The sequence below is a fragment of the Triticum urartu genome, chromosome 2 (assembly GCF_003073215.2).
Source record: "Triticum urartu cultivar G1812 chromosome 2, Tu2.1, whole genome shotgun sequence".
NCBI lineage: Eukaryota > Viridiplantae > Streptophyta > Magnoliopsida > Poales > Poaceae > Triticum > Triticum urartu.
In genome coordinates, this window is record NC_053023.1 from 741,477,616 (window position 1) to 741,545,516 (window position 67,901).

The 67,901-nt window shown below is 46.8% G+C and overlaps 2 protein-coding genes and 1 pseudogene across 2 annotated transcripts; 1 reads left to right on the top strand and 2 right to left on the bottom strand.

Moving 5' to 3' along the window:
• Positions 1-21,193: 21,193 nt before the first annotated feature.
• LOC125538465 lies at positions 21,194-29,566 on the bottom strand (annotated as a pseudogene).
• A 3,646-nt stretch (positions 29,567-33,212) lies between these two features.
• On the top strand, positions 33,213-35,565 carry LOC125534568 (desmethyl-deoxy-podophyllotoxin synthase-like). Its single transcript, XM_048697759.1, has 2 exons — positions 33,213-34,111; positions 34,670-35,565. Exons 1-2 carry the CDS (start codon positions 33,218-33,220, stop codon positions 35,297-35,299), a joined length of 1,524 nt encoding a protein of 507 aa, XP_048553716.1. The 5' UTR covers positions 33,213-33,217; the 3' UTR covers positions 35,300-35,565.
• A 5,301-nt stretch (positions 35,566-40,866) lies between these two features.
• Positions 40,867-43,161, bottom strand: LOC125534569 (anthocyanidin reductase ((2S)-flavan-3-ol-forming)-like). The gene is made up of 6 exons (XM_048697760.1): positions 42,726-43,161; positions 42,471-42,637; positions 42,182-42,385; positions 41,910-42,069; positions 41,595-41,811; positions 40,867-41,507 (listed from the first exon to the last, which is right to left on the bottom strand). Exons 1-6 carry the CDS (start codon positions 43,096-43,098, stop codon positions 41,360-41,362), a joined length of 1,269 nt encoding a protein of 422 aa, XP_048553717.1. The 5' UTR covers positions 43,099-43,161; the 3' UTR covers positions 40,867-41,359.
• Positions 43,162-67,901: the final 24,740 nt, after the last annotated feature.

Consider the following 67,901-nt stretch of genomic DNA (forward strand, 5'->3'; position numbering starts at 1 on the left):
ATCTACAAGGGTATGTAGATGCACTCTCCTTCCCCTCGTTGCTAGTCTCTCCATAGATAGATCTTGGTGACACGTAGGAAAATTTTGAATTTCTGCTACGTTCCCCAACAGTGGCATCATGAGCTAGGTCTATTGCGTAGATTCTATGCACGAGTAGAACACAAAGTAGTTGTGGGCGTTGATTTTGTTCAATATGCTTGCCGTTACTAGTCTTATCTTGATTCGGCGGCATCGTGGGATGAAGCGGCCCAGACCAACCTTACACGTACTCTTACGTGAGACCGGTTCCACCGACTGACATGCACTAGTTGCATTAGGTGGCTGGCGGGTGTCTGTCTCTCCCACTTTAGTCGGATCGGATTCGATGAAAAGGGTCCTTATGAAGGGTAAATAGCAATTGGAATATCACGTTGTGGTTTTGCATAGGTAAGAAACGTTCTTGCTAGAAACCCATAGCAGCCACGTAAAACATGCAAACAACAATTAGAGGACGTCTAACTTGTTTTTGCAGGGTATGCTATGAGATGTGATATGGCCAAAAGGATGTGATGAATGATATATGTAATGTATAAGATTGATCATGTTCTTGTAATAGATGATCATGGAGCCCCAAGATGGAGATCAAAGGAGCTACATGATATTGGCCATATCATGTCACTATTTGATTGCATGTGATGTTTATCATGTTTATACATCTTGTTTGCTTAGAACGACGGTAGTAAATAAGATGATCCCTTACAACAATTTCAAGAAGTGTTCTCCCCTAACTATGCACCATTGCTACAGTTCGTCGTTTCGAAGCACCACGTGTTAATCGGGTGTGATAGATCCTTACGTTCACATACAACGGGTGTAAGACAGTTTTACACAGCAAAAACACTTAGGGTTAACTTGACGAGCCTAGCATGTACAGACATGGCCTCGGAGCACAGAAGACCGAAAGGTCGAGCATGAGTCGTATAGAAGATACGATCAACATGATGATGTTCACCGACGTTGTCTAGTCCGTCTCACGCACAGATCGGACACGGCCTAGTTCACCCGGATCATGTAATCACTTAGATGACTAGAGGGATGTCTATCTAATTGGGAGTTCATAAGATGAACTTAATTATCCTGAACATAGTCAAAAGATCTTCGCAAATTATGTCGTAGCTCGTGCTTCAGTTCTACTGTTTAGATATGTTCCTAGAGAAAAAATTTAGTTGAAAGTTGATAGTAGCAATGATGCGGACTAGGTCCGTAAACTGAGGATTGTCCTCATTGCTTCTTAGAAGGCTTATGTCCTTAATGCACCGCTCAGTGTGCTGAGCCTCGAACATTGTCTGTGGATGTTGCGAACATCTGACATACACATTTTGATAACTACGTGATAGTTCAGTTAAACGGTTTAGAGTTGAGGCACCGAAGACGTTTTTGAAACGTCACGAAACATATGAGATGTTTTGAGGGCTGAAATTGGGATTTCAGGCTCGTGCCCACGTCAAAAGGTATAAGACCTCCGACGATTTTCTTAGCCTGCAAACTAAGGAGAAAAGCTCAATTGTTGAGCTTGTGCTCAGATTGTCTGAGTACAACAATCATTTGAATCGAGTGGGAGTTGATCTTCCAGATGAGATAGTGATGTTTCTCCGAAGTCATTACCACCAAGCTGCTAGAGCTTCGTGATGAACTATAATGTATCAGGGACATATATGATGATCCTTGAGATATTCGCGATGTTTGACACCGCGAAAGTAGAAATCAAGAAGGAGCATCAATTGTTGATGGTTAGTGAAACCACTAGTTTCAAGAAGGGCAAGGGCACGAAGGGATACTTCATAAAACGGCAATTCAGCTGCTGCTCTAGTGAAGAAACCCAAGGTTGAACCCAAACCCGAGACTAAGTGCTTCTGTAATAAAGGGAACAGCCACTGGAGCAGAATTACCCTAGATACTTGGTAGATTAGAAGGCTGGCAAGGTCGATAGAAGTATATTGGATATACATTATGTTAATGTGTACTTTACTAGTACTCCTAGTAGCACCAGGGTATTAGATACCGGTTCGGTTGCTAAGTGTTAGTAACTCGAAATAAAAGCTACGGAATAAACGGAGACTAGCTAAAGGTGAGCTGATGATATGTGTTGGAAGTGTTTTCAATGTTGATATGATCAAGCATCGCAAGCTCCCTCTACCATCGAGATTGGTGTTTGCGTTGAGCATAGACATGATTGGATTATGTCTATCGCAATACGGTTATTCATTTAAGGAGAATAATGGTTACTCTGTTTATTTGAATAATACCTTCAATGGTCTTGCACCTAAAATGAATGGTTCATTGAAATCTTGATCGTAGTGATACACATGTTCATGCCAAAAGATAGTAATGATAGTACCACCTACTTGTGGCACTGCCACGTAAGTCATATCGGTATAAAACGCATGAAGAAGCTCCATGTTGATGGATCTTTGGGCTCACTCGTTTTTGAAAAGTTTGGGACATGCGAACCATGTCTATTGGTATATATGCATGAAGAAACTCCATGCAGATGGACCGTTTTGTACTCGCTTGATTTTGAATCACTTGAGACATGCAAATCATACCACATGGGCAAGATGACTGAAAGCCTCGTTTCCAGTAAAATGGAACTAGAAAGCAACTTGTTGGAAGTAACACATTTTGATGTGTGCAGTCCAATGAGTGCTGAGGCATGTAGTGAATATCATTATGTTCTTACTTCACAGATGATTTGAGTAGATGTTGAGTATATTTACTTGATGAATCACGAGTTTGAATTATTGAAAGGTTCAAGTAATTTCAGGGTGAAGTTGAAAGATCGTCGTGACAAGAGGATAAAGTATCTATGATATGATCATAGAGATGAATATCTGAATTACGAGTTTGGCACAGAATTAAGACATTGTGGAAATTGTTTCACAACTAATACAGCCTGGAACACCATAGTGTGATGGTGTGTCCGAACATCATAACTGCACCCTATTGGATATGATGCATACCATGATGTCTCTTATCGAATTACCATAATAGTTTATGGGTTAAGCATTAGAGACAACCACATTCACTTTAAAAAGGGGCACCACGTAATTCCGATGAGATGACACCGTATGAACTATGGTTTAGAGAAACCTAAGCTGTCATTTCTTAAAAGTTTGGGGCTGCGACGCTTATGTGAAAAAGTTTCAGGTTGATAAGCTCGAACCCAAAGCGGATAAATGCATCTTCATAGGACACCCAAAACAGTTGGGTATACCTCCTGTCTCAGATCCGAAAGCAATAAGGGATTGTTTCTGGAATCAGGTCCTTTCTCGAGGAAAAGTTTCTCTCGAAAGAATTGAGTGGGAGGATGGTGGAGACTTGATGAGGTTATTGAACCGTTACTTCAACTAGTGTATAGCAGGGCACAAAGAGTTGTTCCTGTGGCACCTACACCAATTGAAGTGCAAGCTTATGATATTGATCATGAGACTTCAGATCAAGTCACTACCAAACATCGTAGGATGACAAGGATGCGTACTACTTCAGAGTGGTACGTAACCCTGTCTTAGAAGTCATGTTGCTAGACAACAATGAACCTACGAGCTATGGAGAAGCGATGGTGGGCCCGGATTCCGATAAATGGCTCGAGGCCATATAATCCGAGAGAGGATCCATATATGAAAACAAAGTGTAGACTTTGGAAGAACTACTTGATGGTCATAAGGCTGTTAGATACATATGGATTTTAAAAGGAAGACGGACAATGATGGTAAATGTCACCATTAAGAAAGCTCGACTTGTCGTTAAGATGTTTTTCGACAAGTTCAAGGAGTTGACTATGATGAGACTTTCTCACTCGTAGTGATGCTAAGAGTCTGTTGGAATTATATTAGCGATTACTGCATTATTTATGAAATCTTGCAGATAGGATGTCAAAACATTGTTTCCTCGATGATTTTCTTGAGGAAAGGTTGTATGTGATACAACCAGATGGTCTTGTCAATCCTGAAAGATGCTAATAAGTATGCAAAGCCCTAGCAATCCTTCTAAGGACTGGAGTAAGCATCTCGGAGTTGGAATGTATGCTTTGATAAGATGATCAAAGTTTTGGGTGTATACAAAGTTTATGAGAAACTTGTATTTCCAAAGAAGTGAGTGGGAGCACTATAGAATTTCTGATGAGTATATGTTGTTGACATATTGTTGATCAGAAATGACGTAGAATTTCTGGAAAGCATATAGGGTTATTTGGAAAGTGTTTTTCAATGGAAAGCCTGGATTAAGCTACTTGAACATTGAGCATCAAGATCTATAAGGATAGATCAAAACGATTAATGGTACTTTCAAAATGAGCACATACCATGACATGATCTTGAAGGTGTTCAAGATGGATCAGTCAAAGAAGGAGTTCTTGCCTTAGTTGTAAGGTATGGAGTTAAGACTTAAAGCTCGACCGCGGCAGAATAGAGAGAAAGGACGAAGGTCGTCCCCTATGCTTAAGACATAGGCTCTACAGTATGCTATGCTGTGTACCGCACCTGAAGTGTGCCTTGCCATGAGTCAGTCAAGGGGTACAAGAGTGATCCATGAATGGATCACAGGACAGCGGTCAAAGTTATCCTTAGTAACTAGTGGACTAAGGAAGTTTCTCGGTTATGGAGGTGGTAAAAAGAGTTCGTCGTAAAGGGTTACGTCGATGCAAGCTTAACACCTATCCGGATAGCTCTGAGTAGAGATACCGGATGCATATAATGGAGCAACAATTTAGAATAGCTCCAAGTAGAACAGTTATTTGGAATAGCTCCAAATAGAACGTGGTAACTACATCTAGGAGATGACATAGAAATTTGTAAAGTACATAAGGATCTGAATGTTTCGGACCCGTTGACTAAAACCTCTCTCACAAGCAACATGATCAAACCTAAAACTCATTGAGTGTTAATCACATAGTGATGTGAACTAGACTACTGACTCCAGTAAACTCTTGGGTGTTAGTCACATGGCGATGTGACCTGTGAGTGTTAATCACATGGCGATGTGAACTAGATTATTGACTCTAGTGCAAGTGGGAGACTGTTGGAAATATGCCCTAGAGGCAATAATAAATTGGTTATTATTATATTTCCTTGTTCATGATAATCGTTTATTATCCATGCTATAATTGTATTGATAGGAAACTCAGATACATGTGTGGATACATAGACAACACCATGTCCCTAGTAAGCCTCTAGTTGACTAGCTCGTTGATCAATAGATGGTTACGGTTTCCTAACCATGGACATTGGATGTCGTTGATAACGGGATCACATCATTAGGAGAATGATGTGATGGACAAGACCCAATCCTAAGCCTAGCACAAAGATCGTGTAGTTCGTATGCTAAAGCTTTTCTAATGTCAAGTATCATTTCCTTAGACCATGAGATTGTGCAACTCCCGGATACCGTAGGAATGCTTTGGGTGTATCAAACGTCACAACGTAACTGGGTGACTATAAAGATGCATTACGGGTATCTCCGAAAGTGTCTGTTGGGTTGGCACGAATCGAGACTGGGATTTGTCACTCCGTGTAAACGGAGAGGTATCTCTGGGCCCACTCGGTAGGACATCATCATATGCGCAATGTGACCAAGGAGTTGATCACGGGATGATGTGTTACGGAACGAGTAAAGAGACTTGCCGGTAACGAGATTGAACAAGGTATCGGATACCGACGATCGAATCTCGGGCAAGTAATACCGATAGACAAAGGGAATTGTATACGGGATTGATTGAATCCTTGACATCGTGGTTCATCCGATGAGATCATCGTGGAACATGTGGGAGCCAACATGGGTATCCAGATCCCGCTGTTGGTTATTGATCGGAGAGTCATCTCGGTCATGTCTGCATGTCTCCTGAACCCGTAGTACTACACACTTAAGGTTCGGTGACGCTAGGGTTGTAGAGATATTAGTATGCGGTAACCCGAAAGTTGTTCGGAGTCCCGGGATGATCCCGGACGTCATGAGGAGTTCCGGAATGGTCCGGAGGTAAGAATTATATATAGGAAGTGCTATTTCGGCCATCGGGACAAGTTTCGGGGTCACCGGTATTGTACCGGGACAATCGGAAGGGTCCCGGGGGTCCATCGGGTGGGGCCACCTGCCCCGGGGGGCCACATGGGCTGTAGGGGGGGAGCCTTGGCCTATATGGGCCAAGGGCACCAGCCCCAAGAGGCCCATGCGCCAAGAGATGGGAAAAGGGGAGAGTCCTAAAGGGGGAAGGCACCTCCGAGGTGCCTTGGGGAGGATGGACTCCTCCCCCCCTTGGCCGCACCCTTCCTTGGAGGAAGGGGCAAGGGCTGCGCCTCCCCCTCTCCCTTGGCCCTATATATAGTGGGGAAAAGGAGGAGCAAACCAATCTAAGGCCTGGCGCCTCCCTCTCCCTCCCGTGACACATCTTCCTCCTCCCGCAGCGCTTAGCGAAGCCCTGTTGGAATCCCGCTACTTCCACCACGCCGTCGTGCTGCTGGATCTCCATCAACCTCTCCCTCCTCCTTGCTGGATCAAGGCATGGGAGACGTCTCCGTTCCGTACGTGTGTTGAACGCGGAGGTGCCGTCCGTTCGGCGCTAGGATCATCGGTGATTTGAATCACGACGAGTACGACTCCATCAACCCCGTTCACTTGAACGCTTCCGCTTAGCGATCTACAAGGGTATGTAGATGCACTCTCCTTCCCTCGTTGCTAGTCTCTCCATAGATAGATCTTGGTGATACGTAGGAAAATTTTGATTTCTGCTACGTTCCCCAACAACACCTTCTATCACAGATCTGAAGGCAAGACTTTTGTTGCTAAGTTCGGAAACTTTCTGGAGAAGGAGTTTCTCTCGAAAGAAGTGAGTGGGAGGAAAGTAGAACTTGACGAGGTAACTGTACCTGCTCCCTTATTGGAAAATAGTGCATCACATAAAACTGTTTCTGTGAAGCCTACACCAATTAGTGAGGAAGCTAATGATAAAGATCATGAAACTTCAGAACAAGATACTACTGAACCTCGTAGATCAACCAGAGTGAGATCCGCACCAGAGTGGTACGGTAATCCTGTTCTGGAAGTCATGCTACTAGATCATGATGAACCTACGAACTATGAAGAAGCGATGGTGAGCCCAGATTCCGCAAAATGGCTTGAAGCCATGAAATCTGAGATGGGATCCATGTATGGAACAAAGTATGGACTTTGGTTGACTTGCCCAATGATCGGCAAGCAATTGAGAATAAATGGATCTTCAAGAAGAAGACAGACGCTGACGGTAATATTACTGTCTACAAAGCTCGAACTTGTCGCAAAAGGGTTTCGGCAAGTTCAAGGGGTTGACTACGATGAGACCTTCTCACCCGTAGCGATGCTTAAGTCTGTCGAATCATGTTAGCAATTGCCGCATTTTATGATTATAAAATTTGGTAGATGGATGTCAAAACTGCATTCCTGAATGGATTTCTGGAAGAAGAGTTGTATATGATGCAACCAGAAGGTTTTGTCGATCCAAAGGGAGCTAACAAAGTGTGCAAGCTCCAGCGATCCATTTATGGACTGGTGCAAGCCTCTCGGAGTTGGATAAACGCTTTGATAGTGTGATCAAAGCATTGGTTTTATACAGACTTTTGGAGAAGCCTGTATTTACAAGAAAGTGAGTGGGAGCTCTGTAGCATTTCTGATATTATATGTGGATGACATATTACTGATTGGAAATGATATAGAATTTCTGGATAGCATAAAGGGATACTTGAATAAGAGTTTTTCAATGAAAGACCTCGGTGAAGCTGCCTACATATTAGGCATAAAGATCTATAGAGATAGATCAAGACGTTTAATTGGACTTTCACAAAGCACATACCTTGACAAGATTTTGAAGAAGTTCAAAATGGATCAAGCAAAGAAAGGGTTCTTGCCTGTGTTACAAGGTGTGAAGTTGAGTCAGACTCAATGCCCGACCACTGCAGAAGATAGAGAGAAAATGAAAGATGTTCCCTATGCTTCAGCCATAGGCTCTATCATGTATGCAATGCTATGTACCAGACCTGATGTGTGCCTTGCTATAAGTCTAGTAGGGAGGTACCAAAGTAATCCAGGAGTGGATCACTGGACAGCGGTCAAGAACATCCTGAAGTACCTGAAAAGGACTAAGGATATGTTTCTCGTATGGAGGTGACAAAGAGCTCATCGTAAACGGTTACGTTGATGCAGCTTTGACACTGATCCGGACGATTCTAAATCACAAATCGGATACGTGTTTACATTAAACGGTGGAGCTGTCAGTTGGGCAGTTCTAAACAAAGCGTGTGGCGGGATCTACGTGTGAAGCGGAAGTACATAGCTGCTTCGGAAGCAGCGAATGAAGGAGTCTGGATGAAGGAGTTCATATCCAATCTAGGTGTCATACCTAGTGCATCTGGTCCAATGAAAATCTTTTGTGACAATACTGGTGCAATTGCCTTGGCGAAGGAATCAGATTTCACAAGAGAACCAAGCACATGATGAGATGCTTCAATTCCATCTGGGATCTAGTCCAGGTGGGAGACATAGAGATTTGCAAGATAGATACGGATCTGAATGTTGCAGACCCGTTGACTAAGCCTCTTCCACGAGCAAAACATGATCAGCACCAAGGCTCCATGGGTGTTAGAATCATTACTGTGTAATCTAGATTATTGACTCTAGTGCAAGTGGGAGACTGAAGGAAATATTCCCTAGAGGCAATAATAAAGTTATTATTTATTTCCTTATATCATGATAAAAGTTTATTATTCATGCTAGAATTGTATTAACCGGAAACATAATACATGTGTGAATACATAGACAAACAGAGTGTCACTAGTATGCCTCTACTTGACTAGCTCGTTGATCAAAGATGGTTATGTTTCCTAACCATGGACAAAGAGTTGTTATTTGATTAACGGGATCACATCATTAGTTGAATGATCTGATTGACATGACCCATTCCATTAGCTTAGCACCCGATCGTTTAGTATGTTGCTATTGCTTTCTTCATGACTTATACATGTTCATATGACTATGAGATTATGCAACTCCCGTTTGCCAGAGGAACACTTTGTGTGCTACCAAACGTCACAATGTAACTGGGTGATTATAAAGGAGCTCTGCAGGTGTCTCCAAAGGTACATGTTGGGTTGGCGTATTTCAAGATTAGGATTTGTCACTCCGATTGTCGGAGAGGTATCTCTGGGCCCTCTCGGTAATGCACATCACTTAAAGTTTATTATTCATGCTAGAATTGTATTAACCGGAAACATAATACATGTGTGAATACATAGACAAACAGAGTGTCACTAGTATGCCTCTACTTGACTAGCTCGTTGATCAAAGATGGTTATGTTTCCTAACCATGGACAAAGAGTTGTTATTTGATTAACGGGATCACATCATTAGTTGAATGATCTGATTGACATGACCCATTCCATTAGCTTAGCACCCGATCGTTTAGTATGTTGCTATTGCTTTCTTCATGACTTATACATGTTCCTATGACTATGAGATTATGCAACTCCCGTTTGCCAGAGGAACACTTTGTGTGCTACCAAACGTCACAATGTAACTGGGTGATTATAAAGGAGCTCTGCAGGTGTCTCCAAAGGTACATGTTGGGTTGGCGTATTTCGAGATTAGGATTTGTCACTCCGATTGTCGGAGAGGTATCTCTGGGCCCTCTCGGTAATGCACATCACTTAAGCCTTGCAGGCATTGCAACTAATGAGTTAGTTGCGGGATGATGCATTACAGAACGAGTAAAGAGACTTGCCGGTAACGAGATTGAACTAGGTATAGGATACCGACGATCGAATCTCGGGCAAGTAACAAACCGATGACAAAGGGAACAACGTATGTTGTTATGCGGTCTGACCGATAAAGATCTTCGTAGAATATGTAGGAGCCAATATGAGCATCCAGGTTCCGCTATTGGTTATTGACTGGAGACGTGTCTCGGTCATGTCTACATTGTTCTCGAACCCGTAGGGTCCGCACGCTTAAGGTTTCGATGACAGTTATATTATGAGTTTATGAGTTTTGATGTACCTAAGTTAGTTCGGAGTCCCGGATGTGATCACGGACATGACGAGGAGTCTCGAAATGGTCGAGACATAAATATTGACATATTGGACGGCTATATTCGGACACCGGAAGTGTTCCGGGTGATTTCGGAGAAAACCGGAGAGCCGGAGGGTTACCGGAACCCCCCCCGGGAGAAGTAATGGGCCATATGGGCCTTAGTGGAGAGAGAGGGGGGGGCTGCCAGAGGTGGGCCGCGCGCCTCCTCCCCCCTGGTCCGAATTGGACTAGGAGAGGGGGGCGGCGCCCCCCTTTCCCTTTCCCTCCCCACTTCTTTCCCCCTCCTAGTAGGAGTCCTACTCCTACTAGGAGGACGACTCCTCCTTGGCGCGCCTATAGGGCCGGCCGGCCTCCTTCCCTTGCTCCTTTATATATGGGGGCAGGGGGCACCCCTAAACACACAAGTTGATCTTCACGATCGTTCCTTAGCCGTGTGCGGTGCCCCCTTCCACCATATTCCACCTCGATAATATTGTAGCGGTGCTTAGGCGAAGCCCTGCGACAGTAGTACATCAAGATCGTCACCACGCCGTCGTGCTGACGGAACTCTTCCCGACACTTTGCTGGATCGGAGTCCGGGGATCGTCATTGAGCTGAACGTGTGCTAGAATTCGGAGGTGCCGTAGTTTCGGTGCTGGATCGGTCGGGCCGTGGAGACGAGGTCTGTGTTCTGGGACTTGGAGTACTAGCACAAACTCGATACACCTCATTGCCTTGATCGAATGCATATCTTTAAGAATGTCCTTGAGAGCTTGCTCGCAACACTGATGAACATGCCGGATAAGACCAAGGATGGGCCGAAGGCAAGAAAAGACTTGCAAGATTTGAAAATCAGGGAAGATCTGCACATGCCGCCCCATAAAATGTCAGACGAGACAGAGACGGAGACAGAGGCACGGGAGAAGAAGGGCAAGAAAATAAAGAATGAGGATTATTGCCCCCTTCTTGCTTCACCTTAAGTCAGGTTGAGATCAATCAATTCTTTAAGTGCCTTACCGGAGTCAAAGTTAGTTCCGGTTACTGTGGCAAGATAAGTAGATATCTAGACACGGACAAGAAAAGGTTCAGCGGGATGAAGTCTCATGACTGTCATGTGATGATGACGCAGATACTACCTCTTGCCCTTAGAGGGATAATGGACAAGCACGTCCGTGACACGCTTATTGGTCTCTGCAACTTTTTCGACGTCATCTCTCGAAAGTCGATCAGTGTGAAGCAGCTCCGAAGGCTACAGGAAGAGATCATTGTGATACTAAATGACCTTGAGATGTACTTCCCGCCCGCGTTCTTTGACGTGATGGTGCATCTGTGTGTCCAAATTGTGGATGACATAATAGACCTGGGGCTGTCATTCCTGCACAACATGATGCCATTTGAGAGGATGAATGGGATCATCAAAGGATTCGTTCGTAACATGTTCCGTCCGGATGGAAGCATCGTCCAGGGCTATTTGACACAAGAGTGCATCTCTTTCTGTGAGAATTTTCTATATGGCGCAGACCAGCCGCCTGGTGTTAGTGTTGGTTTGCCCGTTAACAAGCACGATGGGAGGCTCGAAGGAGAAGGTCACTGCAACGGTCGCAGGGAACTGCACATGGCATACTCAGATTGACGCAGCGACTTTGACAGAGCAAACTTGGTAGTGCTACAACACCTAGACGAGGTAGATCCTTTCGTGGCACTGCACAAAGAAATTATCGCAAAGAAGTATCGTGACCGGGGGGTATGCAGGACGGACGCCGAAGTTACTAGAGAGCACAACTCCACTTTCCTGCATTGGTTCAGAGAGCATATTATTGCTAATCCCCCGGAGAAGGGCTCTAAGGACGGATTGCTCATATACACCTTAGCACATGGCCCCTCGCCCAACCTCGTAACCTATCAGGCATATGATATCAACGGATACATGTTCTACACGGAGGCCAAATATATGGACAGTGATGATCAGAACTCAAGGGTGACGATGGAATGCATGACCGGCAGCGACAACGGCGCAACTGAACGATTTTATGGAAGGGTCGAGGAGATCTGGGAGCTTGACTACTCTGGACGGCACAACACGACGATGTTCCGTGTCAGATGGGCTAAGAATGTCGAAAGAGAAAGCCGGATTTTCACTACCATGACTATACCCGACGCCAAGAGCACTACCGTGAACGCTATCGCAAAAAAACGAGCCATGGGTACACGCTAAGCACGTGACACAATGCTTCTTCATAACCGACCCATGCAATCCCAGTCGTGTTGTCGTGAGGAAAGGCAAAAGAAACATCATTGGAATGGATGGAGTCGCCAACGAGGAAGACTACACTACAAGAAACCTGCTAATGCATGACGGATTTGTGCTGACAGTTTTGAAAACCGTCATGAAAGGCCCATTACAGCTCCGCAAGCCCGCAAAAAGCCCACCTAAAGCCCTAAACTTTCCCCGTATAAAACCTAACCCTAACACACTTCCCCGTCCCCAAACTCTTCCTCCATCCGCCGCCGCCACACGTTGCCTCTCCTTCTCCCCGTCCTCTGCCGCCACGCCTCTCGTCTCCTCATCCCTATCCCCCGACTTGACCTACCCACCTCCAACCGATGATGGTGGCCCGAGATCCATGGCGACGGTGGTTGCACCGGCCCCATGGAAGCGGCGGCCAACCCTAGCCACTGCGGCGCGCCTCTGCTGCTCACAACAAATGACCAGGGCCATGGATCTGACAAGGGGGCTCCCTCCTCCGTCTCCTGGGCCATGCAGCTGCCTCGCCATCCAGAGATTTGGAGCAGCAAGTGTTGGACGAGCAGAGGACGACGATGGTGACCTGCAGGAGGCCCAAGCTCGACCTCACCGGCGACGACAATTCCCCACACAAGGTCCCTCCCTACTTCCTCCTAGTCTCCTTCATTCTTTCCTTCTCTCTCCCAACCCCAATCAATTTTTTCTTCGATTCAGATCAACAGGAGCTCTCCGCCTCTCCAGTTCCATGGACGGCGACAACCGAGACCCCACGCTCGAGCCTGACAAGCTGGGCGAGCTCGACGGTGAGGTTGTCCGCCCTGTCCACCATGATTTCCCATAGAATAAGGTCTACCCTTTCACTCTATTTGTCTTTTCGTTCCAAGTGACGGCGGCTCTGCTCTAGCATAGTACTCCGGGGGCTCTCAAATTTTCTTGGACTGAACCTGATGCAGACAACGTGGCCACTTGCTTTCCTGATACTTGCACGTTACAGCCAACGATAGAGACTAGCACTGCTGTCTATTTTCTATTTCTTCTACTGTGCGAGCACTAGTAGTGTAGAATTTGTGAGATCCATTGACCATGGAGTAAATGCCCATGAGATGCTTCTGTTGGTTTCCTTTGAATTTTCTTGTTTATGGAGGGAAACTGGTTCATTAATCCGACTGAATCCATTGACCAAGAGTAGATTCTTTGTTAGCTAATACACTGCTTCTCTGTTAAATATTATGTGTAGACTTTCTAGGTGTTATGTGGTGAAAATTGCCATCATATCGACTTCAACACAATCAAGTTGATAAATTTATGCCACTAGAATTTTGATGCTATTGTACCAAGATGATGGCGGTGCTTGTTGCCATGGTAAACCTTTTGCATCGAAGAATGAGTGCGATTATCAGTATCTGCAAAATTCCTTGCAAATCGTGTCACCGGGCAAGCAAATGACAGCTAATTTCTCCGTCCCGGATATTACTATCACATTGGGCGACTACAAATTTCTGGCTTCTCCTATTGTTCTGGGCAACTCGGATATTGATCTTATTCTCGGAATGGATTGGCTTTCTAAGCACAAGGCACATCTTGATTGTGTAGCCAGGCAGATTCAATTGACTCATTCGTCTGAGGATGTAATTGTCTTTGCCGCTCGTGATGATACCATCCGTCTGTTTTCTCTCAATGAGAAGGGTGAACTAGATGCTATCTCGCAGATTCCAGTCGTTTGCGAATATCAAGACGTCTTTCCAGAAGAGCTCCCAGGAATGCCTCTGCACCGGCCAGTTGAATTCGTTATTGATCTTGAGCCTGGCACGGAACCAGTGTGCAAGCGTCCTTACAAGCTTGGACCTGAAGAGTTGAAGGAGCTGAAGAAACAACTCGATATTCAAGAAGGAATGGGTCTCATCCGGCCTAGTTCTTCTCCGTGGGGTTGTGGTGTTCTTTTTGTGAAGAAGAAGGATGGAACGGACCGACTTTGTGTTGATTACCGTCCATTGAACAAGAAGACCATCAAGAACAAATACCCACTTCCCAACATCAATGAGCTGTTCGAACAACTCAAAGGTGCCCAAGTATTCTCCAAGCTTGATCTCCGTATGGGTTATCATCAAATTCGAATCTGTGAGCAAGATATTCCCAAGACGGCTTTCAGGACAAGCTATGGTTCATATGAATACACTGTCATGTCTTTTGGCCTCGTCAACGCTCTTCCGACGTTCTCTCGCATGATGAACTTCATCTTCAACGCCTACACCAATGACTTCGTTTTGGTCTATCTCAACGACATTCTGGTTTTCTCGAAGAACAAGGAAGATCATGCCAAGCACTTGCGTTTGGTACTCGATAAGCTCAGAGAACATCAGTTCTACGCCAAGTTCTTCAAGTGCGAATTTTGGCTTGATGAGGGTCTTTATCTTGGTCATATCATCTCTGCCAAGGGCATTGCCGTGAATCCTGAGAAGGTGTCTCCAATTGTGAATTGGGAACCTCCTCAGAACGTGAAGAAACTCCGTAGCTTCTTCGGTCTCGCAAGCTATTGTCGTAGATTCGTTGAAAACTTTTCTAAGATCGCGAAGCCTCTCTCTAATCTTCTCCAGAAGCACGTCAAGTACGTTTGGTCTCCTGAGTGTGACATTGCTTTCAACACTTTGAAAGAGAAATTGATCACTGCTCCAGTTCTGACTCCGCCTGATGAATCCAAACCGTACGAGGTATTTTGTGATGCCTCTCTCCAAGGTCTTGGCGCAGTGTTGATGCAAGAGAAGAAAGTTGTTTCTTATACCTCTCGCCAGTTGAAGCCTAATGAGAAGAACTACCCCACTCATGATCTCGAGTTGGCGGCAGTTGTGCATGCTCTTTTGACTTGGAGACATCTCCTATTGGGAAGAAAAGTGGACATTTTCACTAATCACAAGAGTCTCAAGTACATCTTCACTCAGCCTAATCTCAACCTTAGGCAAACTCGATGGGTCGAAATGATTCAAGAGTATAATCCGAGTATTGAGTATACTCCAGGCAAGGCCAATGTGATTGCTGACGCTTTGAGCAGAAAGGCTTATTGCAACAGTCTGATTCTCAAGCCTTATCAACCCGAGCTTTGTGAAGCTTTCCGCAAACTTAATCTGCAAGTTGTTCCTCAAGGTTTCCTCGCCAACCTTCAAGTCTCTCCTACCTTGGAAGACCAGATTCGCCAAGCCCATCTTCTTGATGCTATGGTGAAAAAGGTGAAGATTGGGATTGCCAAGAGTCAACCCAAGTACAAGTGCTACCGCCTTGATGACAAGGACACTCTCTTCTTCGAGGATCGTATTGTTGTGCCCAAAGGTGACCTTCGTAAAGTGATCATGAACGAGGCTCACAATTCTCTCCTCTCCATCCACCCTGGGAGCACGAAGATGTATCAGGACCTTAAGCAGGCTTATTGGTGGACTCGAATGAAGCGCGAGATTGCTCAATTCGTGAATGAATGTGATGTCTGCAGAAGAGTGAAGGCAGAATACCAAAGACCAGCAGGTCTCCTCCAACCTCTTGCCATTTCAGAATGGAAGTTTGACCACATTGAGATGGACTTCGTGACTGGGTTTCCAAAGTCCAAGCGTGGCAATGATGCTATATTCATTGTCATCGACAAGCTCACCAAAGTGGCTCACTTTCTGCCTATTAAAGAGTCGATCACTGCAGCTCAATTGGCGGAACTCTATACCTCTCGAATTGTCTCTCTGCACGGTATTCTACAAGTGATATCTTCAGACCGTGGCAACATCTTTACCTCCAAGTTTTGGGATTCTTTTCAGAAGGCCATGGGCACGAACATCCGCTTCAGCACAGCTTTCCATCCTCAAACTAGCGGTCAAGTCGAGCGTGTCAACCAGATTCTTGAAGATATGCTCAGGGCTTGTGTGATCTCCTTCGGCATGAAGTGCGAGGATTGTCTTCCTTATGCTGAATTCTCCTACAACAACAGTTTTCAAGCAAGTTCGGGCAAGGCCCCATTTGAAATTTTGTATGGCAGGAAGTGTCGTACCCCTCTCAACTGGTCCGAAACCGGTGAACGTCAGTTTTTGGGTAATGACTTAATCACAGAGGCAGAAGAAATGTGCAAAGTCATTCGTGATAACCTCAAAGCATCCCAATCCAGGCAGAAGAGCTACTATGATACTAAGCACCGTGATTTGGCTTTCGAGATCGGAGATCATGTTTACCTCCGCGTCTCTCCTATGAAAGGTACTCGTCGCTTCGGTATCAAAGGGAAGCTTGCCCCTAGATACGTGGGACCTTTCAAGATTGTCAGCAAGAGAGGCGACCTCGCCTATCAACTCGAGTTTCCTTCAAACTTTGCAAATGTTCATGATGTGTTCCATGTCTCTCAGCTCCGAAAGTGCTTCAAGACTCCTGACCGCACCGTAAACTTCGAGGACATTGAGCTCCAAGAAGATCTCTCTTATCGTGAGCACCCAGTTGCTATTCTCGAAAAGACTGAACGCAAGACTCGCAACAAGTCAATCAAATTTCTCAAAGTCAAGTGGTCACACCATTCCGACCGTGAAGCTACCTGGGAACGTGAGGATCACCTCCGTTCTGAGTACCCGGCGTTCTTTCAGTCCTAGATCTCGGGACGAGATCCTTTCGTAGTGGTGGAGTGTTGTAACACCCCGGATGTAACTTTCCCAATTTGTACTCCAACTCTTGCCGTTTCCGGCGTTAAGTTATTTTATTTTCTCGGGTTCAGGTTTTTGTCTCCGTGTGTTGTTATCATTGTCATGCATCTCATATCATGTCATCATGTGCATTGCATTTGCATATGTGTTCATCTCATGCATTCGAGCATTTTCCCCGTTGTCCGTTTTGCATTCCGGCGCTTCGTTCTCCTCCGGTGGTCATTTCTAGCTTTCTTTCATGTGTGGGGATTGAACATTTCTGGATTGTACCGAGACTTCCCATGCGGCCTTGGTTTACTACCGGTAGACCGCCTGTCAAGTTTCGTATCATTTGGACTTCGTTTGATACTCCAACGGTTAACCGAGGGACCGAAAAGGCCTCGTGTGTGTTGCAGCCCAAAACCCCTCCATTTTGGCCCAAAATCCACCTAAGTCTTTTCCATCATCTGGAGCGTTCGATCACGATCGCGTGGCCGAAAACCGCACCTCATTTGGACTCTCCTAGCTCCCTCTATGCCTATTTAAACCCCCCCCCCCCCCCAAATTCGGATCTCCGTCTCCCCCGAAACCCTAAAAAATCCACCTCGCGCCGCGTCGGACGTGTCCGTTCCGGCCGAACACGCCGCCGCCAGCCACCCCGCGCTCGCCACGTGGCAAGCCGCCGCCGTCTCTGCCCGCGGCCCGGCCGGCCCGCATCCGGCCCCCTCCGTCTCGCGCCTGGGCCGCGCCTCCTCCTCCAGGGCGCCTCGCCGCGCCGCCCCTGACTCGCGTCCGGCGCCGCCGCGCCGCCGTGGCGCCATAGCCGCCCGTCGCCGGCGCCGTGCTCCGCCGCCGCACCAGCCCGCCGCCGCCTCAGATCCGGCCGCCGCGCGCCGCCGCCTCGGCCCCCCCGGAGCCAGATCCGCCGCCCCGCCGGAGTCCGGCCACTCCCCGGCCTCCTCCTCGCCGGCCCCGGCCACCACGAGCTCGCCGGTGAACAGTGCTCGCCGGATCCGACCTCGGTTCGCGTGCCCGGTCTAACCCTAGATCCGGAGGTGTTTTATTCTTCTAAGTCCCGAAATATTGCAGATCAAAGTGCCCCTGTTCATGGCCCCGTAACTTTGCATTCGTAGCTCCGATTCATACATATAGCATATCAAAATGTTCGTCTCAGAGAGTACATCATTTCATTCCATTGCATCATTTTCATTTGAGTTCATCTTGATGCCCGAAATGCTGTTAGAAGAGGGCTACTTGAGTTAATTGTCAGATCTGCTGCTCCATTTAGAGTTTTGTCATTTTTGCCATGATTATTGTATGCATGATATGCCCTGATGCTCTACATATGTTTTGTTAAGGGTTTTGTCATCTTTTCCGAGGTGCAACCCATGTATTTTTGTGATGTGTGTGGTGTCTAGTGCAAGCTTGCAAAGTGAGGCACTTAGTAACTCTGTTTTCAGGGACTTAGCATTTCCACTAAGTCCTTGACCTGTTTATATCATGTTGCCATATGTTTATGTTGTTTTCGAGAGATCCGTGCCTCTTTTGAAGATGATCAGTAAGGATGTTTTATTAACCTTGTAGTGCTCTATCCATCCATTTCTTTGTTTGCAATTATGGAGCACCCTAGCTTGAGTCAATCGAGCTCTACTTTTGCTACTTTGTGAATCTGGGCAGATTGTCAACTTGTTTGCAATTTTGCCGGTGATGTTGTAGTTGACCCGTGCATACTATGCCATTGTTCTTTCCATGTCTAGCTTGCATTTTGTGTGTTCTTGATATATGTATGCTTGTCTTTCCATGACATGCTCCGTAGTGAGTGCATCGAGCTCGTTTACATGCCTACTTGAGTTATGTTTCAGCATGTGCCAGTTTTCACTAAGTCTGAAATCTGATTATGTGTTTGCTATGTTCACGTGCTTGTTAGTATATTTTCTAATCCCTTTTGGCTCAAGGTCACTAAGGGAATTATGTTAAGATATTTGAGTAGCTCCATGACATGTTTTACTTTGCCATGTTCAGGTCCTGTAACATGTTGTTTTGTTGCTCCGAAGAGTGCTACTTGGTCTGAAATTCCAGACAAGTGTTAATTTCACTAAGTCTGAGATCTGTTTGCCATATGCATTTTTGCCATGCTTGTTTGAACCTGTTAATGGATGAATTGGCCGTAGCTCAGTGCTAGACTTTTGTTAAGCATCTTGAATGCATCCTTGCCATGTATTTTGATGCCATGTTTGTGTGCTGTAGCATGTTCATCTCATTGCATTTAGATGGCTACTTGCTGTAAATCGCAGACCGGTGTCATATTTGAATCGCTTGCCATTTTCAAACCGTAACTCCGATTCCGGCGTTCTTTATATCGTTTTCAAACGATTTCATCTCATCTTTCCATTGGCACACTTGGATTTCCATGTTGAGGCCAGGTTCATGCATTTCCTGTCATATCTTGCATATGCATCCCGCATCGCATCCCGCATAGCATATCATCATCGCATCATATTGTTTGAGCTTGCCCGTGGTTGATTGTGTCCTTGTTGCTTGTTTGTCTTGTTTGGGTAGAGCCGGGAGACGAGTTCGCTAATGAGGAGCCCGTTGAGTTTGCTTTCGAGGATCCAGGCAACTCTGACAACTTTGCAGGCAAGATGATCATACCCTCGAAATCACTACTCTCTTTGCTATGCTAGTTTGCTCGCTCTTTTGCTATGCCAAAGCTACGATGCCTACCATTTGCTTGTCAGCCTCCCAAATTGCCATGTCAAACCTCTAACCCACCATGTCCTAGCAAACCGTTGATTGGCTATGTTACCGCTTTGCTCAGCCCCTCTTATAGCATTTCTAATTGCAGGTGAAGATTGGAGATCGTTCCTTGTTGGAGCATTTATTTACTTGTTGGGATATCATTATATTTCCATGTGATCTTAATGCATCTATATACTTGGTAAAGGGTGGAAGGCTCGGCCTCTCGCCTAGTGTTTTGTTCCACTCTTGCCGCCCTAGTTTCCGTCATATCGGTGTTATGTTCCCGGATTTTGCGTTCCTTACGCGGTTGGGTTATAATGGGAACCCCTTGATAGTTCGCCTTGATTAAAGCTTTTCCAGTAATGTCCAACCTTGGTTTTACCATTTGCCACCTAGCCTCTTTTCCCTTGGGTTTCCGAAGCCCGAGGGTCATCTTATTTTAGCCCCCCCTGGGCCAGTGCTCCTCTGAGTGTTGGTCCGAACTAGAGTCCTGTGCAGCGCCCCCTCGGGGAAACTCGAGGTTTGGTTTTAGTTGTATGGAGAGCTCATCTGAGTGTGTCCGGAGAACGAGATATGTGCAGCTCCTATCGGGATTTGTCGGCACATTCAGGCGGTGTTGCTGGTCTTGTTTTAACCTGTCGAAATGTCTTAAAGAACCAAGGTACCGAGTCTGATCGGAACGTCTCGGGAGGAGGTCTATTCCTTCGTTGACCGTGAGAGCTTGTCATGGGCTAAGTTGGGACTCCCCTGCAGGGATTTGAACTTTCGAAAGCCGTGCCTGCGGTTATGGGCAGATGGGAAATTTGTTAATGTCCGGTTGTAGATAACTTGAACCTTGACTTAATTAAAATGAATCAACTGAGTGTGTTACCGTGGTGGCCTCTTTTCGGCGGAGTCCGGGAAGTGGACACGGTGTTGGAGTAATGTTTGCGCAGGTTGCTCTTTAGTTTCTCGCTCGCGCTTTGCCTCCTCTTCTCGCTCTTTTTTGCGAATAAGTTAGCCACCACATATGCTAGTCGCTTGCTGCAGCTCCACATATACATTTACCTTGCCTTACCTTTTAAGCTTAAATAGTCTTGATCGCGAGGGTGCGAGATTGCTGAGTCCCTGTGGCTCACAGATTACTATTACACCAGATGCAGGTCCAGGTGATTCCGCTCCAGGTGACGCGCTTGAGCTCAAGTGGGAGTTCGACGAGGACTCTCAACGTTACTATGTTTCCTTTCCTGATGATCAGTAGTGGTGCCTAGTTGGGGGTGATCGGGACCATGTCGCTTGTTGGGTTGTCTTTCATTTTGGCGCCGTAGTCGGGTCATGAGTGTTTGGATGATGTATGTTATTTATGTACTTGATTGATGTGGCGAGTGTAAGCCAACTATATTATCCCTTTTATTATCTATATTACATGGGATGTTTGTGATGATTACCTGACTTGCGACATATGCCTTCAATGCGATTATGCCTCTAAGTCGTGCCTCGACATGTGGGAGATATAGTCACATCGAGGATGTTACATTCTTAGTGGGGATTCTAGCGAGCCCTTCTCCTATCGTGTGAGCAGCATGTCTAGAAGCCCCTCGTCGCTGGTGCCGCTGTTACTGGCAGCTCGCACAGCCTTGCTCTCGTCGAGGACGTCTGTGATGATGTGCTACATGATGTCGCGGCTGCTCTTAACGCGGCGCTCCTCGCTACTCGTCCACTGCATGAGCCTCAAGGATGGGAAGAGGTCAATGAGGAAGAAGCCTCCCAGCAGGTCCATGATCCGATTGGACGCACATGGATGAAATCCTCCTACTGGCCAAACTTGCTGCCGAAGACCGCCCGTGCCATGACATCGTTGCTCAGCGCCGTCACTTTCTAGCTGACGTTGAGGGCGGCGCCAGCTGACGCTGTCATGGAGCGGAGGAGGCTGCCCATCTCATCGGCCCTGACGCTCTCCTTGCGCCTCACCTGCTTGGAACCGAGGAGCTCCATGACGCACTCCTTGCGCATTTGGCGCCAGTAGTCGCCGTAGGGGGCGAAGGTGACGCCCTTACCACCAAATCCAGCAATGTCTTCCATGTCGGTGGTCCCCCGGTTCTTGAACTGGAGGTCGCTGGCCCTCATCATCTGCCCCACCACCTCCTTGCTGGAGACCACCATGGTGGGGATCTCGCCAAGCTGTAGGTACATCATCTGTCTGTGCCGGCGACACAGCTCTGTCATGATATAGTGCGGGAGGACGCTCACCACTTGGTGGAGGTTGCCGATGATGGGCAGTCTTCATGGCCCTAGAGGCAGCGGCTGCCTCTTACCACCGGAGAGCTTGAAAAACCAAAGGGTCATTAGTGTGGATAGTGCCTTGGCTTAGTGGTTGGAGATGTGGTTGTGCAGCCTAACGACTCGAGTTCAATTCCTTGAATTGGCGGGTGATGCATGGGGTGTTTCCTCATTTATTAATGATCAAGGTTGGTGTGTGTGGCGAAAACTACTCATCAAGAAATATCGTAATACTCATTTAACAAAATTCCGAGGACCATATTTATCTTGATACTCATACTAAAATGGGTGTATACATCTCTTGTTGATTGAGAGGCTGGGAAGTAAAAATCTCTCCCATTTTTTGAAGAAACAGTCAGGTAACCGCCCCATGTCGTCCGTGTGGGCGACACATGAAGCGATCGGATCTGCTTTTCCAGGGCCTCTTGCATGTGCCGTCCCCCTCGCCGCCGCCGTCAGCCAGCTCCATCGGGCTTGCCCTTGCGGCTAGCAGCGGCGGCGGGGATCCGTTCCTGAGGTATGGACAACCTGAGGCTTTGAACAACCGGCGACTTGACGCAGTAGGTGGTTGTTGCGACGACAACATCGATTCATGGCTAGACAGTGGCCTTGGTGCAAACCGATTGTGTCTCTCCCCATCTCCTTGGCGCTGTCCAACATGCGGCGAGCTCTCCAACAGGCGGAGGAAAGGGAGGCCCACCGCCAAGCATCCCGTTGTGGAGTGTTGCCTCATCATGGCCGGCTTTGCTCCTGGGGCGCCTCTTTGGCGCAGGGGCACTGCGGGATGTGGCGGCGGACATGCAGCGGTTGCTAGTGCCATCGCCCGTGGCGTCGACAAGGAGGCATGGCGTAGTGGATCTGGCCATGACGGTGATGGTACAGCTTGTGGTGGCGTTCAGTGGTGTCGTCTAATACAAATAAGCCATTGGCTGCCACTTGGAGGATGGTGCATGGCCTCCGGCGCGCCCCCTTGGGGTTTCGGCGATGCCGGTGACCTTCCTTCCTCGTCAGTGCGTGTTTGCAACTGTTGGGATCATGGCAAGTGGTGGCGATAGTTTGAATCCGATTGGGTTGTGCATCTCGAATACCCGGTCTTGAACTCCGGGGTAAAAAAGCTAGGTGTGGCCCCTTATTGGTTATACCTGACAATGATGACATTTTTTGACAGCGCTACCTTGATGAGGGCATTGCTCGGAGTTTGCTCAGACTTGATCTTCAGGGTGAAAACTCATGATCTAACCTTCGGATGCTGGATCCGGCGACGGCATCACATGTGTGTCGTTTCCTTCCTGGAGTCGTCGATTTTGAAGAACTTCTCTCTTAGTCCACGTGCTCTCATGAGATAGTTGGTGCCGATAGTTGTCGCTGTACATCACCAATCGTTGTTTTCATCGCTTCAGGATATTTTTTCTCTCCGCCTAGGCATAGCTTCAATCTTACATAACTTAGCTTTTTGCCGGCAAGATCTTTTTTGTGTATGTATTGGCTGTGTGCATTTTAGCCGTGCAGAGGTCGGGTATTGTTCATTATAATTGTATTCCTCGATGCTATATTATGAGCTAATAAATTGCCCTTTATAAAAAAAAAGTAGCGTGGATAGTGCTATCAAACTGAAGGTCAACCACCCCTCCATGATATGATTTGCATATGAGCAGCTCGCTGTCCATCTGCTTAGTTATATTGCCAATCAGCCATACCAAATTTTAGTTTGCAGCCAGCCTGCTGGGCAGAATAATAAAAGCAGGCATAGCAGTGAGTCTCGTCGTTCTCTTGTATATTGTATATTGTACTTATCTTGTATATTATGTCCCAGTGTTGCACATCTCATCGTCGCAACTGCTACCTACTCAATAATAAAGCAGACATAGCAGTGAGTCTCGTCGTTCTCCAGGTTCCAAGAAAGAAAAAAAGCAGTGCTCAACTTGTCTTGCAGTTTGCGTCTGGGTCTACATATCATCAACTACTACTAATTGTTCGTATATTTTAAGACACTGGGACTCGTAGACAAAGGGTTAATATTTTGAGACCCTTGAGATGTAATCAGCCAGTCAGTCTAACCGAAGAAGAGACTTTTTCGCTTTCGCCAGTCAGATTGTTTAATGTATGTTCTTGCTATATCTTTGTTGAATAACTTAATAAAGATGGTTGTGTGGGCCAGGGGTTTTCGAAAAAAATAGAAAAAACAGAAGAAAAATGTCACCATGTGTAGTACAAATATACACGTTAGTTAGGCTTGAGCTTATCTTGTACGGAGTATATTGAGTAGGTAGTAGTTGCAACGATGAGATGTGCAACACCTCATCTATCTATCCTCGTGGATGTTAGTCTATCTTTGGGCCGTGAGTCTCGTCGTTCTCTTGTCTCGGGGTCGATTGGGACTAAGACTGACATGGGGGCATCGCCGGTAAGTTTGAACAGGGGTGTATCACGGCCTCAAGGCGAAAGCAGGAGACTTATGAGGAGCTTCTTCAATATTTCTGTAACGACGTCAGATTTCCAGGGGTATGTCTTCTCCTGTTTGTAGTTCACAATCCTCGAGCTCACCAAGGTCTCAAGGAATGATGTTGCAGTCCATGTAGGCTTCGCCAGTCTCAGCGGCGTGCTAGTGCGTTTCTTCCGTGCCATCGACGGCGGACACCACGTTGCAGGGATTCCGGGTAAAGAGGTGGTGACCCTCTTCCTCGAGCATAGAGATTTTGGGTCTAATTTTGCACAATATTTTTTTATCTTTACCTAATAATAAAGAATGAAAACTTTCATAGTTCTCCATCCGTCGCCTTTTTGTATCCGTTAGTTTTGTGTTAACTATAAAAATTAACGGCTGAGATTTAAAAATAGATTTACGGACGATACAAGGAAAAACGGAACGCTGCCAGACGAGCTCCGGTGTCCATGGTTCCTTGATGCCTTTGGTTTCTTGGTTCCTTCCTCTGTTTTAATTTTGATTCCTTCCTGTATCTAAACCTTCCTTGATATTCTTTCTTCTCCGGATTCGATCTCCCCTTTTCTATCTTCTTTAAATCATCCGCTGATGCCTTCCTGATCCACCGGTGCCTATACGAGTCGACTTCTCCTCGACTGCAAGGAGACCAAATCGACGTGCACCGGGCGACTTCTCCTCGTTTGCAAGAGACCTGGTCGACCGGCGCACGCAACGAGAAAGCCCCACGAAACACGTACGTGGCCAAGGCAGTGATCGATATCGATGAGTCCGTGCAACAACAAATAGTTGTAGATTGATTTGATCCCATATGGAGGTGACAGCTAGTCCACTGGAGAGCATGAACTCCGACAAGAATTGAGCCGACCTGCCGAGCAGAAGCCACCGGAGAGGATGTCCTCCATCAAGAATTCAGCCGAACCGCCCCAGGTGGCCCTCCAGCCGGATCCCCTCCTTCGGCAAGAACCCCTCCCCGAGCACGACCACGCTTTCCCGAGCAGGACGGTGAGCACTAGATTACCAGAGAGGATGAACTCGGTCAAGAATTCATCCATACGCAAGCTTCAGCGAGATTGGTGGAGGTGCGTGTGGAAAGAGCTCAGCCAGATACAAGCCTGGCGAGCTCCATCGAGGTTAGTTCGAGGAGGTTCCTCCAGCAAGGTGCATGCACACTTTTTTCTGGGAATTTATTTGTCTTCGGGAAGAAGCTAGCTTCGGCGGATTTATGTGTGATTGGGTGGCCATGCACATCTAAAACAAGTAGAGCCCTTGCCTGAAACAAATCACATGCAATTTGTTTTGCGTTCAGTATGCACCATTTAAAGTCACATCTACAACAAGCAGAGCCCTTGCCTGAACCAATAACAGATGAGTTTTCATTTGAAACACTAATACTTCGAAAAAATTGTCTAGTTTGTACACGAATTGCATCTAGTTTTTTCCGTAACCCTCTCTACTTTTTTGCACATGCTATGTGGGTGAAATTATGATACCATACCGACTTTCAACCTTTTTGGGGTTCATTTGTAGTGCTTTTCAATTTCAGGGTCATTTAGCTCAAAACAAATCATTAAATGCATGAAAAATAACAAATGATGTCAGAAAGGGCTGAAAGTTGATGACGTGGCTTTGACAGGTGCATACTGAACGCACAAAAAGTATGGACTTGTAATAAGTTAAAAAATGAAATGCCTTTGTAACATATGAGTTTTGGTCTGAAACCCTGATACTTCGAAAGAGATTCTCCAGTTTGTACACGAAGTGCATCCAGTTTTTGCACATGCTATGTGAGTGAAATGATGATATCATGCCAACTTTCAACCTTTTCAGAGTTCGTTTGTATTATCTTTTCTATTTCAGGGTCATTTAGCTCAAAAAATTATTAAATGCATAAAAAATAGCAAATGAAGGCAGAAAGGGTTGAAAGTTCATGACGTGGATTTGAATGGTGCATACCTGGCGCACAAAAAGTCTGGAGTTGTAATAAGTTTTAAAAATGAAGTGCCTTTATAACAGATGAGTTTTCGCCCGAAACACTGATACTTCGAAAGAAATTGTCCAGTTTGCACACGAAGTGCATCCAGTTTTGCCGTAACCCTCTCCACTGTCTTTCACATGCTATGTGGGTGAAATGATGATACCATGCCAACTTTCAATATTTTCAGAGTTCACTTGTAGTGCTTTTCAATTTCAGGGTCATTTAACTCAAAACAAATCATTAAATGCATGGAAAAATAACAAATGATGTCAGAAAGGGTAGAAAGTTGATGACGTGGCTTTGAATGGTGCATACTGAACCCACAAAAGTCTGGTGTTGTAATAAATTAAATAATTAAATGCCTTTGTAACAAATGCGTTTTCGTCCGAAACCCTCATACTTCGAAAGAGATTGTCCTGTTTGTACACGAAGTGCATCCAGTTTTTGCCGTAACCCTCTCTATTTTTTAACACATGCTATGTGGGTGAAATGATGATATCATGCCAACTTTCAACCTTTTCAGAGTTCATTTGTACTGCTTTTCAATTTCAGGGTCATTTAGCTAAAAAAATCATTAAATGCATGAAAAATAGCAAATGAAGGCAGAAATGGTTGAAAGTTGATGACATGGCTTGGAATGGTGCACACTTGACGCACAAAAAGTCTGGAGTTGTAATACATTTAAAAAATCAAATGCCTCTGTAACAGATGAGTTTTTGTCCGAAACACTGATACTTCGAAAGAAATTGTCCAGTTTGTACATGAAGTGCATCCAGTTTTTGCTGTCTCTCTACTTTTTTGCACATGCTATGTGGATGAAATGATGATACTATACCAACTTTCAACTTTTTCAGAGTTCATTTGTAGTACTTTTCAATTTCAGGGTCATTTAGCTCAAAACAAATCATTAAATGCATGAAAAATAACGAATGATGTCAGAAAGGGTTGAAAGTTGATGACGTGGCTTTGAATGGTGCGTACTTAACACAAAAGTCTGGAGTTGTAATACGTTTTAAAAACTGAAATACCTTTGTAACATATGAGTTTTGGTCCGAAACCCTGATACTTCGAAAGAGATTGTCCAGTTTGTACACGAAGTGCATCCAGTTTTTGCCGAAACTCTCTCTACTTTTTTGCACATGCTATGTGGGTGAAATGATGATACCATGCCAACATTCAACCTTTTCAGAGTTCATTTGTAGTGCTTTTCAATTTCAGGGTCATTTAGCTCAAAAAATTATTAAATGCATAAAAAATAGCAAATAAAGGTAGAAAGAGTTGAAAGTTGATGACGTGGCTTTGAATGGTGCATACTGAATGCACAAAAAAGTTTGGAGTTGTAATAAATTTAAAAAAAATGAAATGCCTTTGTAACAAATGAGTTTTCGTCCGAAACCCTGATACTTCGAAAGAGATTCTCCAGTTTGTACACGAAGTGCATTCAGTTTTTGCCATAACCGTCTCTACTTTTTTGCACATGCTATGTGGGTGAAATGATGATACCATGCCATCTTTCAACCTTTTCAGAGTTCATTTGTCATGCTTTTTAATTTCAGGGTCATCTAGCTCAAAAAATCATTAAATGCATGGAAAATAGCAAACGAAGGCAAAAAAGGGTTGGAAGTTGATGACGTGGCTTTGAATGGTGGATACCGAACGCACAAAATGTCTGAAGTTATAAGAAGTTTTAGAAAAATGAAATGCATTTGTAACAGTTGAGTTTTTGTCTGAAACACTAATAGTTCGAAAGAAATTATTCAGTTTGTACACGAAGTGCATCTAGTTTTTGCCATAACCATCTCTACTTTTTTGCACATGCTATGTGGCTGAAATTATAATACCATGCCAACTTTCAACCTTTTCAGAGTTCATTTGTAGTGCTTTTCAATTTCAGGGTCATTTATCTTAAAACAAATCATTAAATGCATGAAAAATAATAAATGATGTCAGAAAGAGTTGAAAGTTGATGACGTGGCTTTGAATGGTGCATACTGAATGCACAAAACGTCTGGAGTTGTAATAAGTTAAAAAATGAAATTCCTTTGTAATAGATGAATTTTCGTCCGAAACCCTAATACTTCAAAAGAGATTGTCCAATTTGTACACGAAGTGCGTCCAGTTTTTGCCATAACCCACTCTACTTTTTTTCACATGCTATGTGGGTGAAATGATGATACCATGCCAACTTTCAACCTTTTCAGAGTTCATTTGTAGTGTTTTTCAATTTCAGGGTCATTTAGCTCAAAAAATTATTAAATGCATGAAAAGTAGCAAATGAAGGGAGAAAGGGTTGAAAGTTGATTACGTGGCTTTGAATGGTGCATATTTGACGTACAAAAATTCTGGAGTTGTAATAAGTTTTATAAAATGAAATGCCTTTGTAACAAATGATTTTTGGTCTGAAACACTGATACTTCGAAAGAAATTGTCCAGTTTGTACATGAAGTGCATCCAGTTTTTGCCGTAACCCTCTCTACTTTTTTGCAAATGTTATGTGGGTGAAATGATGATACCATGCCAACTTTCAACCTTTTCAGAGTTCATTTGTTGTGATTTTCAATTTCAGGGTTATTTAGCTCAAAACAAATCATTAAATGCATGAAAAATAACAAATGATGTCAAAAAGGGTTGAAAGTTGATGACGTGGCTTTGAATGGTTCATACTGAACGCAGAAAAAGTCTGGAGTTGTAATAAGTTTTAAAAAATGAAATACCTTTGTAACATATGAGTTTTGGTCCAAAACCCTAATACTTCGAAAGAGATTGTCCAGTTTGTACAGAAAGTGCATCCAGTTTTTGCCGTAACCCTCTTTACTTTTTGCACATACTATGTGGGTGAAATGATGATACCATGCCAACTGTCAACCTTTTCAGAGTTCATTTGTAGTGCTTTTCAATTTAAGGGTCATTTAGCTCAAAACTAATCATTAAATGCATGAAAAATAGCAAATGAAGGCAGAAAATGGTTGAACTTTGATGATGTGCCTTTGAATGGTGCATAATGAACACACAAAAAGTCCGAAGTTAAAATAAGTTACTAAAAATGAAGGAGAGGCGCAATGCTCACCTGCACGTTGCTTAATTAGCTTCAGGCCTTTAGTACCGGTGAGCATTGCACCATGCAGGTGAGGAGAAACTACACATAGCTCCGTGCAGTCTACACCATTTCCTGAAGTCCTGAAGCTAAGCAACGTGCAGGTGAGCATTGCGCCTCTCCTTCATCGTTCCTCGTCTCTGCACTCAGGGCTTATAAACCGCTGCGAGTCCCTCTCGCTTGGCGATGTGGGACTAAATTTTAGCCACCACCAGGACAAGGCCTTTAGTCCCGGTTAGTGGCTCAATTAAAATATTTTGTTATGATCCACTTAAACAAAGCTATAATATTCTTGAATAGCAAAAGGAATCAACTAATAATCTCTAGTACCGGTTCGTGGCTTGAACCGGTACTAAAGGTGATGGTGGGGCCCCAGCCTGAAAACAGCCTGCCACCACCCCTTTACTACCGGTTTGTGGCATGAACCGGTACTAAAGGTTCGCCATGAACTGGTAATAATGGGTGCCGCCTGCCTAGCCGTTGGAATCGGCACAAATGGTCACATTAGTACAGGTTCAGTAACTTCAGTTACAAATTGGGACTAATGTGCTTCACATTAGACCCTTTTTCTACTAGTGGTACATCATAGTAATTGGATCCCCAGGGCAGGCAGCATGACACCACTGGGTGCTGTGTTCCCCCCAAACTTAACCAAGGTGGCAGACTTCCTAAAGGTCCAGTCTTTTGAGTGGGATGTCGACAAACTGCATAGGGTGTTCTCTGAAGGGGACGTCGCAGATATTAAAAACATTGTCATTGGTGGTCAGGGGAAAGAGGACTATAGGGCTTGGAACTTCACAAAGAGTGGGCATTTTACAGTCCGCTCAGCATATCATCTTGGTATGTTGCTCAAGGCAACCAAAAGGGAGCAGGCTTCGGGATCCTCATCTGTGGCTGATCATAAAAGTTGGAATGAGTTGTGGAGTGCAGACTTGCAGAATAAGATAAAAATGCATGCATGGCGCATGCTATCTAATGGTCTGGCGGTTGGTACGGAGCTTCTTCACCCATGGAAAATCAAGCCTGGAATCTTCTGTGCCGCGCGTGGCAGGGAGGAGACCATCATCCATAGATTCGGGCGCTGCCCCCACTCACGCCACTACTGGAAGCTGCTTGGTGACGCGGTGGCCTCCCCCTTAGCAAGACTGGCTGAAGGGATTGCGGCCTACAGCGGAATGAGAGCATGGGTGTTGAGCTGGTACGAGCTATGGTTAGCACGTAATAAGGCAAAGGTCGACACTCACCAGATGGAAGATCCAAAGCTAATCGTTCAACGACGACTGTACCTGGCGGAAGAGTGGAGGTCGAGCAAGGACACGGTTATCAGACAGGCAGTGGTAAGGGGACCAGACAAGTGGAGCAAACCTGACAATGGTTGGGTTAAAGTGAATTCTGATGGGGCGCTGGCCAAACACCAAGGATCAGGAGGAGGAGGAGTTGTTCTCAGGAACAACCATGGTGAGTTCATTGCAGGAGCGTGCCATTTTCCCCCTCTTGCTGCTGATGCGGAGACGGTGGAATGACTAGCGTGCCGACGAGCTCTTATCCTTGCCCAAGAACTAAACATCCAGAGGGTGATCCTTGAGACAGACTCACAGGTAGCCGTCCGAAAGACCTCGAGTGAACAGAAGGATCTATCGGGCAATGGGCAAATAGTAGAAGAGTTAAAGATGCTTCTCTCTATGTTTAGTGGTTTTATAATTGCTTGGGTGCGGAGGTCTGCAAATAGAGTCCGCACATATCCTAGCAAGGGAAGGTTGTAAGAATTTTCTTTGTAAGACTTGGCTTCATGTACCTCCAGAGTGTATAAGCTCAGAGATTATAGCAGATGGAGCTGGAACTGTTAATAAAGCTTAAGTCTTCCCCTGAAAAAACGTGAGATCTTCTCGTCTCTGATTTTGCACATACACATGGTCAACTAGTTATACTTAATAAACCGGAAGAGCATCCTGCCGTCCAGTAACGGTAAGTAGAAACAACTTGGCCTCTGAATCGATGGAGTTATTTACGCAAAACCACCATACTTGAGGCTAAGGTAACAACTTGATATCACATTGGTGCGAGGGTACAAAAGACCATCAACTCTGCGTCTAATATATAATGAAGAGCATCGATTGTCTATTAAATTTGCGAAAACAACAAAACTGACATGTTGGTCCCACCTTCGGGCTGATGTGGCGAAGACCACATTTTCTGACCGGCTGATGTGGCAAATGAGACATGGACCCCATCTGTCAATGACTAGAAGGTCCTCTTCTTTGTATCACTCTTTTTATGTGGCATTCCATCAAGCACCTTCTGGGCGCTAAAGAGCGGTGCCATGCTTCCTCGTGCTTTCCCTTGCAGTCCACCTCCCACACAGAGGACACGGCCAAGGAGCTGAGCTCTGGCGACGGCAGCAACACCTACCCCGCCGCGAACATCCTCTCCTCAGACGCGAGCATGCGAGGGGAAGCATCGTCCTACTTGTTGGACGACTGGCGACAATAAAAGAGGGGTTCTGGCCTCGGCCTCCCCCCTGCAAAATTGAATGGTGCAGGAGCACTGAGGACGTCAGAGGAGGTCCTAGGCGCACATAATTAGAGAAAGGGGCGGGAGATCTCGCCATGAAAAAAGAACGAACGACACGAGAGCTCGCCAAAATTGGCCTCACTGAACATGCGCGTCCTGTGTAGTCTTCACGTACAGCTGCCGCCAACGAGTAGCTCCCGCGCCTCGGCCCCGCTGGCCTTCACGTTGATGTACTGCGCCGTTCACCGCCCTCGCTAGTCGCTAGTCAACGTGCGGCCTCCCCTGGTCACCGCGCACCACGTTGTGATAGCCACGTTGGCGTGTGCGTACTCGACGCTAGCAGCCACAGTCAGCGGGGGCTGGGTGGCGCTAGCTCCACCGGCACGTCGACTACGTGCGTGGAGCGACAGACCCCCGGCAATGGAGCGGCACGCTCACGGGCGAGCTCGGCACGCGGCGGAGAGAGTAGCTACGGGCATCCATGGCTGCTCCACACCTTCCCCGCCGGCGGTCCACGGAAAGGTGGACGAGCTGCCGCTGCCCACGCTCTCCACCGTGAGGAAAAGGATTCACGCCCAAAAGTTGTTCGCTGAAATGCCTTGTTGGAAGACAGACGTGAAGAAGATGACCACCTAGTCATTGACAGGTGTGCCCCACATCTCGTTTGCTACATAAGCCGGTCAAAGAATTTGGTCTTCGCTACGTCAGCCCGACAAGTGAGCCTAACTTGTCACTTTTACTGTTTTGTAAGTTTATCAGACAATCAATGCTCTCCGTTATAGATTCGACGCAGAGTTGATGGTTTTTTGTGCCCTAGCATAAATGCGATATCAAGTTGTTAGCCTAGTTAGTCTCAATTGTGTTCGTATTCAATCCAAACTTTAACATATGCCACATAAACAAGTTTGTTTTCTCAATTTCCCACAGCAACGCGCGGGGTATCATCTAATACATGGAAGAGTAGTTTTCTCTTGATATTAACGTGATATGGTATTGCCATGTCCATCCACTTGTCTAACAGAGACAAAGCAGTGGCGGCCATGATCATGCTAATTAACCTAGTACGTGATATGATATATTGTGCTAATTAACATGTATAGTACTGTACGTGATATTATATTGCACATCAACTCACCAGCGTGCTCCGCTCTGCAACCTAGCCCATGAGCATGATTTTTTTATTCTTCTGCCAGCCATACAGAAGATGGTAGTATGGCTATATTACTAAGCTGATGGACACCGAGCTTCTCCCATGCAAATCATGGAGATGGAGGGGTGGTTGACCTTTAGTTTGATAGCACTATCCACGCTACTGGCACTTTGGTTTTTCAAGCTTTCCGGTGATAAGAAGCAGCCGCTGCCTCCGGGGCCATGGAGACTCCCCATCATCGGCAGCCTCCACCACGTCGTCAGCATCCTCCCACACCGCACCATGACAAAGTTGTGTCGCCGGCACGGACCGATGATGTACCTGCAGCTTGGCGAGATCCCCACCGTGGTGGTCTCCAGCAAGGAGGCACTGGGGCAGATGATGAAAGGCAGCGACCTCCGGTTCGTGAACCGGCGGACCACCGGGATGCAGGACATCGTCGGCTTTGGCGGCAAGGGCGTCACCTTCGCCCCCTACGGCGACCACTGGCGCCACATGCGCAAGGTGTGCGTCACGGAGCTCCTCAGCTCCAAGCAGGTGAGGCGCATGGAGAGCGTCAGGGCTGAGGAGATGGGCAGCCTCCTCCGCTCCATGACAGTGTCAGCTGGCGCCACCCTCAACGTCAGCCAGAAGGTGGCGGCGCTGAGCAACGACGTGGTGGCGCGGGCGGTCTTCGGCGGCAAGTTCAGCCAGCAGGAGGATTTCATCCACGCGTCCAACCGAATCATGGACCTGCTGGGAGGCTTCTTCCTCATCGACCTCTTCCCATCCTCGAGGCTCGTGCGGTGGTTGAGCAGCGAGGAGCACCGCGTTAAGAGCAGCCGCGATGTCATGCAGCGCATCATCACCGGCATCATCGACGAGCGCAAGGCCGTGAGAGCTGCCAGTAACGGCGGCACCGGCGACGAGGGGCTGCTAGACGTGCTGCTCACACGGCAGGAGAAGGACTCGCTGGACTCCCCTCTAACGACAGAGATGATAACCACCGTCTTGTTTGTGAGTATATACTTTACTTTCTATTGCCATCTCATGACAACGGTGCTATACCTAACATGCATGTGCTTTCTTAGGACTTAGGATCGCATCTTAATTAAGAAATCAGTACGTCTGGGCAGAATCACGCATCTGATGTAGTTAGGATCCTTGCTAGGTCCCTCAGAAAACAAATATATATACTCATGGTTGAACTTTATGTCTAGATAATTGTGCTCGGATATCATTGTTAAAATATAAATCAGTTAATATATGTATGGCACACAATTTTTGTACTCTACTCACCTTTACAGGAGGGCAGGGTGCTCTTCCACTTCATAAAGTAGAAGTAATTGACCTTTTGTATGTGTGTGAAATCCTACAATTCTCGGTCAATCATTATAAATATCCCCAACAAGGACGCGATCGACTATTAAAACTTTAATATCCACTACATAATTAATACTTCCTCCGGTACATAATAAGTATCCACTGATTTATTACGAACTTGTCAGACTTATTATAAAACGGAGGGAGTAGCATTTCTTGAAAATAATGATGATTGATATATATTCAATCCAGGACATGTTTGGAGCTGCTACTGATTCCACTTCAACCACTTTAGAGTGGGCTATGTCGGAACTCGTCAATCATCCAGAAGCTATGGCCAAGGCACAATTGGAGGTCCGTGAGGTACTAGGTCCAGATCGAGCTATCATTGCCAGTAGTGACCTTGGAGAACTCCACTACATGCGGATGGTCATCAAGGAAACTTTTAGATTGCATCCACCTGCTCCTCTACTTAACCGCACGAATGAAGAGGACTGCAAAATTATGGGTTATGACATGCTTAAAGGTACGAATATATACATTAATGTCTTCGCAATTTCCCAGGATCCTCAATACTGGAACAATCCTCAAGAGTTTAATCCGGAGAGGTTTGAGAACAGTAACATGGATTATAACGGGACATGCTTCGAATTCACTCCTTTCGGGTTCGGGCGACGCCTTTGTCCTGGGATAACATTCGCCTCATCAATTTTTGAGATGGCATTGGCAAACTTTCTCTATCACTTTGACTGGATGCTGCCTGATGGGGCCATCTCGGAGTCGGTGGACATGTCCGAGAAATTTGGGTTAATTGTACGCAGAAGTTCTGACCTGCACCTCAGAGCTATTCCACACCTATGCTCCAAAGCTATGGAGATTTAAATCCACCATCCTGTACTCCAGAAGGTCTATTACGTGTGGCGTTTTTACCTTTATACCAATATTGGAATACGAGAATTTCATGGAAAAATTGTTGGACCACGCTATTTTTCATGTTACTATGGGCTAGATTAAATTTCATGGTTGTCAGACTGTATGGCAGTAGCTACTGCGCAACACTAAGTGATCCAATTATTTGTGATATATGATCATGTGCCTATTTGTAATGTTCAGACTGAATAAATGCCACTCAAATCGTCTGTTAAGTACTAAAACTACCCGTACAACTCATTCCAATTTTTGTTTTGACTATCTATTATAAATTGTATACTATCGTCTGTAGATTAGAACATGTGTGATTTTTTCGGCAATACTACATGTGTAGTATGTGATATCGAACCTATGATGTGGACACATGTTTGAAAATTGTTTGATTTTATTTTGCTCTCCCCTCGTTTGAATCAAGAAGACCCACACAACCAACCAAAAATTCAAGCTCAACTATCATGGAACTTGAAAAAACAAGTACGGCATAACGAATCAACAACTAATAAAAATACATGCCAAAAAGTCAATTTTTTTTTGTTTCCAACTTACACAGCTAATGTCTCAATTGGACGACAGTTCCCCGGACGATTTCAATCACTTGTAAAGATCAGAAAACCGCACACGATTGCCATAGCCATCGCAATCAGTGGGCGATGGGGTAGTCAATTACACAAAATTCCTAAACCGTGTGCGAGAGGTCTCTCCTTGCACATGGAAGTTGTAACAGAATCGTGTGGGATAACCTACCAGGCTACCAATCAAACATGGTTTCTCTATTCCACACGTGTGTGCTTGGGTGTAGTCGCACACGCTTCAACGAAGTTGGTCGCATGTGACAGGTGTATTATCGCAAATGTTTAGTTTGAACTCAATCATGTGTGTTTACAGAACCATTGCGCACATTTGGAATTTGCAGGACCATGCCTGTAGCCTTTGCACCAGCTACAAACCATGCATATATCAAGAACACACATCATCCAGTATCAAATCTCAATTGTATTTCGTTATTTCACATGTCATACACCAAGTATTCATACATTACAAAATTATCAATTGCTAGCTATATAAATGTGAAAGATACACAAATGTAGGAAAACAGTTTTTCTTGATTGCATCTTTACCTCTGTGACAAAAGGTATGTTCCAAAGGGTTCATATAAGGAATGTGGACATTTCTCCACACTCGGTCAGCACTGTCGTGCACAAGCCGCACATGGTGAGCACAAAGAAGGATACAAAAATTGCATTATCCTTGTTTGTGCTAAAACAAGGATAAGGATGCCTCTCGTTGCAAGAGGGGAATCTCCGTACTTGCAATTATTTCTCAAAGGGTCTGCATGATTTGTGAAAAATAAAAATAATAATAATGCGAGAATATAAAAACAAAAAAACAATGCAAATTCAAAAAGATTAGTCACTTACTGGCATGTATGTATTAAGCCAAGAGAGGCAAACCCGCGACTGGTACACGCACACCCTTCTCTAGTGTAACCGATGCGGCTACTAGTGTCTGGTGCGGGTAAGTTGAAGCATGTATCTGACCCGCTACACGCTGAAGCGCTTTCCCTGCAACATGCTACAAATATTGCGATCAGAATGGGATGCCAGCAGGTAATTTTCAAAACGGATTACATGATGCTGAAGTAGGCAATCACCAATACGGAGTATGATTTATCAAAGTTGGGATCCTAAATTTCAGATGCATGTAGGCTTGATTGTTGTAAGCTTTGAACATTGTAAAAGAGAGTGTAACAGAGCAGCACACATTTTAGCTATGCATGGTCTAGGCATGGAAAATGACTGCTCTGAGACTTGGCTTGGTAATTTTCCAGAATTTGTACTCGATGTTATTGTTGGCGATATGCGAAATGTTCTAATGTAATGGAATACAATGTGTTCCTTTCAAAAAAAAGGTCCGGATGGGCCAAGAGAAGGGAAAGATTTTCGATGAAGTGTGCACTACGTCACACACACCTTCTCTTTTTTTTACAATGTCACCAAAATAAGATCCTTATAACAGGACGCGGAGTATGTGATCACGAGCTCCCACACCCGTCCAAAATAGCGTTGGGATTCGGTGAACTCAATGAAGCTGGCAGACTGCGGGTCCACGTGGGACAGGAAAATTCCAATATACGTACGACCATATACACACCTGACGGATGGGTCCTGGCTACACGGGGGTTTGCACGGCGTTGACGGAGCAAGCCTGAGCCGTGGCTCGAGATGTCGCCAGCGTCCTGATCCGTGGATCAGATCTAGTAGCGCCGGCAGCCCACACAGTAAATGTGCTAGGTGGGCCGCTTGGGGGATAGGGCAATGAAGTTGGATCTAGCATTCTTCCACAGGAGGCGAAGCGGTGGGGAAATCTCCCGCGGCGAAGGCGATTGCATAGTCCAGCGAACTCGCAGGTGCTCCGGTGGCCATGGAGTTCTTGAGACAGCCCATAAACAGGTTAGAATCTGCTCGATGAACTCCTCAGTTGCATGGTTGGGATAAGGTTTTCGCCACTGACCGTGATATTGTTGCCCCAAAAATTTGTGTGGATTAACTAGGACACTGCTAGAAGAGGTCAATGATAACAACGGCACGATGGAACCTGTGCGGTTCCTGGTCATCGCCCCCGCCGAGGTTGAGCTGCCAGCACCGGTGGCTTCCAGCGCCGACGGCCAAATCTGTCTTGAAGAGGCCGGTGCAGAGCATGCAAGTGCAGATAGGGCTCAATGTTCAGAGCACTCCATAGAGCAGCTGGACCCAAAAACACCGGGCTGGACACAAAGGTACGAAGATTGCATCTAAAATTAAATGGTCAATGATCGTTCAGAAGAAAATCAGGGGTGTCCTGGCTGGATATGGAATAAAGCAGATTTTGGTAGGGTTCTTTTCAGATGCTTTGTTTATTTATATGCAGAAGCAATTAGTGCATATGAGGTACTCCCTCCGTTTCCTTTTACTCCGCATATAAGATTTGGTGAAAGTCAAACTACATAAAGTTTGACCAAATTTATATAAAAAAATATGAACATCTACAATACTAAAACTATATAGTATGAAAATACGTTTCATGATGCATCTAATAATATTGACTTCATATTGTGAATTTTTATATTTTTTAATATAAAATTAGTCAAACTTTATAAAACTTGACTTCGACCAAACCTTATATGCAAACTAAAAAGAAATGGAGAGAGTAGTAGTCATTGAATTGAAATAAGAACACATCCGAGGCTATGGTACAAGTTAATTGTGTTAGGAAAAATAACAGTAAACAACAGACAAGACCGTAGATTTCCCTAATCTGCAATGTAGAAACGATTCATTTTGAGGATGTGGTGCAAGTCAACTTTGTTAAGAAAAATATGAGTACAATGCAGATAATAACTTAGACTTACCTAACCTGCGTTGCAGTAACGATTCATTTTTTTAGTGTGGCTAAGACTGAATGAATAGCTAATTGATTATGGTGCGTCGCTGACGACCGTAATGGAGTGATCAGAGAAATAATGTGCAACCTTCTTTGTGGTCATGTAAATCTCATAAACAAGCTTCTAATAATGTGGATATCTTTGCTTGAATGGAGTTAAAACTTCAGAAATATAGTATACTGGGCGCTGAACTTTATAAGCTTTTCCTTCTTTTTCCCGCTCGACCGTGAGTACTGTACTGACAACTTGTCCAGTGACTGTAATGTAAAGCAGTAAAGACTCTTTGCTGATTGAGGCAGCGAGCACCGGTTGGATGGAAAGCAGGGCTTTGAGACCTGCAAACGCTGCATCAGCTTCAGGAGTCCACTCAAACTTGTCAGATTTCTTTATCAATCGGTAAAGAGGCAATGCCTTTTCACCGAGGCGAGAAATGAATCGACTCAAGGCGGCCAAACAACCAGTAAGCTTCTGGACATCATGCACGCGCGCAGGGCGCTTCATCCGGAGTATGGCACAAACTTTCTCTGGGTTCGCGTCGATCCCTCGTTCGGAAACGAGGAAGCCAAGTAACTTTCCACCAGAAACTCCGAAAGTACACTTTGATGGGTTAAGCTTGATATCATATCTTCTCAGGTTCGCAAAGGTTTCAGCAAGGTCAGTCAGCAAGTCGGAACCTTTGCGCGGCTTGACCACAATGTCATCCATGTATATTTTCCACATTCCGACTGATTTGAGTGAGCAGACACTTCTGAATCATCCTCATGAATTTGGCCCCAACGTTCTTGAGACCGAATGGCATTGTGACATAACAAAAGCACCCGAATGAAGTGATGAAAACTGTTTTTATCTCATCGGGTCCATACAGTCAGATCTGGTATCCGGAATAGGCGTCCAGGAAAGACAAACGCTCACATCCCGTAGTTGAATCGACAATTTGATCGATGCGAGGGAGAGAAAAATGATCCTTCAGGCAGGCCCGATTGATATGCTTGAAGTCAATGCACATGCGAAGTGAGTCGTCCTTCTTGGGACCATAACAACATTGATATGCTTGAAGTCAATCCACCTTTTTTTTCTTAAAAGGAGAAACAACCTTTCATAGTTCTTCATACGTCAATGGTGAATACGATTTCTGGTTTGGTCGTTCGTTGATGTCTTTAGCGATCGATCTAATCTGGGTCACATGAACTTCAGCAGCAAAAAAGGAGCATATTTCTCCTAACGATAGGAGGCGTGGAGGGAGGCGGCTCGGTGGAACGCTGCCACAAAAGGTGTTCGGGCGGTGGAAATCGGTGGATGTTAGGTATTTTGACTGGGTATGGCGGGTTTTGGGCTTAGGTACTGCTGAAATGGGTTCGAACCCCTGAAATATGCCGGGTTTTATATTTTACCGAAGCGCAGCCCTGCGGGGTTAGAATTTAGAAAGACGTCCATCGCCATACCTTAAGGTAAAACCCCGCGTGGATGCGGGTTTCGGGCCCATTGCCATCTTGAGGCCCATGTGATATTTTTCCGTGCGTCTCCCTTTCAAGATACAGACTCTCAGTTCAAGTCCAACTCTACATCGCCGCCTTCCCTTCCCTTGACTCTTAGTACGTTTCCCATAAATATTGGCTCAAACTATGAGGAAGGGAGGAGGTAGATACCGAGGCCGGCAGATGGAGCTGCTGAACAAGGACGCGTACGACGAGGCCGATCCCACGAGGCGCTTCATCCGGGCCATGAGGCTGACGTAGTATATGGCGACGCACACGACAAAGCTAGCTACCTTGGAGAAGGATGGTGGCACTGCAGAGGATCCAAGCTGCCAATACAGGCACCACATCGGTCGAACGTGATTGAACCAACTTGCTCTCCTCTACTCCTTACTCCTCATCACAAGCGTCGGCTCCGTCCTTACCGGCATATGCGTCACATCCGCGTCGTCCCCGGTCACCAATGCTCACATCAGCCTCCCTAGCTCTTCGGCCTAGAGAGTCGTCAATCAAGACTACTCGGCCATGGCCAAAACATAACCTAAGGATACAATGGCCGGCAGCCAACCCTTTATTTATATGGGTGACTCCAGAAACCCTAAACAACTCGGACCCACTTTTCCTGAACAGAAAAAATAAAAACAACACAACCGGAAATTAAAAAAGACTCTTTGCACGCCAATATTGTCACACCTGCCGGTGGACCCCAGCCGAACTCCTTCAAACTCAGCATGCTCAACAAGCTCTTTCAAACATAGCCACGCCTCCTTTGATCTTCTCCTTGCGCGGCAGAAACAGGAACACTGAGTCACCTGCACGTTGGTACGCTCCTTCCGCGGCATTTGCGGAGAGCACTCCTCGAACTCGCATCGGCCCAGCAAATTTGGTTTATTTGGCATCACGGTGCTGCCTCGATGTTCACCTTACTGTTGTCTTCGGTGTACAAATATTTACACTATGTATTTGATCATTTCAGTATATGAAAAAAAAAGAATATACATGGATTAAAATCGACGTGAAGCAACGCACGGGCAGTGTTTGCTAGTATAAGCAAATTTGAACTTTAGCTTGGTTCCGACATCCAACCAACCAATACAGAGGCTCATCACTAAACTGCTAGTACGGAAGGATTCCCAAGGACCTTCCATAGTTGACGACGTCGTCGTATATTTCGTCCAACGCCTTGTACCTGAACTCAAACCCTTCCCCGACGAGTTTCGCCGACGAAATGCAGACTCTCAACTTCTCGGGGCGACCACCAAACCTGATAACAAACATACACGCTATATATTCACAAATCACGATCGAGAGCATCGGAACTTGCCGTGTTTCCATAGATGTTGGCACACACCTGTCGGTATTGACGTTGTACTGCGGGTACTTGGCGGCCAGGAAGGTGGCTAGCTCCGCGAGGGTGGTGTCGAGGCTGCTGCAGATATATCTTCCTGACGCAGCCTCCTCCTCGGCTAAGAAGATCTTTGCGCGGCAGAGGTCGTGGACATGGATCATCGGGATCGAGCCAGACGCCCTGTCGATGAGTTCCAGGCTGCGAATCTTCTCGTCGTCACCTGAGATAATCATTCACCACACACGTCGTTCGATGAATTAGTAGTCTCTGATGGTCCCTTTTAATTATCGTTGCATCTTGACTTGGTATCAGGCTCACCAGTCAGCAAAGAAAGGATAACGGGGACGCTGGTGTGGACAATCGTCGCCGGCGCCTCGCCAACCGTGAAGGCGGGGCACACCGTAACAAGGCTGATGCCGCTGTCCTGCGCGAAAGTCCGCGCCGCCTTTTCCATAAGCACCTTTGAGACATTGTAGGCCTGTGATACGGCACGCAAGCACGTCATCACATTCACATTATTTGACAGATTTCTACCCGCCCTAATTAAAATTAAAAAGGAACGGAAGTACTAAAAAAATGTGCATGCCTACCCAGCCGCCGGCCTTGGTAACTCTGAGGTACTCAACGTCGCTCCAGGACTCCTCGTCCAGGACATGGCTGTCTCCTAGTGGCAGAGGCCGGCCGGCGACAGCCGCCACTGACGATGTCAGGATCACGCGCTTCACCGTCCCCGCCCTCACGCACGACCTCATTGCGTTAAGGGTTCCGCTGACGGCCAGCTCGATCACTTCTTTCTGCCATGAGATATAACCAACTAAAAACAGTGCCTTTTCCATAATCAAATCTGACCCTAGTACAGAGTGTTTGGTCAGGCTCTACCTCAGGGTTCTCCGCGTTGAGGTTCATCGGAGCCGCGACGAGGAAGGCATAGTCGCAGCCGGCCACGGCCTCATCGAAGCTACCCTCGTCCTCCAGGTCGGCGCGGAAGACCTCTAAGGGACCGAGCGCTTGCAAGTCCTTGAGATGGGGGTGATTCTCCATGCCATCTGAGATCCAAAAAACAAATAACAGTGCCTGTCAGCTCAGGGTTCATCACATCACAAATTCACAATAGAGAGCGATCGAGGATCTAACCGGACTTTCTGATTGTCGTCTTGACGGTGTATCCCTTCTGCAGCAGCATCTTCACGAGGGCCGAGGCGATATATCCGTCACCTCCGGTGACACACGCCGTCTTCCTCCTCATCGCATCACCTGCCACAGACGTCATCAGGCCGGCTGGAGGTGGAGAGTCGAACACCGGAGTTCTGTTCCTCTGCTGGTGGAGTGGTGCTTGTGGGCGCTCGTGGCTTTCACCTCTCAGGTAACGTGTGTCGTAGCTGGTAATCCATGAGCGGGGTTCGTTAGAGGGATGGTTTGAATCCCAGGGGAAAAAAAGAGGAATGGTTTGGATGCTTTCAAGAAACCACATGCTAGTTGCATTTATTTCTCCACAGATTGTCACCATGGAATAATCGGGAAATCTCAATTATTGCTCAGTTGTGCTGCCCTGTATATACAAAGGTTAGATGCTTTCCAACTTACCCCGCAGAAAAAAGAGATGCTTTCCAACTTGTATTTGTCTTTCAGATTGATTATACCGAGCCAACTGCTCCATTGTGCTCCAGTGATATTGAAGTCTTCCATTGACCTGCTAGTATCCAAAAGAGACGGCTGGCAGGTTAATACTATCAAGTTGGCCATGTAGAAGTGCACTGGCAGGTTAGTTTAGAGTGAATTGCAGAAGACCACCACATTGACGTATAGGTTTGCAGAAAACACCCCTTTACGAATTTGGGCCAGAAACCACTGATTTTCAGCCTAATGTTTTGCAAAAAAATGCTGATCGGTCTATTTGCACATTTTAACCGCAATTATGACATGTGGGGCCCACATTGGTGCATAACGTTCACTATAGACAATGTTAGACTGGTTTTTTTTCAAAAGGAACCCTCCCTCCAAAAAAAGGAAATCCTCCTTCCATGCTCGATCCAATCGAGATCAGGCCCCGCTGCCGTTCCCACAGGTCACCGTCGCCGCGACCTGGGCCAAGCTGTTCGCTGCCTCCTCGCTACGCAGCGGCGGCTCTAGCCTCGCGCCCGCCACAGCCACAACCTAGTCTAGGTCGAGGTCGGCGGCCACGGCCGAGGCGCACGGGTCGGCTGGCGCCCTGCTCCTGGAAGCATGGGGTGGTGGGCTAGCGGCGGCTCTGACCTCCGAATCACCACACAGAACGGTCGTTGCCTCCTCCTTCAGGCATGGCGGCAGTGCAACAGCCGGCGCACGGAGTGGCTGCAACCTCCCGGCAATGATGGTGGCATCGGAGCAAGCAGTAGCGGCGGGGCGCAACACAGGCGCACGCAGCAGCGGCCGCACCCAGCATGTTCGCGAGCAGTAGCGTGCATCACCGGAGCAAGAAGACTAGTGGAGGCTGACATCACCGAAGCAAGAAGACTAGTGGCGGCGCGCATCACCGGAGCAAGCAGCGGCACGCCGGTGAGCAAAACGGGCGCAAGCAGCAACGACGGCGAGCAAGCAGCAGCAGCAATGCACAGAAAGGGCGCAGCCAGGCAGGAACCCTCACCGGTAAGCTCCGCCATAGCCGGGGCACCGGTGTGGGTGATAGTGCACGAGCGGGGGATGGCCGCCGGCGGAGTACGGTTGAGTTGGGTATGGCAAGGGCCTAATTGCATATTTGTTTTCAAATTGAAGGTTGCCTCTGCAAATATACTCGGTACTAATTGTCATGCCACATCATCAAATATGGGCCCCACATGTCATAATAACAGTTAAAATGTCCAAGTAGACCGATCAGTGTTTTTTTGCAAAAGATTAGACCGAAAATCAGTGGTTTCTGGCACAAATTTGTAAAAGAGTGTTTTTACAAACCTATGCACTAATCCAAGAAAGTAGTTGTAATTTTGTTCTCGGTTTTCACAGAGCGACTAAAGTAGCTATGTGTGTGCATGTCGATAGTCTAGTCTTCTCTTTATGTTGTACTAGGAAACATGCCCCGTGCGTTGCAACGGGATAAAAAATTCCCTACCGAGGTGCACAAAGTAAGTTTTCATTGGCATGGCACGAACACCTGGTTAGATGATGATGGGCTTGATCTAGGTCGCACAGTTATTGTTGTAGCATCAGATTGCCAAGGAGTGGTTAATGATATTCAGAGAGGTACGAGCGGTATGTATGCTAGCATTGTCAAGGAAACCAGACCGCAAGTCAGTTTACTAGACGTTCCTTCATCTTCATTGGAAGAGAGTCTAATCTGTATCCCGGCGAACTTGTTTTTTGATCAATAAAATGGAGTGTGTTTAGACTAAAGAAAAAACGAATGCACGATTGGGGTTTCAATTTTGTCAGACTGGACAAGTTCCATATTACAAGTTCCAGTTTCAGTTCATCGAATTAGAATTGTACGTTTCACCTATCAACTTGAGTTTACAGGAGAAAAGGCAGTAGCAACCCGAATCTCAGGGTAAGAAATCAAGTCCGGTTCTTGTTGTCTCGGCGTTCCGATTTAATCTGTGCTACTTTCAGTCGTATAAAACATGTTGGAATTACTTGGAAGTCCTGAGAATGGTTACAGACAAATGCAACTCTCTCAGGGTAAGAATTACAGCAAAGAATGTGACCTCCTGCTGCTCAGTTCCTGCGATTCTAGTCCCATATCTTCATCCCCAAATACCCGAGTTAATGATGAGTACTCTGGCTCATATTAGTCATATATATGAACCATACTACAAAATAAGTATTGGACAAGCAGCAACAAAACAAAACTTAACTCTGAAGACAAGAAAGTAAACATGCTTTTCAAACCACGACTGGCAAGCACACTCAAACACACAACTTCTGGTGATACTTGGGCTGAAACTCCATGTCATCTGAGATCCAAAACAAAATAACGTGCCTGTCAGCTCAGAGTTCATCACATTCACATCACAACAGACAGTCGTCCGAATAGAGAGCGATCAAGGATCTAACCAGACTTTCTGACTGTCGTCTTGACGGTGTATCCCTTCTGCAGCAGCATCTTCACAAGGGCTCAGGCGATGTGCCCGTCCCCTCCGGTGACGCATGCCGTCTTCCTCCTCATCGCATCACCTGCCACAGACGTCATCAGGCCGGCTGGAGGTGGAGAGTCGAGCACCAGAGTTCCGTTCCTCTGCTGGTGGGGTGGTGCTTGTGGGCGCTCGTGGCTTTCACCTCTCACTGCCAGCGGGCTTTTTGGCTTTCAGCACAGATCGCATGCATGAAACGCCCACAAGCAGTTTCAGCACTGTGGCAACCGTTTGGAAGACCGGGGGCGAGTTCTTGACTATGGCAACCGTTTCAGCACAGATCGCATGCATGAAACGCTCGGCCGTGATTTTCGGATCGTGGGAGAAACGTTCGGCCATGATTTTCTCGTCCAACCAATTAGGCAAGTGTTTTTTTTGCAAGGTGCTAGATTTAATACCGTCAGCTTCCTATAATGACGCGCAATGCCGCAATCCCACGGTGCCCTTTCCTTTCATTCAGTCAAAACAGAAAATGGGAAGTACGGGAGAAACAGGGGTTGATCCAAAAATCATGTCATCATCTGACGATTTACTCCACATCCAATTTGGGCAAAATTGACAAATTTAACCTATGAACAAAATTAAATCACAGAATGAACTGCCCGTGAAACTATTTCACATGGCTGACCTTTTTGTGTGACGCCCTACACGAAGGCGTCACACTACACTGTGCAACGCCTCACAGATAGGCGTTACACGCCTGGCCAGCATCGTACCCATGTGATCCGAGAAATACTAAGTCAGTGTAGCGCCTGAGAGCTAGGCGCCACACTATACAGTGTAGCGCCTAGCTTCTAGGTGTTGCACTAGTGGTTGCTTCATTTTTCAGTGCAACCACTAGTGCAGAGCCTGAGAGCTAGGCGCCACATTATACAGTGCAGCGCCTAACTCGTAGGCTCTGCACAATGACTTAGCAATTTTTAGGCAGTTTGGGGTGCAACGTTGGCCAGGCGTGTAGCGCCTATCTGTGAGGCGTTGCTCAATGTAGTGTGACGCCTTTGTGTTGGGCGTCACACAAAAAGGTCACCCGCGTGAAATAGTTTCACGAACAATTCATTTTGTAATTTGATTTCGTCCACAGGTCAAATTTGTTAAATTTACCTTCAATTTAATCCGCTAATCATGCTAGGCCCGCACACGATAGACTTGCATGCAACAAAAAAAACTGCTAAATGAACAAACAATAGCACGTTCCTGGCAAAGTGCCGCAGCGCCCACGCACTTCCCACGAAAGGCCGCCCACCTCGACACCGGCACTCGCGCACATCGTACACCTCGCCACAGCACCTGCACACGTAGTATACCTCGCCGGCAAGTCGCCGCCGGTGGTCGTTGGCCGGTCCGCTCGGTCCGGCCCGAGCTTCGTCGTCGCCGGTCCGGTCCCTGAAATCAGGACCGTCGTTCTGCTTGGTCCGGTTCGACCCGGACCGCCAGCAGCCGGTCCAAACGACGGCTCGCACCGGGACTGGACCGGCCCGGACCGTGTCCACCAGTCTCAGGTAACATGTGTCGTAGCTGGTGATTCATGAGCGGGGTTCGTTAATGTTGAACATATGTACATGTACGTAGGTCTGGGTTCTGTATGCAGTACCTGTAGTATCTATCTCCCTCTGTATGTACGTGTATCTTAGAAGACAAGATACCGGTCGCACCCCTTGTACCTATATATATGTGCCTAGTGCACGATTAATCAATTATCGATGCACCAAATCATTCTTCACATGGTATCTATCGCAAGTCAATCTTCCAACTTCCGCTAACCCTAGCTGTCGCCTCGGGCCGCCGCCGCCGTCGCGACTGTTGGGGAACGTAGCAGAAATTCAAAATTTTCCTACGTGTCACCAAGATCTATCTATGGAGAGACTAGCAACGAGGGGAAGGAGAGTGCATCTACATACCCTTGTAGATCGCTAAGCGGAAGCGTTCAAGTGAACGGGGTTGATGGAGTCGTACTCGTCGTGATTCAAATCACCGATGATCCTAGTGCCGAACGGACAGCACCTCCGCGTTCAACACACGTACAGCCCGGTGACGTCTCCCATGCCTTGATCCAGCAAGGAGAGAGGGAGAGGTTGATGAAGACTCCATCCAGCAGCAGCACAACGGCGTGGTGGTGATGGAGGAGCGTGGCAATCCTGCAGGGCTTCGCCAAGCACCACAGAAGAGGAGAAGAACTTGGGAGAGAGGGAGGGGCTGCACCAAAGGCAAAAGGTGTGTTTGAGAGGCCCTCCTACCCCACTATATATAGGGATCCCAAGGGGGGTGCGCCAGCCCCTAGGAGATCCAATCTCCAAGGGGGCGGCGGCCAGGGGAGGAGTCCTCCCCCCCAAGGCACCTAGGAGGTGCCTTTCCCTGCTGGGACTCTTCCTTTAGGGTTTCCCCAGGCGCATGGGCCTCTTGGGGCTGATGCCCTTGGCCCATGTAGGCCAAGGCGCACCCCCTACAGCCCATGTGGCCCCACCCGGTGGACCCCCGGGACCCTTCCGGTGGTCCCGGTACAATACCGATGACCCCGAAACTTGTCCCGATGGCCGAAACAGGACTTCCTATATATAAATCTTTACCTTCGGACCATTCCGGAACTCCTCGTGACGTCCGGGATCTCATCCGGGACTCCGAACAACTTTCGGGTTACCACATACAAGCTTCCTTTATAACCCTAGCATCATCGAACCTTAAGTGTGTAGACCCTACGGGTTCGGGAGACATGCAGACATGACCGAGACGTTCTCCGGTCAATAACCAACAGCGGGATCTGGATACCCATGATGGCTCCCACATGCTCCACGATGATCTCATCGGATGAACCACGATGTCAAGGACTTAATCAATCCCGTATACAATTCCCTTTGTCTATCGGTATGTTACTTGCCCGAGATTCGATCGTCGGTATCTAATACCTAGTTCAATCTCGTTACCGGCAAGTCTCTTTACTCGTTCCGTAACACATCATCCCGTGATCAACTCCTTGGTCACATTGCGCATATGATGATGTCCTACCGAGTGGGCCCAGAGATACCTCTCCGCTTACACGGAGTGACAAATCCCAGTCTCGATTCGTGCCAACCCAACAGACACTTTCAGAGATACCTGTAATGCATCACCCAGTTACGTTGTGACGTTTGATACACCCAAAGCATTCCTACGGTATCCGGGAGTTGCACAATCTCATGGTCTAAGGAAATGATACTTGACATTAGAAAAGCTTTAGCATACGAACTACACGATCTTTGTGCTAGGCTTAGGATTGGGTCTTGTCCATCACATCATTCTCCTAATGATGTGATCCCGTTATCAACGACATCCAATGTCCATGGTTAGGAAACCGTAACCATCTATTGATCAACGAGCTAGTCAACTAGAGGCTTACTAGGGACATGGTGTTGTCTATGTATCCACACATGTATCTGAGTTTCCTATCAATACAATTATAGCATGGATAATAAACGATTATCATGAACAAGGAAATATAATAATAACCAATTTATTATTGCCTCTAGGGCATATTTCCAACAACGACCTCCCGCCGCCGCCGCCACCCCAAGCTGCCGCCACCACCCCTCCTCCCCGCGCTCCACCTCCCCACCGCGCGCCTTCCCCTCCATGCCGCGCCGCCCCTTCCCGCCGCGCCGCCTGCCTCCCGCCGCCGCGCTGCCTCTCCTCAGCCGCGCCGCCGCTTTCCTCCCCACGATCTCATCGCCATGTCTTCCAACGCCTCCACCTACTCCAACCCCTTCGCCGTCGACCCTGCCGAGATCCGCGACATCAATGTCCTTGCACGCGTCCCCGTGATCCTCGACGCCTCCAACTCAGCGTGCTTCGCGTGGAAGACATACTTCACGCTGCTCTTCCACGAGAACAATCTTGTGGATCATGTGGATGGCACCATGGACTCCCGCGCCATGGTGGACGACGCCGAGTGGACCGCGATCGACGCTACGATCATCCAGTGGTTCTTCACCACCATCTCCAAGGACTTGTTCCACACGGTCGTGAGCGCCAGCGACGACGCCCGCGCTATGTGGGTCAAGCTGAACGGCCTCTTCACCGACAACAAGCTTCAGCGCCGCGTTTTTTTGCAGCAGGAATTTTTTGACTGTCACCAGGATGAACAGTCCATTGATGACTACTGCCGCCGCCTGAAGACGTTGGCGGATGAGCTCCGTGACATTGGAGCCAAGGTAGACGACGACCTCCTCCTCAGCACCCTCACCGTCGGCCTCAACGAGGACTTTGGCAACACCGCCTCTAACCTCACCTTGATGCTGGAGCCCTCCTTCCCCAAGTTTGTGGCGTACTTGAGGTTTGAGGAGCGCCGGATGATGGGGGTCAAGAAGCGTGTGCAGCACCACGCCCTCGCCGTCGGCGCCTCCCGCGGCGCCCCTCCACCGACCGCCCCACCCGCGCCGCGCCAGCAGCCGCCGCCACCAGCGCCTCCAGGGTACTTCCCCCTTCCGCCCGCCCCTCCCGCTGCCCCCTAGCAGCCGGGTGGCGGGCGCCGCGGCAACCGCCGCGCGGGCGGCCGCAAGCAGCAATAGGCGCCGGGAGGGGGGGCTCGTCAGCAGCAACAGGTGACTCCTCCATGGATGTACGGCACCAACCCGTGGACCAGCGTTGTCACGCGTACTCCATGCCGGTCCCTCGGGCTCCGTCTCCGGGCATCCTTGGGCCCCGCCCGGCGGGTCACCAGGCCCTCTTCGCCATGCAGAACGCCGCTTCCTACAGCGGCTATGGTGCCCCCCTGCGCCCGCCTATGGGTTCGCGCCGGCCTATGGCGCCGTCGCCGCGCTGGCCTATGGGGCCGCGCCCGCCTACGACGCTGCCGCCGCTCCGGCCTTCAGGGCTGCTCCCACGCCGGCACGGAGGGTTCTACCCTCCTCAGGTGCCACTGCCGTGGGACCCGGCCTTGCTCGCTGCACTGCACTCTGCCCCGTCGCCGAGCTCCTATGGTGGCGGTGGTGACTGGTACATGGACTCGGGCGCCACTGCTCACATGACTGCTCATCCCGGTAACCTCACATCTGCCACTCCCGTTCATACTCCCATCCGTATCACCGTTGGTAACGGTTCCTCCCTACCCATTACTCACGTCGGTCATATGTATTTTCCTTCTACTTCCACCCCTGTGCATATGTCTAATGTTCTTGTGTCTCCTGACTTAATCACTAATCTTGTTTCCATTCGTCGCCTTGCTCGTGAGAATCCTTTAACTGTTGAATTTGACGATATCGGTTTTTCTGTGAAGGACGCCCGTACATGGATGGTGCTCCACCGATGTGATAGCCCGGACGAGCTTTATTCAGTGCATCCCTCCGGCGCCACCACCACCCGTCGCCCCGCCGCCTTCGCCGCAAGTGTCGATCTTTGGCATGCCCGTCTTGGTCATCCCAACTCCACCGTTATGCGTCAGATCCTTCAGAGTTTTTCCTTCTCATGTAATAAGGTCGACGATCACACTTGTGAGGCTTGCCGTCTTGGCAAGCACGTTCGTCTTCCCTTTAGCGAGTCTACAAACATTTCCACTTTTCCATTTCAGTTATTGCATAGTGATGTTTGTACTTCCCCGGTTGCTAGCAACACGGGCTATTTATACTATCTGGTGATATTGGATGATTTTACTCATTATGTGTGGACCTTCCCTCTCCGTCGCAAGTCTGACGCTCTTGCCACACTCGCCGCCTTTTATTCCTATGTCACCACACAGTTCGGTCGTCCTATTCTCGCCTTGCAAATTGACAATGGCAAGGAGTTTGACAACATCGCCGTCCGCAATTTACTTGCGTCCCACGGCACCATCTTTCGCCTCACCTGCCCCTACACGTCACAGCAGAATGGTCGTGCCGAGCGCGTCCTTCGCATGCTTAATGACTGTGTCCGCACTTTACTCTTCCACTCCTACGTACCTACTCAGTTCTGGCCGGACGCGCTCGCGACCGCCAGCCTCCTCATTAACATTCGCCCCTGTCGTTCCCGCTGGAACTACACACCTCACCAGCTCCTCTTTGGTGCGGTTCCATCTTATGATGGCCTTCGCATTTTCGGGTATCTCTGTTATCCTAGCACCGCGTCCACCGCCCCTCACAAATTCGCGCCCCAGTCACTTCCTTGCATCTTCCTTGGCTATCCTCCCAACACCAAAGGTTACCGGTGCTATGATCCAGTCTTCCATCGCATTTTTACTTCGCGGCATGTGTACTTTGATGAGCTCGTGTTCCCGTTTCAGCAGGTATCGTCACCCTCGGAGTCTCCTGCGGCGCGGTTCGTCCCTGCCTCCACCTCTGGCGGACCGCCCAACCGCGACCCGGGTTCGGCCCTGCCAGCGCTCCCCGCGCCGGCGGCCCCTGCAGCGGCCCCCGACGCAACGGCCTCTTTGGCCGTCCCCGCCGCGGCCCCCAACGCCGCGGCCCCCGTCGCGGCCTCCGTCGCCGTGGCCCCCTCGACCGCCCCTGCCGCGGCCTCCGTCACCGCGGCTCCCTTGGCGGCCCCCATCACCGCGGCTCCCTTGGCGGCTCCCGTCGCCGCGGCGGCACCCCTCGTCGGTGTGGTCACCCGGGCTCGGACTGGGACCCTGCGTCCCAGCATGCGCTACTCTTCGGACGAGTACGCATGCGCGGCTTCTACCTCGACGCCATCCCCGCTCGCCACCTCCGCTCGCGCAGCCCTTTGGGATCTGAACTAGCTAGCTGCGATGCGTGAGGACTTTGACGCCCTGCAGCGCAACCGTACGTGGCAGCTTGTCCCGCGGCCACCCCGTGCCAATGTCATCACTGGCAAGTGGGTCTTACACCATAAGACTCGCCCCGACGGTTCTCTCGAGCGCTACAAGGCGCGTTGGGTGGTGCGCGGCTTTCGCCAGCGCGCTGGCGTGGACTTCACCGACACCTTCGCCCCGGATGTTAAACCGGGCACGATTCACGCCGACCTCTAGCTTGCTGTTTCTCGCGCTTGGCCTGTCCACCAGCTCGATGTGTCTAATACTTTCTTGCATGTCCATCTCGACGAGCAGGTGTTCTGTCAGCAGCCGACTGGTTTCGTCGACACCGACTATCCGGACCACGTGTGCTTGCTCTCCCGTTCTCTCTACGGGTTGAAGCAGGCACCTCGGGCCTGGTACCAGCGGATCGCGGCCTTCCTCCAGCAACAGGGGTTCCGGTCCACACGGTCCGATGCCTCCATGTTTGTCTATCACCAGGGCCCCGCCACCGCGTACCTCCTATTGTACATTGACGACATCATCCTGACTGCGTCCTCGCCAACGCTTCTTCAGCAGATCACAGCTCGCCTCGGCACAGAGTTCGCCCTCAAGGACTTGGGGGCTCTCCACTACTTCCTCGGCATCGAGGTCGTGCGCCGGGCTACTGGCTTCTTCCTGCACTAGCAGAAGTACGCCTACGAGCTTTTGGAGCGAGCGGGCATGCTTAACTGCAAGCCTGCTTCCACGCCTGTCGATACGAAGGCTAAGGTGTCCGCCGTTGAGGGCTCTCCGGCGTCCGACGCTCCCTTCTACCGCTCCATCATTAGTGCGCTTCAGTACCTCACTAACGCGTCCGGACATTCAGTATGCTGTCCAGCAGGTGTGCGTTCACATGCATGCTCCTCGTGACACCCATTGGGCTCTCGTGAAACATATACTTCGGTACATACGTGGCACCACAGCCATGGGTCTCACCCCGACAGCCTCGCCAGACACCAGCCTTGTCGCCTACTCCGACGCCGACTGGGCTGGGTGTCCCGACACTCAACGCTCCACTTCCGGCTACTATGCCTACCTCGGGCCCTCTCTGATTTCGTGGTCGTCTAAACGACAACCCACGGTCTCACGATCGAGCGCCGAGGCCGAGTATCGGGCCGTGGCCAACACCGTCACGGAGTGTTCCTGGCTACGACAGCTACTCCAGGAGTTGCTATGTGAGGTCACCAAGGCGACGCGCGTCTACTGTGATAACGTCTCCGCGGTGTACCTCGCTACCAACCCTGTCCATCACCGACGGACGAAGCACATTGAGCTAGACATCCACTTCGTCCGGGAGAACGTCGCACTTGGTCGTGTTCGTGTTCTACATGTGCCCACCGATCAGTAGTTCGCCGATGTGATGACGAAGGGACTACCCACCTCGACTTTCGAGGGCTTCCGGTCCAGTCTTTGCGTCACCGGCGACGCTTCGACTGCGGGGGGGGTGGGGGGACAGGGTGGGTGGGTGGGGGGGGGGGGGGCTGTTGAACATGTGTACATGTACGTAGGCCTGGGTTCTGTATGCAGTACCTCTGTATGTACGTGTATCTTAGGAGACAAGATACCGGTCGCACCCCTTGTACCTATATATATGTGCCTAGTGCACGATCAATCAATTATCGATGCACCAAATCATTCTCCACAGTTAGAGCCCCGAAAAAAAGAGAGGAATGGTTTGGATGCTTTCAAGAAACCACATGCTAGTTGCATTTATTTCTCCACAGATTGTCACCATGGAATAACTGGGAAATCTCAATTATTGCTCAGTCGTGCTGTCCTGGATATACAAAGATTAGATGCTTTCTAACTTGTATTTTTCTTTCAGATTGATTATACCTGGCCAGCTGCTCCATTGTGCTGCCCTGGATATACAAAGGTTAGATTCTTTCCAACTTGTATTTTCATTTCAGATTGACTATACCTAGCCAACTGCTAGATGCATTGTGCTCCAGTGATATTGAAGTCTTCCGTCGACCTGCTAGTATCCAGAAGAGACAATTGGCTGGTTAGTACTATCAAGTTGGCCATGTAGAAGTGCACTGGCAGGTTAGTTTATCACGTTATAGCTTTCATTAATCACCAGGGACGATGTGATGAAAGGAGCACTTTATAGAGTGGTAGCAGCGCGACGGAAGTGTAATTGAAATCTTGTGGTCGGTTTTCATAGAGCGACTAAAGTAGATATGTGTGTGCATGCCGATAGTGTAGTACTAGGAAACATGCCCCGTGCGCGCGTTACAACGGGATAAAAAAAATCTACTTTAGTCAGTTTATCTTACATTAAGGTGCAAAGAATGTTGAAGTAAGCTTTTGTTGGCATGGCACGAGCACCGGGTTAGATGATGATGGCCCGATGAGAAGGTGCAAATTTATCTTACATTAACTTTATGCTTCATCCTTCATACCACCGTTATGTAGTATATCATTATAAGAGAAGATTACTATGAAGAGACCAATAAAGTCTCCTTAAGCATTTCCTATTTGTTGAGGGTTGTATCATTAATTATGAAGATGCATAGTGCTAATGTATATATTTAAAACATGGTACAAATGTTACATTTCTGCAACGCCTCTCGCAGCGGGAGGGAGCCCCGTCGCCACCGCCACTCGATCTCCCTCTGCCGGCCACCTCCTCCACAACAGAGAGCAGATCCAGAACCCTCTCATCGTCTCTTTCCGTCCCATCACATCCCGACCCCCGCGTCGCCCCCGCTCGGGCGACTCGGGTGGTGTCACAACCCTCGCCGCCGGGGGCGTCACCTCCTTCCTCCCCTCCCTCCGTCGCTGTCGGAGGACGACGCCGGGCTATGCCTGGGGGCCGACGGCGGTGGCGGGGGTCTCCTGTTCGGAAATATAGTAGAAAACAAATGGAAGACTTGCAACATTGTCTCTTCAAATGTCTTCGTGTGAAACACTTGTGGTCTCAGCTAAGACTTCTGGATGCCATTCAAAGAGTAACTGATGAGGACAGATCACGCTTAGTCACTATGGAGATCTTACCAAAGCTTGATGTTGTTTTAGATGGACTACTTGTGGCCGAACTGGCAGTTATCGCAGCATGATATCTTTGGTGGCAACGACGACAACTTGTGAAAGGAATCGTGATTCAAAATCCTGAGAAAAAACACTATATATTCGTGCCCTAACTACAAATTACATCAGATCGATGTCTCCAAAGCTCCCGACTCGGAAGAAGATAGAACAAAGAACATATGTGGTAAAAACTGTCTCATGGATTGGTCAAGGTCAATGTAGATGCATCATTTTATCTGGATACTTTATCTGGAGCTTGCGGTGATGTCGTGTGTGATGACCGGGTGACTTTTTAGCAGTAGCGACTTGGTTTCTTCCGCATTACCGAGATTTGATTGAGCGGGGCTCTTGGCAATTAGAAATGGAATATACTTGTTGGCAAATTTGGGGTGCAACAATGAGGAGATTGAATCTGATTGCTTGTTTGCGGTGGAGACAATTCAGCAAATGGACTCTTATCTAGGACCCGGCGTTGCATTCGTCTCTGAATGTATTCAGTTGGCAATGGGCTTCGCCAAAATATCATTTAGACACTGTTTTCGAGAAGCTAATTAGGTAGCAGATGAGCTAGCTAACCATTTTTTAGTGCTAGACCGTCAGGTTCTTGGGACGATGTAATTCCGGACTTTGACTCTCATTTACTTGTAAACGACGTGACCATCATATGAGAAATAAAGTCTATTTGCTGTCAAAGAAAAAACAGCGGCGACAAAACTTAAAACCCAATTCGCAAAATTCCCCCCAAAGAACTTTTTGAAACATTAAAAAAACAAGAACAAAAGTGAAAACGTGAAAGTTTTTTCAAAATTAATAGCATTTTTTTACAAAACTCAAAACATTTTTCGAAAACCCCCCCCCCCCCCAAACATTTATGGAATTGGCTAACAGATTTTGAAAACATGAGCAATTTTTTGAATTTGCAAACAAATTTCAAAAACATAACATTCATAAATTTGTAAACAAATTTGGAATGCAGGAACATATTTTGAAGTTCCCAAACATTTTATGAATTTGTGAAAAAATTGTGAAATATGAATATTATTTGAATGTGTGAACAAATTTTGAAAGCTGGACCATTTATTTGAAAACCTTGAACGTCTTAGTTTGTGATTTTTTTTAAAATGTGAACATTGTTTAAAATTCTAAATATTTTGGAATTTCTGAAGAAAATTTGAAATAAGATTTTTTTTCCAAAAATGTGAACATGATTTCAAAATGTTGAACATATTTTAGATTCCAAAACATTTTTTGAAAGACAGAAAATAATTTTGAAAAAAATAAAAGGTGAAAGAAAATAAAAAATGAAAAAAGAAAAAAATAGAAAGAAGAAAGGAAAAAATGAAAACGAGGAGAAATAGAAAAAAGAAAAATGAAAAAGAAACAACTGGTATCGCTGAAACACTAAACGGGTCGGCCCAAAACCTGAAAAATGGCTAGAAACATCATAGAAGGTTCCCAAAACCAGTATCATTAGACGGGCCGGCCCACCCCGAACGGTCGCTCCCTTGTTCTACGAAACAGCGAAATCACTAATTCAAAATTGGGTTTTTCCCAAGCATGGGTGGACACCGTAATGGGCATGGTTAGATCAGTTTATTTCTCAATTCTTTTCATAGTGAAAGGTTGGAGCTACTTAAACCAATTAGAGGTATACGACAGGGAGATCCTATTTCCCCTTGTTCTTGCTTGCAGTAGAGGGCTCTCTCAGGCCTTTTACAGTCATCGGTCCTACTGAGAGTGAAGGTGGCCCACACAGCCCTGGCTATGAACCACCTCCTTTTCGCAGATGACAGCATGTTTCTTTCTATGTCAAGTGTGGAGGGGGCAAATGACGTGTCAAACCTATTAAATACCTATTGTGCTGCTTTAGGACAGAGAGTTAATAATGCAAAGTCGTCGATCTTCTTCAGTAAGGGCTTCCCTCAAAGCCTGAAGCAAGATGTAAAAAATGTGTTGGATGTACATAATGAATCCCTAAGTGAGAAGTATCTGGGCATGCCAACGCAAGTGGGACACTAAAAAACGACACTTTTAGATATCTGTGAGATCAAGTCTGGGAGAAGATAAGAGGATGGATGGAGAAACTGTTGTCTTCTGCAGGAAAGGAGGTACTTATTAAATCGGTTGCTCAAGCAATACCGGTGTTTTCTGTGTCATGTTTCAGGCTACATCGAGGCATTTGCGAGAGTGGCACGTCCATCTTAAGGCAATTTTGGTGGGGGAGCAAGCACGGGAAGAGAAGACCATGATGGGTGTCGTGGGACGTCCTGACATGGTGAAAAAACTTGGGAGGACTAGGATTTCATTATCTGGAGGTTTTCAATTTGGCCTTGTTGTCACGGCAGTCCTGGCGCATCATTAACGAGCCTTCTTCGCTCAGCTTGCGAATTCTGAAGGCTTGCTACTTCCCCGCTTCGGGCTTGCTAGATGTAGAGTTGGGATCGCACCCATACCAGATTTGGCGGGCTATCATTGATGGTAGGGATATTGTCAAACAGGGGATTATCGAGAGGGTGGGTACCGGTGAAACAATCAGCATATGGAGCCACAACTGGATGCCAAGAGAACGTATCATGCGGCCCCTGGCATCTCTGGTGTAGAACCCTCCCGAACTGGTGTCGCATCTAATCGATGAAATGACCGCTACATGGCGGGAGGATATCCTACGCCAAGTGTTTGTCCCCATAGATGTTGAGGCAATCCTAAAAATTCCAGTTTGTACAAGACAAGTGGAGGACTTCTGGGCATGAAAACCGGATGAGAGAGGAAGTTTCTCTGTCCGTTCTTCATATCATATGATCATGCGTCTCAAAATGACCAGGGAAGACTAGATTGAATGTCAGGGGAGTGCCTCAGGAACTTGGCCCGAGTGTAAGGGCTGGGACGCCATTTGGCAAACCAAGGTTCCCTCGAAGCTTCACGCCTTTGCATGGCGTTTAGCACATAATTCTATTCCTATGGGAGACATACTACATCACCGAAATATGGCTACGTATGATACCTGTGCATTGTTTGGATCACCAGACAACTGGAGGCACTCGCTGATGGAGTGCAGCATGGCAAGGAGCCTCTACTATTAGTCATGAGTCTCGGACCTCCCAACTGGAGACCTTCGGAGAATAAAGATAGCATCGAATTGCAAAGTGGTGGTCGACGCCATCAAGCATGGGAGTGCACCTACTTATGGTGTCGTGTTACATCAAATATCACTTAGTATAGGGTTATTTATTTCCTGTACTATTAGTCATGAGTCTCGGACCTCGAATGCGCATGCTAAACATGCACTAGTGCTAGGGACTAGCCGTCATGTCTGGCTAGGGGTCCCTGGGGAGCTTAGCTTTGTCCCTGTGATCGTGACGTTTAAATAATAAATGCATATTTGCCTAAAAAAACTAATTAAGGAGTACATCTTTCAAAGATCACTCCTACCTTCTCAGGTTGCGACAACTGGCGCACTACAATGCATTATTTAAATTTCTGCAACCTGGGAGTTTTTTCTTTTTTTCGTACATCCGTTTAGTCAAACTGTTTTATCTCTTAAACCGGGCGTCCAAATCTCAAACTGTTTTCATCATTGGATTCTCCGCGGCGAGATCCTATGTTGACAGGTTTTGAGGAAGTTTTTTCATAAAAAAACCGGATGAAAAAACAGAACCGGGAGCACTTTTTCTGCTTCTCACGGAAGCAAAACTGTGCCTCTCGCGAGAAAAAACGTATTTTTTGAGAAAAAACTAAGGACCGGTGGAAAACCAAAAGGTTGAAAATATCGAAAAAAGCAATTTAGAAAGCAAAAAACGCGTGCTAAAAAATAAAAAGTAAAAACAAAATCCGAAGGAAGCGCTCAGAGTGGCGCGCTCTCAACCCACCCCCAACGTTGGGAGGTTTCCGAAGGAGCGCTCGTCAACTAGTTGCTCTTGCGAAACAGTGACAACTTGTGGCAAAGTGCCGCAAATAGGATTTCCCCTAGTGTGTTGCTAGATGGAGGGTGTGCTCAACTCAGGCGCCCCCCCCTAAAATGGCGCGTCCCAGCCTGGGTGGAGCCCTGCTCCCTAGCGCACATATTCTTCTTTTTTCTTTTATTTATATTTTTAAAAATGAAAAATATTTTCCTTAATTTTGAGAAATTTTATCACTTGTTCAATTTTTTCATGCAATGTAAAGAATTTATGTACCTAAAAAAATTAACATGACATTTAAAACAGTGTTCCTATATTTCTGAAAAAGTTCAAGACATTTTTTAAAATTCCTAAATAATGTAAAAAAATGTTTTATACCATTTAAATAATGCATGAAGTATTTTAAAAAGTTTACGTGTTTCAGAAAATGTTCATGGCGTTTTTGAATTTTTTTATACAACGTAAGAAATCTGTTCACGTAATTCAAAAAATGTCTTGTACCATTAAAAAAATTATATGACATTTTTAATAAATGTTTCTACATCTCAAAAATATATTTGTGACATAGTAGAAAAATGTCCGCATTGTTTAAAAAGTCCATCAATTATAAAAAATATGAACATGCATTTCCAAAGTATTTATCATTTTTTATAAAGCAATATGTGAGAAATGCATATCATGTAAAAAATGATCAACAAGTATCCAGGAAAAAAAGTTACGCATGTGCAATGCGTACTGAAAGAAGTAGACATTTGTTGAAAAACAAGAAAGAAAACTGAAGAAGCTTCTAAAACTGAAAAAGGAGAAGACATTTGTTGAAAACAAAAGAATAAGAAAAAACTGAAGAAAAGAAGAAAAAGAAAAACCGATATGAAAAAGCCGACACAGAAATGCACAGAATAGGAAAAAACACTGAAGCTTCTAAAACCGGTCATAGAAGCTTCCCAAAAACTGAATAAAACTGATAAGAAAAAGCCGACACAGAAAATTAAAATGAGTTAACAATAAAACCGGTCATAGAAGCTTCCCAAAAACCGGTCATAGAAGCTTCCCAAAAACTAAAATGAGTTAACAAACACACTAAAACACATCTATATACATCTGATTCTGAAATGTTTTAGAACATCTTATAGTTCGAAATAGAGGTAGTAGAAAATAGAGTAAAGGGCCCAAAGAAAAAAGTGGAGATTCCTAGAGAAAACCAGGTTGGGAAGAAAACCACTCGCTTAGGTGGGCTCGTTGGTTCCTATGCATCAACCCGTCACAGGCTCATTCTTTAACGCGCATCCACGCGTCACGTTGGTAGCTGCGGCAGGTCACCTCCCAACGTTTTTTGTACAATAAGTAGAGTTTATTCCTAGACGATGGTCATATATCGTTTACAATAAGATGAAAAATAAAGTCAGGGATTGAAGATTCTCGTAAACTCACTGGTAGAAAAAGGGCCTGTTGTCCCGGTTCGTAAGGGCCTTTTGTCCCGGTTCCTGAACCGGGACATAAGAGTCGGTACTAATCCCTGCCCCTTTAGTCTCGGTTCAGGACTGATGGGCCTCCACGTGGCCTGTGCGCGGAGCCCAGGCAGGAGACCCTTTGGTCCCGGTTGATGGCACCAACCGGGACCAATAGGCATCCACGCGTCAGCATTTCTGTAGCTCGGGTTTTTGTTTTTTTTTGAGGGGGGGGGGGGGGTGGGGGGGTTTGGGGGGTTTTGGGGGGTTAATTTAGGTGTTTCATATATTGTGTTAGCTAGCTATAATTAATAGAGAGAAGTGTCCTCTCTTATGTCCGTGCTTGGTCGACGCTACGTACTATACATACGTATAGAGAGGACTAGACACGCTAGTTAGCTAGTAAGAAAACGAAGGAAACAGAAAATCGTCATGAACATATATGCATACAGAGAGAAGTGATATCGACCACCTCTCCTTCTCCGAAAGATTGGTCGAACAACAAATTCTCGTATATCTATCCGACACTACCGGCGACATATATACAATAATTATCTCTTACAAATATAATCATACGGACTCATGGTCCACATAGTATTCTCCGTCTTCAGCGATCACGTGGTCAAGAAAGAATGCCGCCAATTCCTCTTGAATTGCTCGCATGCGAGCTGGTGCTAGGAGTTCATCCCGCTTCCGAAACATCTAATTTGAAGAAGGGGGTCAATACATATATATATATATGAATGAATGAAACTCAACATAAATGATGGTATTAAAATAAAATTGTGAATGTTGTTATTTACGTACTTCATATTGTTCGTCAGTGTAGCCCCGCTCACAGGTCGTGTGGCGGATGGACTCGCAAACGTAGTATCCACAGAAATCATTCCCTTTTTCCTGTCACAACCACTTTACAAGAAATAAAGGTCAATCAAACTGATAAGAAAAAATGCCAAATCAATAGGAGATGCGCGGAACATGCTACTATAGTACTTACTTTCGGGTGTCTAAATTGCAGCTTCTTCAGGAGTCCTGGAGCTTTTTTGGAGAATTTTTTCCAAACCCTGCCAGACAAAGAAAACAATTACTTGATATATCAGGAAATGAACAAAGTTGCTGATATGGTGGATAATGATCGATTTAACTTACTTCTCGAGCATTTGAATCATGTCCGCATAGTCCTGGGGATCTTTTCGTTTTGAGTCTAAGACAGTTACTAGTCCCTGCTCAAGCTTAATCTCTAGGAGAATATAGTGGTAACTGCACACACATGCATAACTCATCAATTACATTACTATAACCTTGACAAATATATATATATATATATATATATATATATATATATATATATATATATAAGGGAAACCGAATACGCACAAGACAGTAACACTCACTTGAAGTTGTAAGGAAAAAGTATTATATCTTTGTTTTCATTTATTACCAACAATCGTAGCAAGTTGGCCTCGGTATCTGCGGCATGAAATTTAACCTGAGTTGCATCTATGAGATATGTGTTAATGAACCCAATATCACCGACTTGTCTTTTCTTCAATTCGGCGATCTTCAATCTGCATAATATAGTGAGGATGATTATAAATACATGCAATGAAAGAGATGAGCTATATAGAGAGACTTAATGACAGAAGTAGTACTACTTACAGACAGTAGCAGGTGACCGTTGTTTTATCGAGGGCCAATTGATTGAAAAACTGAAAGAACTCTTTAAATGGAACAGGCAACAGTTCAATTCCAACGAGGTCATGCTCCTTTTTAACTTTCACATACAAAGTACTCCTCCCCCCAGAGTCTCTGCAGATTTTCAAGTACCAATCATGCAATCTTCGCATCATCGTTGATAGAGATCTTTCATCTTTGACAAGAGGCTTCCCGTACTCGTATCTTGTATCTGCACCTCCATGGGTTCATAATGTACATCATCGGGCAGGTAATCGGCAAGATTGCTATAACCGGGCACCATCCTCGGATCATTAGCGACGTTGTCGCTAGGCACCTTGAGCGGGGGGCACGATTGCTTCGCTTGTTCGCCGAGCTGGGCAATTTGTTTCCCAGCTCGTCGTTCTTTCAGCCTTTGATCACTGACAGTACTTCCCGACCGCTTCGCTTCGGCAAATTCCTTTTCAATAATGCGCTCATAGTTTCCTTTCGGCGGAGACTTGGGTGGTTTTGTCAGGGCAGCCAGAGTGCGCTTCGCTTTCACCGGATCTACCTTCTCCTCCGGAGGTGGATGTCTCTTTGCTTTCAACCCTTGAAACCAGTCATCCACTTCGGTTCGCGCGATCTTCGTGTTCTCCTCCGGGGTCCTCTAGTATGGTAACTTATCTGGAGTCTTCAGAGAAGGACCGAATCTGTATGTCCTCCCGCCTCTGGCTGTACTGCTAGACGCCGGATGAGCAGACGGAGCGGCTGTCTTCTTTACTTGCTTACGAGACGAAGGAGAAGGACTACGACGCGCCGGAGCAGCCGGAGTGGCGGAAGGTCTCTTCCGCCCTTGCTGACGAGGCGGAGAAGGAGGAGGCTGACTGCTCGGGTGCGTCGGCACAGGCGGAGAAGGAGGCGGAGTGCCGCCAGGCGCCGAAGAAGGAGCCGATCGAGTGCCCTGATCGTCACTCGCCGGAGGTGGAGGAGGCGGAGTGCCCTGACTCGCCGGAGAAGGAGGCGGTGGAGGAGGCGGCGTGCCCTGACATGCCGGAGGAGGAGGAGGAGGCGGAGGCGTCCAGTTCGGAAGGTTGATGAGCTCCTTCCGCCATAGGCATGGAGACTTCAGAGCAGACCCTAGCCTAGTCTCCCCTTCACCGGTAGGGTGGTCAAGCTGGAGGTCCTCAAATCCCTCTGTTATTTCATCCATCATCACCCTAGCATATCCTTCTGGAATCGGCCGGCAGTGAAAAGTTGCGCCGGGTTCAGTAGGATAAACAGAGCCAACAGCCACCTTGACCTTCAAATTCATCCATTGCGTCATAAGGTGGCAATTTTGAGACTCCGTGATAGCATCCACGGGATAGCTGGCAGGAGCCATCAAGGAATGCTCCGGCTGAAGCAGCTCGGTGGAAGCCACGCTGCTTCTCTGCTGAGATGGCGGGGTAGCTTCGGGGGAAGCTTCGGCAGTACGTTTGCTGCGATTTGCTTCTCGTTCCTCTATCGCTTGTACCCTTGCTTGTAGCGCCTGCATTTGGGTCTGCTACAATTTTTTCCTCCTCTCCTGGGATTTGTAACCACCTGCGTCCGGAAACCCAACCTTCCACGGAATGGAGCCTGGCGTGCCTCGTGTCCGTCCTGGGTGTTCAGGATTCCTGAGGGCCATTATGAGCTCGTCGTTCTCTCTATCTAGAAAGAACGTCCCTTGCTGCGCTGCTTCGATATACTACTGAAGCTTCCTGACTGGTATGTCCATTTGATCGTTCGTCCAAATGCACTTCCCTGTTACAGGGTCCAAGGTTCCGCCAGCCCCGAAGAACCAAGTCCGGCAACGGTCTGGCCAGTTAATTATCTCTGGTTCGATCCCTTTATCAACCAGATCATTCTCAGTCTTGGCCCACTTAGGCCGGGCTACGAGGTAGCCACCTGACCCCGTGCGATGGTGATGCTTCTTCTTCGCAGCATTTTTCTTGTTTATCGCCGACATCTTCTTACTCTTTTCCGATGTCTTATGGGCCACAAATACGGGCCAGTGATCTCTGATCTTCTCATATCTGCCTTTGAATTCTGGTGTCTCTTTATTTTCGACAAACTTATTCAGCTCTTTCTTCCACCTCCTGAATAGTTCTGCCATGCTCTTAAGAGCAAAAGACTTGATTAATTACTCTTTAACTGGCTTCTCTGGATCATCCTCTGGCGGTAGGGTGAAATTTGACTTCAGCTCAGTCCAAAGATCATTTTTCTGCATATCATTGACATAAGGCACCTCAGGGTCTTCTGTAGCCGGCTTTAACCATTGCTGGATGCTGATCGGGATCTTGTCCCTAACCAAAACCCCGCACTGAGCAACAAATGCGCTCTTTGTCCGGAGGGGTTCAATCGGTTGGCCGTCGGGCGCGATTGCTATGATCTCAAACTTTTCATCCGAGCTCAACTTTTTCTTCGGGCCTCGTCTCTTTACCGAAGTTGTGCTTGATCCGGAGGGCTAGAAAAAAGAACAAAGACTTAATTAATATGTGTATATACCAAAACAATGAATGCATCAATTAGCTAGTTAACAGAAGCTTAACTAATATATATACCTGGCCGGACTCGGTTCGGTCACCGGAGACATCATCACGGTCTCCTTCTTGCACCGGCATTGGGTCACCGGAGCCGTCCTCACGGTCTCCTTCTTGCACCGGCATTAGGTCACCGGAGCCATCATAATCATAGTCAGCTGCTTCCAGACCATCGGTGTCGTTGAGAAACAACGAGCAGACGGCATCACTTCCTGGTGTGATTATGTCCCCCAACAACTCTTCTTGTACTTCGTCTCGGGCGGTGTCCATAGTTTCTACAAATATTTACAACATGGCAATTATTATTCAAACATGACAGATGGATATATTAGTGGCAAACGTAGAACTAATATTAATTAGTGGCCTCGATGCTGCTTCTCTAGGGTTTGGGGTGGCCTCGACGCTGCTTCTCTAGGGTTTGGGGTGGCCTCGACAACGCTTCAAGGATAAAAAAAGAAGAGGAATAAGAAAAAAAGAGAAGAAGAGGAAGAAGAAGAAAAAAAAGAGAAGAAGAACATCGAGGGTCAGGGTCGCCGAGCGGTAGAGGAAACCCTAAATAACAAGTATCGTGGGTGTGAGATACATGTGGCCATCGGTGTCGGACACTACATCCACGTCCCACAAGTGACGTGGGCGTCGAAGCCCGCGCCACTTGTGGGACGAGGATGTAGTGTCCGACACCGACGGTACATGTATCTCACACCGACGATACTTTCTATTTAGGGTTTCTCCTCTACTGCTCGACGACCCTTGACGACCCTCGTTCCCGATAAAATAAAGAGGAAGAAGAAGAAAAAAAGAGAGGAGAAGAAAGAATAGAGGAGAAAAAAAGAGAGGAGAAGAAAGAATAGAGGAGAGAAGAAAAAAAAAAGAGGAGAAGAAAGAATAGAAGAGAAGATCTCCTCTATTCTTTCTTCTCCTCTTTTTTTTCTTCTTCCTCTTCTTTTTTTATCCTCTTCTTTCTCTCATGTTCGATGACCCTCGACCCCTCGGAAACCCTAGACCCCCTCTCGACCCCCTCATGTCGAAGTTATCGGGTAGGGGGTATATCGACAATGACATACCCGATACATACATACATACATACATATCACATGCATCCATACATATATGAATAAAATTAATATCTACTAATTAACAACCTAAATAAAAAAACTAATACATATAGGAAGAAGAAGAAAAAAGAAGAGAAGAAAGAATAGAGGAGATCTTCTCCTCTTTTTTTCTTCTTCCTCTTCTTTTTTTATCCTTTTCTTCCACTCATGTTCGACGACCCCCTCTCGACCCCCTCTCGACCGTCGACCCCTTCTCGACCCTCATATATAAAACATTTTCTTCCTTCTATTCCTTCTTCCTAAATATATAAAACTTTTTTTAAAATGAAACTAACCTAAAATGTACTAAATCAGAGAACATATATAGATAAAAAATTTCTAATTAAAAATCTAACTTTTGCATATATGTATTTTTAAAACATCATTACAATTGAAAAAATACATACATACATACAAAAAACATGTAAAAAATACATACATACATATATGAACATACATAAAAAAATGTGTATATCTAAAAAATACATACATACACATATATATGAAAATCTAAAAACATGTAAAAAATAGCATGTATAATAAAAAAATGCACGGCGACGGCGGGGGCGGCAGACGTGCGGTGCTCACAGAGGCGGCGACGTTCGGGGCAGGGGACGGCGGCACGGCGACGGTGATGGGGCAGGGGCGGCGCGCGTCGGGGCAGGGGACGGCAGCGCGCGGCGACGGTGTCGGCTGAGGGCGCGGGTGACGGCGTCGGGCGAGGGCGCGGGCGACGGCGACTCGGGACGCGGGCGACGGCGACGGCTGGGGCGGCGGGCGGCGTTGGGGCAGCCTGGCGGCGTCGATGTGCTCAGCGTCGTCGGGGGGCAACTGCGAGGGAAATGTGAAATTTTCCTAAGTGCTGGCTTATATAGCAAAGGCATTGGTCACGGTTCGTGGCACAAACCGTGACCATTGCCCCTCTTTAGTCCCGGAAAAGAGGCCTTTGGTCTCGGTTGGTGGCACCAACCGGGACTAAAGAGGGGCAATGGTCACGGTTTGTGCCACGAACCATGACCAATGGCCCCCTTTAGTCCCGGTTGGTGCCACCAACTGGGAGCAAAGGCCTTGTGCGGCTGCTGCGTTGAAAGTTTAGTCCCAACTCGCTAGTTGAGAGGGGTGCGCAGTGTTTTATAAGCCCCACTGCCGCACCCCTGTCGAGCTTCTCTCCATTGCAGGCTTACGGGCCTAATTGTCACTGCTATGCCTGTGGGCCTACTGGGCCTCCTGCGGGCCTGAATCCTGGCCCTTTGATGGGTTTCTAGTCGTATTCAGGCCGGGGGGGCCCAGTAGGTGGCATTTTTTTGTTTTTTTGTTGCTTTATTTATTTTATTTTGTTTTGTTTTTTCTTTATTTTTTAATTCTTTATGCTTTTAGTTTTAGAAAAATTATAAACTTTTTGTTAATGCCATTAGTTTTCAAATTTGAAAACACTTTTTTTGTCTTTTTGTTTTCTTTGTTGCTTTATTTATTTTATTTTGTTTCTACTTACAACAAAATACTTATTGTTGCTATTTTTTTTCCAGTTTTTTTTGTTTTCTGCATTATTTATTTTCTTTTGTTTTTTGCTTTATTTTTTAATTCTTTTTGCTTTTAGTTTTAGTAAAATTATAAACTTTCTGTTAGTGCCATTTTATTTTGTGATTAACTTTACTATAAAAATAGTTTTTTTCCTGTTTTTTTGATTTGTTTTTTGCATTATTTATTTTCTTTTGTTTTTTGCTTTAATTTTTCATTCTGTTTGCTTTTAGGTTAGCAAAATTATAAACTTTCTGTTAGTGCCATT

Bases quoted from the DNA above. Each gene is read 5' to 3' on its own strand.
- LOC125534568 (XM_048697759.1), top strand. From the start codon at position 33,218: ATGCAAATCATGGAGATGGAGGGGTGGTTGACCTTTAGTTTGATAGCA. The intron at 34,112-34,669 runs GTGAGTATATAC...TATTCAATCCAG, and splicing joins TGATAACCACCGTCTTGTTT to GACATGTTTGGAGCTGCTAC.
- LOC125534569 (XM_048697760.1), bottom strand. From the start codon at position 43,098: ATGGTGACAATCTGTGGAGAAATAAATGCAACTAGCATGTGGTTTCTT. The intron at 42,638-42,725 runs GTTAGATCCTCG...TTTGGATCTCAG, and splicing joins GACGACAATCAGAAAGTCCG to ATGGCATGGAGAATCACCCC. The intron at 42,386-42,470 runs GTAGAGCCTGAC...ATCTCATGGCAG, and splicing joins TCAACGCGGAGAACCCTGAG to AAAGAAGTGATCGAGCTGGC.